This window comes from Miscanthus floridulus, chromosome 8 (assembly GCF_019320115.1).
Source record: "Miscanthus floridulus cultivar M001 chromosome 8, ASM1932011v1, whole genome shotgun sequence".
NCBI lineage: Eukaryota > Viridiplantae > Streptophyta > Magnoliopsida > Poales > Poaceae > Miscanthus > Miscanthus floridulus.
In genome coordinates this window covers 104403507-104475595 of record NC_089587.1, presented here as the reverse complement: position 1 = coordinate 104475595, position 72089 = coordinate 104403507, and the positions used below count along the sequence as shown (strand labels likewise).

The 72089-nt window shown below is 43.5% G+C and overlaps 3 protein-coding genes across 3 annotated transcripts; 1 reads left to right on the top strand and 2 right to left on the bottom strand.

The window, feature by feature from the left end:
* Positions 1 to 41730: 41730 nt before the first annotated feature.
* On the bottom strand, positions 41731 to 44178 carry LOC136473149 (putative kinase-like protein TMKL1). Its single transcript, XM_066470833.1, has one exon. The coding sequence runs from the start codon at positions 44063 to 44065 to the stop codon at positions 41984 to 41986; it is 2082 nt and encodes a 693-aa protein (XP_066326930.1). The 5' UTR covers positions 44066 to 44178; the 3' UTR covers positions 41731 to 41983.
* A 5728-nt stretch (positions 44179 to 49906) lies between these two features.
* On the top strand, positions 49907 to 53495 carry LOC136469673 (exocyst complex component EXO84A-like). Its single transcript, XM_066467771.1, has 5 exons — positions 49907 to 50119; positions 50270 to 50367; positions 50505 to 51603; positions 51689 to 53067; positions 53351 to 53495. The coding sequence occupies exons 1-5, from the start codon at positions 49907 to 49909 to the stop codon at positions 53493 to 53495; spliced, it is 2934 nt and encodes a 977-aa protein (XP_066323868.1).
* Positions 53496 to 54397: 902 nt separating this feature from the next.
* LOC136469672 (DIBOA-glucoside dioxygenase BX6-like) lies at positions 54398 to 54778 on the bottom strand. The gene has a single exon (XM_066467769.1). It carries the CDS (start codon positions 54776 to 54778, stop codon positions 54398 to 54400), a length of 381 nt encoding a protein of 126 aa, XP_066323866.1.
* Between the last annotated feature and the right edge of the window lie 17311 nt (positions 54779 to 72089).

The window sequence follows — 72089 nt, the reverse complement described above, 5'->3', positions numbered from 1 at the left end:
GTCGCGTGGTCCACCGACGGTGCATCTGGCCGTCCAGACGCCAGCTTCCTAGCATTAGGGTTCTTCAATATGTCCCTCATCAAGCGCTAAAGAGTTCTGCACTATGTAGCTCCACCTTGTGACACTGTTCATTTGCACTCTCTTGGTTCCAATTATAAAGCTTTTTAAATTTGTTGTAAATCAAACTTCTCCACCATAGACCAAGCTCATAGAAAAAAAATCACAAACATCTACAATATCAAATTAAAATTCATTAGATACACCATAAAATATATTTTGATAATGTATTTATTTCATAATATAGATGTTAATATATATGGTGTTTTTATTTATAAATGTCATAATAATAAGATAATATACTCTCTGTCCAAAAAGAACGGAAATCTCCAGAGGCGGAACCAACAACTTTGATTTAGGGGGCCGGACAAACATAATGACACATCGTATGTGTGATAAATATGTACATAAGTGTACATTTCAACATATTTTTCTATGCTTCTACATATGTAATTAGTGTTCATAACAAAAAAATCACAACATTATGATAAAATACATGTTAAAATGAGCTAAATATGCTTTGTATTGTATTATTAATAAGGGTATTAAAAAAATTCACTGTTTTTTTTTTTTTTGGAGGGGGGCACGGCCCCCACTGGCCCCTGGTTCCGTCTCTGGAAATCTCGTCTCTGAGAAGTCAAATAATCCTATATCTGATTAGGTATATAGAAAATAGTATCCACATTTATATCTTTAGATAGTTTTATTATGAAAATATATTTCATGGTTTAATCTAATGATACTTATTAGTTAGTAGTTTTTATATATTTGATTAAATTTAAACTTGTTTGACTCAAAGCTTGATTTTTATTCTTTTTCTAGACAGGGAAGAGATGGTTTGATTTGATCGAGCTCGAGCTCGAGCTCAAGTTGTAGCAATACAGATCGCTACAGTTTGGTTGGCTCAAGCTCAAGGAGACCGGTGAGTAATATGATTGCAGAAACTTTTTTAAATTTAATTAGATTTGTAGTAAAACTTATCAATTTTGTATCTCCTAATATAATATTCTGTTATTATTGTAAAATTTTTACCACACATCATGAATATCAGTATTTTTTATATATTTAACTCCTTAGAAAACGAGACATGCGCTTACTTTATTTTGGTAGCAACTCGATCGACAGGAGTGCTCAGCAATCTGGCAGGGAAATGAACCCCAGCTCTGCTCTTTTGTTGTTGCGTGTTTGCATCCGCTGTTATGATTCAGCCTCTGCTACAGCAATTTGTGGCAGCTTGGCTTGGCCAGACAACCTGGCAACGACAGGTCGACAGCAAGCAAGCAAAGCGGAAGCTAGGCGTGGAGGTGTACTGGTGGAGTAGCAGTGTAGGAGTAGCGCTCACGTCGCCACTTGCACAGCGCTGCAGCTGCAGCTGAAGTTGAAACAAGAGAATGCAGCGCATGCCATGCCACCTTTCTGCAGACCAGAGTCAGCCCAGTCCTCGTCTGCATCTCTCCAAAAGAATCAAACTGCTGCTCCTGCAGCAGCAAGCCAGCAACAACGAGAAAGATCTCCCTCCGTCTGGATTATCTGCTCCTAGGTCCCTAAATAACTGTTGTTATGGTTGTCGTAATTTTAACTTGATTTATAAAAAAATACGTGCAACATTTGTATTTCAAATGAATTTAATAAAAACTAGATTTAAAGATTTTTCCAACAATACTAATTATATACCATAAATATTAATATTTTTTAATATATATTGTTAAAGATATTTCACGGGGAGCGAAAACAACAGATATTTAGAGACAGAGGGAGTATTGCGTAGGAGTACGGAGTAATGGATTATGGGATTATAAGACTTCAAGTGATATAAATGTCGGTGCGAAATGTGGTCAATAAGTAAATATTTATAGTTTTGTTGTGCGCTGTGATCGGATGTGGCCTAGCATGCGATAACACAGGATTTATACTGGTTTGAGCAACATGCCCTACATTCAGTTTCAGTCTGTCGGTGACTTTATTTCTGAGCCCAGGTGCTCGAAGTTTGTTGTGGGGTTACAAACGAGTAATAAATAGGAAGAGGGTGTTAGAGGCCCGATCAGACTCTGAACCGAGTGGAAGAGAGTGACGGGTGCTCAAACGTGCGCTAAGTATTGGAGCGTATGCTCTGTGTGTCCGAACTTATCAGCTGTTGAGAGCGTGTAGATTGTGTAGCTATCGAGATCTAAAGTTGTTGAGTTGTTTTGCTCCTTCTAGATCTGTTGAGCCATTTAGCTGTCGTCCTTTTAGGAGAGAACGCATTCCCTTTTATAGGTGAAGGGGATGACCTTACAAGTTAAACACGGAAAGAGAGACAATGTGTACGTGTGCTACCTAGTCTTGTTGCCCACACCGTCGGATACGGCACGCCATCGCCACCCTACTGTTCATGACCTGCTGTATCTGACAGGCTACACAGTGTTCGACCACCTTACTGTTCATGACCTGGCAGGCTGCACAGTATTCGCCAGGGACGGCAAACGACGGCGCCCACAATACTATTTGTGTTCTGACGTGTCTGGAAGGCTATACAGTGTCCGTCTGACATGGCCTAGCGGCACCGCCCTGCAGGTGCGCAGGGCATGACATGGTATGGTCCTCGGTATTGCGGTTGACTTGAGCGTCTTACTTAATTTGCTCCGCCTGCTCCCTGGGCCCACATTGAGCAGACGTCCTGGTCGGTCGTTCCCAGTTGGCCCCTGAAAGGTCCTTGTGTGGTTTTGGTAATTGAGTGACAACCTAGGTGGACTAATTGTGTTTATGTGAGATACACAGGTGATTAGTCCACATGTACATATGTGTGAGCAACATATGCCATGAAGGTGAAAATGGCTTGGAGATGTTGTAAAGCTCACACATATGATGATGATGGAGCTCATTGCATATGAGACATGACATTGAGTCATGTGATCAAGGTGGAGAAGATCAAGACAAGACTTGGCTTGATGGATCGGTTGCAAGCGTGAAGGGAAAGTCGGAGGCTTTGGAGCGATGGACCGCGTGGCGGTGAAGCTTGAGCAAGACTTGGCATCGATGGACGAAGGCAACGGTGAAAAGCAAGTGATGTCAAGATCGATGAACCAATATGATCACATGATGATATGAAGTGGATCATATCATTGTTGATCATGTTGGTGCATGTGTTGCATCGACATTGGAGGAGATAGAATGGAATGCGCAAGGCAAAGGTATAACCTAGGGCATTTCATTTCACCGGTCATGGGTGTGTAGAGAAGTTTATGACGGGTTTAGGATAGATGGCCATACTATCAAGAGGGGCAAACTTATTTGCATATCGGTCATCTAGTGCCACTCGAGTGATCTAACTTTGCATCGTTACTAGGATTGAGTGGCGTGGCAAGTTGAGTGGCTAATCCTTTGGAAAAATGTTTGTGAAAATGCTAACACACATACACATGGTGGTGTACACTTAGTGGTGTTGGCACATTTCCAAAGGAGATGAAGTTGGAGTTGATGTGGATCAACTCGACGATGGAACGGAGGTGAGAAGGGTTAGGAACTCCACCGGCGCCCTATACATAAAAGATAGGGTCCCACAGTGTGGATCGAACTCTGGTCACGCAGTGACCGGACGCTGGGTTGCAGCGTCCGGTCAGTGGTGGCAGGCAGCGTGTAGCGTCGGTCAATCGACCGGACGCTGGCTCTAGAAGTGACCGGACGCTGGATGTATGCATTTGGTCAGGCTGACGTATGATGATGTAGGCTGAGCAGAGAAACTGGAGAGTGACCGGACATTGGGGCTGCGTCCGATCACGACCGACTAGACGCGTCCGGTCGGGGTCGGTACCTTACTGTAAACGACCAGACGCTGAGGGTCCAACGTCCTGTCAGTTGAAGCTGCTGCGTCTGGTCAGAAGATGACCGTTGAGATCAGAAGAATGCCATTGAACGCAGGTAACATGTGGCTGTCATCGGGCGATCGGACGCTGAGGTCCAGCGTCCGGTCAACACGACCAGAGCGTCCGGTTGTCCCGATAGTTGCCTAGTGAAAGGGTAATGGCTAATTTAGCCCTTGGGGCTATAAATAGAAGTGGCCTTCAGCCATGGCTAGTGTTGAGCACACTAGAGCCTTGGTGGCTTGTGTAGTAGTGCTTGGGAGCCCTCCATCTCACATATACTTGATAGTGATCATTCGATTGTGTGAGAGAGCGATTCTAGTGCAATTGCATCGTGAGGTTGCATCGAGTGGCACTAGGTGATCGAGCTGCAAGCCGGTGGTGCTTGTTACTCTTGGAGGTTGCCACCTCCTAGACGGCTTGGTGGTGGTCTCCGTTGAAGCCCACAAGAAGCTTGTGCGGTGCTCCAGAGAAGAGCTTTGTGAGGGGCATTGTGCTCGCCCCATGGGAGCCGCGAAGAGCAACTCTAGTTGAGCGTGTCATTGAGCTACCCTCACTTTTGGGGTAGGTTCTTGTGGTGCCCGACGTGCGGGCTTGGCGGTTGATGCCAATTAGCTGTCGAACCACCAAGTGAGCGATCGACACAACGGGGACGTAGCGTGTTGGCAAACACGTGAACCTCGGGAGAAAAATCACCGTGTCAACCTTGTTCTTCCCGTTGGTTTGCATCCTCATTACACAAGCTTGTAATTACTTTCATATGCATTGTGCTTGTGTAGTTGCTCTTGTAATTAGTTAGCTTGTGTAGCTTACTAGTTATCTTCTTGCTTGTGTAGCATAGAAGTAGCTCCCTTGCGTGGCTAATTTGGTTTGTGTAACCTTGTTAGTCGCATTGCTTAGTTTGTGTAGCTAAGTAATTGCGCTCTCTAATTTGGTATTGGTTGCCTTGTTATTGAGCATTATTAGTGAGCATTAGGTGGCTTTGTGCTTTTGCTTAATAGCATGTGTAGGAGCTCCCTTGTTGCTTAATTAGTATCTTTGGAAGGTGCTAGAGAACATAGATAGAGGGGTGTAGTCTTGGCTAGACCGATAGTTCTAATTCCGCACTTGTTTCGGTTAGCCGACGCGATTAATTTTAGAAAGGACTATTCACCCCCCTCTAGTCCGCCATCTTGACCCTACAAGTGGTATCGGAGCCCGGTCTCATTTGTGGTCTTCACCGACCCGAGAGGATGGCGAACTTTGGGCTAGAAGTTGTTTGTGACACACACATTTTTGATGGCACACACTATGCACGGTGGAAACGTCATATGCTTGATCATTTCCATGAATTGGGTCCCAAGGCATGGTGGATCATTGTTGTTGGTTTTTCTCGTGATGCCTTGGATAAGGATAACCTCACCCAAGCGCAAGAGGATTGCTTACAACTTGATCATCGTGCTCTTTATTATCTAACGTGTGCTATACATGATGATATTTTTAGACGTGTGTGGGACTTGGAGAGTGCTCATGATATGTGGCTAGCACTCCAAGCCTTTTATGGTGACTCCTCCACATGGGATGATGGTAAATTCAAGAAGGAGGATGAACCAAAGAAGGAGGCACATGAGTGTGTTGAGCATAACCACAATTTGGTGATTGTGCAAGATTGCTCCATCTCATGGTCAAGTGATGATGATGATGATGATCGATCTACCACAAGTTCACTTGACAAGGTTGATGATGATGCCACAAGTGTTGCAAGTGATGATGCTACCCCATGCACACTTGATGGTGATGATGGTTCATGCTCAAGCCTTGATGAAGATGCTACTACAAGCTCTCCAACTACATCACCACATTGCTTCATGTCAAAGGTGACACCAAGGTAACAAATGATAATGTGGTTGATCATGTTGATTCATATGATGAGCTTGTTAGTAGACTTGCTAGCATGACCATGTCTTTAGAAAATGAGAAAACTAAAACATTGAAATTAGAAAATGAAAACTCATTTCTAAAGAACTCTTGTGAAGAACATAAGAAATTACTTGATGCTTATAAATCTTCACATGATGAGCTAAAATTGAATCATGAGACACTACTTATATCTCATGATGAATTATTAGAACAACATGCTTCTCTCATTAAAATGTTTACAAAGAAACTTAAAAATAATGAGAGCTCATCACTTGGATCAAATGATAAATCACAAATTGTTGCTAACCCTTGTGATGTAGGCAAGAAGCATGTATCCACCTCTTGTGATGATTTATTAGATATGCCATGCTCTTCACATATAGATGCTTGTTCTACTTCTATGTCTTGTGAGACTAACCTTTTGAAGGAGAACAATGATCTCAATGAACAAGTAAAGAAATTGAGCAACAAGTTAGAGAGGTGCTACAACTCAAAAGTCACCTTTGAGCACATGTTGAAGACTCAAAGAAACTATGGTGACAAGTGTGGTCTCAGCTTCAAGAAGAAGATGACAAAGGGCGAAAGAAAGAGAGAGAGAAAGATGAAGAAGCTACAACAAAGAAAGCTCTCTCATACCATGTGATACTAGTGTCATGAAGCGGGACACCTTACAAATGGTTGCCCTAACATTGAGAAGCTCAAGAATATAAAAGAAGAAGAGAGGCTAAAGCATGTCAAGTGCTTCAAGTGCCGCACTTGGGGTCATCTTACCTCAATGTGTCCAACCAAGCAATTGGTGAAGCAACAAGTGAAGCCTCAACCAAAGCCACAAGTTGAGCAAGAGAAAACACCCCAAGTTCAAATCAAGATCAACCATGAAGATGGTGGTGATTTGATGATAAAGAAGAAGAAAACAAAAAGGGGTGGAAAGGCAAACATCCAATGCAAACTCAAGATGCCAAGATGATGAGCAAGAATGAAGATGAGAAGAAAGATCATACTCACATCAAGTGCTTCAAGTGTGGAAGTATGGGACACTTTGCCTCTAAGTGTCCTACCAAGCTTGAGAAGAAGGGTCAAGCAATCCATGAGAGGCAAGGCAATGAGAAGCACCACATGAGCAAAGAAGAGAAGGCTCAAGCAAAGAGAAAGTGCTACTCATATCGGGAAAGGGGACACATAGCACATTCATGTCCCCTAGGTGACATTTCTAAGCCTATTTCAATTGTTGATAATAATGTGCTTAGAAAGGATGGTAATGGTACCTCTATGGTTGCTATTGCAAAACATCCCGCTACTCATACTAAGGCGTTGCCTAAGTATGTTGCTCCTAACTTGAGAGGACCCAAACTTGTTTGGGTACCATCAAAAAGTGGATGATTGATTGTAGGTACCATCAGCATTGGAGACTAGATTCAACTGATTTCATATTGATCATCATATGTTGAGTCAAGATATCAAGCCTAGTGCACATCCAAACCCAATGCCAAGTGAAAATTGAGTGAAGTCCAAAGTGCTATCAACATACAAGTGCTATAATTCAAGTTGTTGGTAATTCATTGGATATATTTGATGACTTGCAAATAATTGAGTTGAAGCTTGCTAGTTGGATGATCATAAGCTAACCAAGGTATATCTCTTATTGATCATTTTATTTGGGTGCATATGAGTTGATTGAATTGGATAAATATGAAATATTGCTTGCTATGAGATGATTGAACGAATAATTGATTTGTAGTCAAGTTTGGATTGATTTGTGTTGGATAAGTTAATAAGATGACATTTATTAAGTGGATTGAATGGATTTATATCTTGTGAAAGTATTCAAACGAGTTAGTTTCAAGTTTGATTCATATTTGATGAAGTATAGCTCAAGTGATTGAAATCTGTCCTATAATTGAGAATCTGAGCGAGCTGTGATCTTAGCCATATTTGAGTAATCAACACTTATTGGATTGGCATAAAAATTGGTGTACATGCTCTAGACTTATGGTATAATATTCTGTACAATTTTCATGAGGATTGGATAAGAAATGCTTCGGTTTTGGAGTGGATCTTGTCAGCTATAGTGCAGCTGATTTCAGCATGTAGCAGTGGTGGAAGAATTGAAATCTAGTAGCAATTTAGAAGTCAAATGGATCTCAAATTTTTACAGCTACTAGATAACTTAGTAATGCACACCTCCACCAAATTTCGTGGTATTTGGATTAGTACTTTGGGATATATGCATTTTTCTTTGAAGAGTACAGAATCTGCCAGAAAAGTGACAAATGTTGGGTTGCTCTAGAGTCACTTTAATTGAAAGGTCCTCAAGTTGAAAATATGTTTATAAGTAATTGAGATACCTAAGTTTGGTTTTGAGATGATCTAGAAGCATGACAAGCAAAGAGTACAAGGTCATTTGATTGTGGAGTGTACTTTGCACACCTTCGGTACTCAAATTGGAAGATCAAGATTAAACTCAAGATGATGTTGAAGTTTAAGTTCTAGTGACTATTAGAAATTATTTGGTAGAAAGAAAAAGGATTTAAACAAGAAGAAAGAAAAGGACTTAAAGATGGAATCAAGGTTACTCACCAAGTTAAGTCCATCACTTGGATCAATCAATCAAGTCATTTCAAGTGAGTATCAAGAATGATTCTTGGAGAGAGGTCACTTCTCCCTAGTGTAGGGGCTTGCCGCCTATGTGTAGGTGAACCAAGTGTGATACTTGGAAGGCTAACATGGAAGTGGTGATCTGAGAAATGTTTGAGATACTTAGTTGAAGCAATCAAAAGGATTGATCAAGAAAAGCAAGCAACACCCAAAAGAGAGCTAGTCATGATATTTCAAGTGGTATTCCTAATAGTTCTCTCATGCAAGCAAAGATCAAAATATAAAGCAAGCCAACCACAACAAGAAAGTGCACTTGATCATAAGTGGTATTCATTTCATATGGGTGAAGAGTGGAATTCAAAATGGTATCTATTGGTCTTCACCAAGCTTATAATTGGACTTCACATTGCTATTGGAGTAATTAATTGGAATCTATGTGACTATCCTCTACTCCAACATAGCAAAGGTATCATTGTAATGTGCATGATCATTTCATCTCTTACTAGTATGCGGTTAGTGCATATAGTTCATACTTTATAGGATCATGCATAACAAATGAAATATTTAAATTCATAACCTACCACTATTGCTTGAATTATTACTTGATCTAGTGGTTAGTATGTGAATTTGTTCATGAGCTAGTGATCCCAAGTACTTGATCTAATTTGGATTGCTAACAAGTGACAAGTACAACATTGGCAAGATAACCCTTGCAAGAGGTGTGAAGAAGCTTCTCATTGGTTCAAACCGTACTTGGAAGCTTAGGCAAATCAATTTAGTTGAAGTCAATCATAAAAGCTCATGATAGTGATAAGAGTACAAGCACAAGACAACAATGCAAATGGATATCTAGTTTGTTTGTTTCAAATGGTATCTAGACTCAAAGTATTTTATCAAGAATCTACAAATGATGTCTAGATCAACTCACAAGTGATATCCTATAAGTGGTACTCATGAAGATAGCAAATGTTCAAGAAATGGTTTTTATTGAAAAATCCAGCAAGTGGTTCCATACTAGAAGATTCTTTCAAGTGGTATTCACTCCATACAAGTGGTACACATCTACACGTGGTATCAATCATGCAAGATGATGGTTCCACAAGTGATCCTCAACTTTAAGTGATCATCAAATGAAGAATGCATCCCTCACCTACAAGAGCTCAAGTGTATCGAATGGGTGACCCATGCTATCACATAGGAGGAGGTGTCACACAAATTGATATCAAGATAAAAAATCTTATGTGTGGTATCTCAAGAAGCCCTATACAAGTTACAAGTGGTGTCATTCCAACAATCAAGTGATGTCCATAAAAAATGCAAGATTCAAGCCTCAACCATCAACCCCAAATACATACCTTTGCATCAATGAGAAACACACCTTTTATGGAAATTGATGACAAAGGGGGAGAGATTGTATAAAGATATGAAAGCCTTTATAGGGGGGAGAGATAAATTGTGTAAGGGGAGAGATAAGATATGAAAGCTTAGCAAGTTGGACATGAATATGGACAAAGAGGGAGCAACATTGGAGAAAAGAGATGGATCAAAATTCTTAGACAAGAGAAGCACACAAGTAGGGGGAGCAAGCTCATGAACTTTGATTGATTGCATTTGATATGTGCATATTCATGTGCTTGCTTGCATTGCATAAGTTCTTAAATTCAATATGCATGCTTGTGTGTTGTATGCTAGTTATAGAACTTGAATGATGATTTGATAACTAGCATGCTTAGGATGATAGCTAGACACTTGGTATGTTTTATAAAGTAATGCTAGTACCATGCTTTTAAAGTTGATCTCATGAGGTATCTAGTGATTCTATTTCCAAGTGATATCTAGCTAACCATGGTGCTAAGAATGAACTTAAAGGTGCAACTCCGATTGGTACACGCTTCAAAGGTTTATTCCAGACACCTTAGCATCATTTAGTAGTAATTACTCTCCCACAATTTTAATCTATGTATATGTGCGAGCTTCAAATCAAACATTCTAGCACATATGTAGGGGGAGCTAATACTACCATCTCGGGTTTGTGGTACTTGTCCAAAATCATTTTCACATGGTAAAATTGCTTGGGCAAGCAACATGAATCCAAAAGAGCTTAATTTCCATATCTTTGTAGAGTTGTCATCAATTACCAAAAAAGGGGGAGATTGAAAGGTCCTTGTGTGGTTTTGGTAATTGAGTGACAACCTAGGTGAACTAATTATGTTTATGTGAGATACACAGGTGATTAGTCCACAGGTACATATGTGTGAGCAACATATGCCATGAAGGTGAAAATGGCTTGGAGATGTTGCAAAGCTCACACATGTGATGATGAAGGAGCTCATTGCACATGAGACATGACATTGAGTCATGTGATCAAGGTGGAGAAGACCAAGACAAGACTTGGCTTGATGGATCGGTTGCAAGCGTGAAGGGCAAGTTGGAGGCTTTGGAGCGATGGACCGCGTGGCGGTGAAGCTTGAGCAAGACTTGGCGCCAATGGACGAAGGCAACGGTGAAAAGCAAGTGATGTCAAGATCGATGAACCAATATAATCACATGATGATATGAAGTGGATCATATCATTGTTGATCATGTTGGTGCATGTGTTGCATCGACATTGGAGGAGATGGAATGGAATGCGCAAGGCAAAGGTATAACCTAGGGCATTTCATTTCACCAATCATGGGTGTTTAGAGAAGTTGATGACGGGTTTAGGAAATATGGCCGTACTATCAAGAGGGGCAAACTTGTTTGCATATTGGCCATCTAGTGCCACTCGAGTGATCTAACTTTGCATCATTACTAGGATTGAGTGGCATGGCAAGTTGAGTGGCTAATCCTTTGGAAAAATGTTTGTGAAAATGCTAACACACATACACATGGTGGTGTACACTTGGTGGTGTTGGCACATTTCCAAAGGAGATGAAGTTGGAGTTGATGTGGATCAACTCGACGATGGAACGGAGGTGAGAAGGGTTAGGAACTCCACCGGCGGAGTGTCCGCCCGTAGAGTGCGGATAGTCCGACGGTGCCACCGACGCCCTATACATAAAAGACAGGGTCCCACAGTGTGGACCGGACTCTAGTCATGCAGTGACCGGACGCTGGGTTGCAGCGTCTGGTCAGTGGTGGCAGGCAGTGTGCAGCGTCGGTCAATCGACCGGACGCTGGCTCTAGAAGTGACCGGACACTAGCTGTATGTGTCTGGTCAGGCTGATGTATGATGATGCAGGCTGAGCAGAGAAACTAGAGTGACCGGACGCTGGGCTACTGTGGCAGAAAATCCTAAATTATCGGACCCACATGCACCTGTCACTGTCCAACGACCTCTGACGACTATGCATATGTTCAAGGTAACTTAAGAAGACTATCAGGTGTCCTTGGGGAACCCCGAATCATCCACGATTTTCGAGCAGGATCACATTATAGAGTCATTGCAGTATTACAACAGTTTATTCAAATAGATACATCAGAGTAAAATAGCGGAAGTCTTACAATAACTTAGTTTACAAACCAGTTGTTTTTAAACCTTACAAACTAAGTTCGATAAATATTACAAACCAAAGTAGTGGAGTGGCATTATAACATAATACAAACACACAAATAGATTGCCCTGCCCAAGGGCCACGCATTTACTTATCGTCATCGACCTGAACCACAGTCATGCAGCACGGTCCAAAGCAGACCTGCTCATGAGCCTCACCTGCAACAAGGGTCAACGAACCATGAGTACAAAAGTACTCAACAAGACTTAACCGAAATAGAAACTGATAGAACTCAGGAATGCAGGCTCAGAGATTCAAGGTATGGCTTTAGCAATAATCAAAGTTCTTTTGCGTAAAAGCTTTTTAACAAAATTCTTTATATCAACATTTTTATCTTCGATGAGATCATATACAAAGCTGACATGATCCATAATGAGATCATGAAACTTCATATCCAACACTTTCTCAAACCTTACTCAAGTTCCAGTTATTAAACTACGATGATGAACAGAGAGTTGAGTCTCCATAACCGAGGAGCAATGATGATTCGAACTAATTATAACCCAGCTAGGAATTCCAGACCACACGACATATGCAGGTCCCTGACCTACATATATCAACCTGCCCCCAGATCCTCTAAAACAAGAACAGGTCCGCGCCACCCGAGAATACAGTACTCCACCAATCTAGCCCATTGCCACATGGGTACACGCTATTCCCTCCATCTCTCCATTCCCAGTGCGCGAGTAGCCATTCTCGTAATAGAATCGCCAAGTTAAGGCTTACCGAAGTATGTGGTTAGTACTACAAAGTCTCATCTCACACAGTTCAACAATGGACGGGCCTTAATCAACACAGACGGAAAGGACCCGCTCACAAGACCTCCATGTCTTGTGGCTCCCCTACACTGAGTCCGCCCGGTCTAGATTTATTACTTCACATGCTCATATCTCATGATAACATAAATAACCAAAGATCCATTTAAAACTCGCATGTGACAGGTAATCACCCGACTAAGCATGACTAAGCATAACTAGGTATTTACGAATTAAAACTGGTATCAAGGTAGATATGGAAAAACAAGGTCAGTAATGCACCAATTAGGTTTCCACTTGACTCCTAATCACTTAATGCAGTATATAAAAGCAAAAGCAATAAAATTTATAAAACACAAGGTAGGGTTAAATGCATCCGGGGCTTGCCTTCATTGACGGGAAAAGTTAGGATCCGGAGTCGTTCCACAATTATCCAACCCGACCTCAACAGGCGGATCAACTTCTTCCACAACTTGATTAACTACCATGTGCTCACCTTCGTTCACTACACGTAGTAACAATGCCATGTTTAACATGATGCGAGATATAAAACATGATGCTCGATGATGGATGCAAAATTAACAACTTGAATACAACTTTCCTTCGCGGTACAGTTACAAGTCAAACTAACTAAACCTTTTTCGTAACACTTACTTCAATTGCCAAGGATCATTACCAACTAATGCCCCAAGGTCATCACTCAATCCAAAATTCAAACCAGACCTAAATCATCAAAGGTTACTATTTGCTTTTATGAATTAATTATTTAATTAATAATTATGAAATAAATAAACTTGTTCCAATTGACCTCAAAATTTTTGTAAAAGTTCATCTCATGATAACTAAGTGGCAAAACAAGTTTCATAATTTTTGGATAAATAAATAAGCCTAGAAAAATCATGGAAACTCATTTATTAATTAATTGAGCAATTTTTATCACCTTAAAAAAGTACTGCAAAACAACATTTCATATTTTTCTTCAATAATATACATCACAGAGAAGTCACACAAAAATTTTAATAATTTTTGGAGCTCCAAATAAATCTACACAAAAATAACAAAAACATACACTATTCATTCATCTCTAAAAATTGGAAAATTCATTTTGAACTCACGGTCACTGACATCGGGTCCCACCTGTCATCCCTAACCTCCCGCGTTTGACCACGATGACAACACGCTGACCGGCGATAACTCACCGACGGTGAGACCAACGGCGACGGCAAAGACACCAACACGATCACCAAGACTAGGCGCACCTACTGATGTCTCTACTTGCACTGATTATGACTCCATACCATCTCAACGCCGGCCATGGCGAACACGGCCAAGTGGTTGTACTACGCCAGCGAAACAAGGCCGGTAGAGATCAAATAGAGCGCTTGGGAAGGATCAGCAGCTCACCCCGAACGTGATGGAGCAAAGAGCGAGACTGGAGGAGCCACGGAGATGCTGGTCGACGGTCACAGCGGCCACAGCAGAGCAACGGTCGTCGGTGGCGGCGCTCCAGCGACTGCGGTGGTCAAAATGAGCAATCAACAAGATATTAAGCACCATGACATCGAGACGAAGCTAGAGCAACCAAACATAAGGACAGAGGTGCACCGTGGAGCTCTGGCCACGGCGACGCGCTTGCGACGGTGGTGCTGCCGGTCGTGAGGAAGAAAGACGGCGAGCGGCGATTCCCAATGAAATCAAGTGACCACAGTTAGTTGGCTAGGTTTGCAAGGATGAGACAGAGCTAAGACTGGCTTAGCTGTGATGGTGGAGGCACTTCAGCGACAACAAGGGCTCGCCGGAGTTGAGTAGCGGCGACGGGAAAAGCAGAGCAATGAAAACGGTGAAGATGACGGCGACGCAGGTCTTATAACGCAGCTCATAAGCGCAAGGAAGCCACGCAGGAGCCTTTCCCATGGCAGCGCAAAGCCAAGGGCGGCCACAGGAGCGACTGGAAGCCAGGAGAAGGTCGCCGGCAATGTAGCAAGAGCGGCGAGCACTGTTCACCTAAATTACAGAATTGCCATTCATCCAAATTTCCAAATTACTCTGAAATTTGCATAACAACCCAAAAATCTCCAAAAATAAAAGTTGTTCAAAATCAAAAGTTCTACAACTTTGCTTTTATAACCATCCCCTAATTCAGTCTACATTTTGAAATGCAAATTTGAATTCAAAATTGGGACATTTAAGGAATCTCGCCTTTTTAAATTACTTCAAATTTTTCAAAACAACTTTGAAAACTCCAAAAACCAACTTTGTACAACTCAACAAACTCTACACTTTTGCTTTAAGGCTCAACCCCAAAATGTACTTTGATTTTGAATTAGGTTTTTTGGGGTAAAACAATTCACTGGAAATCAGGGTTTTCGGAAATTCAAATCCAAACAAAACTTTGAACTTGAATCAAATTATACAATTCAACACATACAACATAAAGGTAAGCTTGTTTTAGTGTATGCATATCAAAATTTTTCACTAACACATGAATGATGTGCTATGCATATGATGACATGGCATGTTTTAGTTATTAAACACCCGAGGTGTTACAACTGCGTCCGATCACGACCGACCGAACATGTTCGGTTGGGGTCGGTACCTTACTGTAAATGACCGGATGCTGAGGGTCCAGCGCCCGGTCAGTTGAAGCTGTTGTGTCTGGTCAGAAGATGACCGTTGAGATCAGAAGAATGCCATTGAACGCAGGTGACACGTGGCTATCATCGGGCAACCGGATGCTGAGGTCCAACATCCGGTCAACACGACCGGAGTGTCCGGTCGACCCGACAGTTGCCCAGTGAAGGGGTAACGGTTAGTTTAGCCCTTGGGGCTATAAGTAGAAGTGGCCTTCGGCCATGGCTGGTGTTGAGCACACTAGAGCCTTGGTGGCTTGTGTAGTAGTGCTTGGGAGCCCTCCATCTCACATATACTTGATAGTGATCATTCGATTGTGTGAGAGAGCGATTCTAGTGCGATTGCATCATGAGGTTGCATCGAGTGGCACTAGGTGATCGAGTTGCAAGCTGGTGGTGCTTGTTACTCTTGGAGGTTGCCACCTCCTAGACGGCTTGGTGGTGGTCTCTGTTGAAGCCCACAAGGAGCTTGTGCATTGCTCCGGAGAAGTGCTTTGTGAGGGGCATTGTGCTCGCCCCGCGGGAGCCACGAAGAGCAACTCTAGTTGAGCGTGTCATTGAGCTACCCTCACTTTCGGGGTAGGTTCTTGTGGTGCCCGACGTGCGGGCTTGGCGGGTGATGCCAATTAGCCGCCGAACCACCAAGTGAGCGGTCGACACAACGGGGACGTAGCGTGTTGGCAAACACGTGAACCTCGGGAGAAAAATCACCGTGTCAACCTTGTTTTTCCCGTTGGTTTGCATCCTTGTTACACAAGCTTGTAATTACTTTCATATACATTGTGCTTGTGTAGTTGCTCTTGTAATTAGTTAGCTTGTGTAGCTTACTAGTTATCTTCTTGCTTGTGTAGCATATAAGTAGCTCCCTTACGTGGCTAATTTGGTTTGTGTAACCTTGTTAGTTGCATTGCTTAGTTTGTGTAGCTAAATAATTGCGCTCTCTAATTTGGCATTAGTTGCCTTGTTATTGAGCATTGTTAGTGAGCATTAGGTGGCTTTGTGCTTTTGCTTACTAGCATGTGTAGGAGCTCCCTTGTTGCTTAATTAGTATCTTTCGAAGGTGCTAGAGAACATAGATAGAGGGGTGTAGTCTTGGCTAGATCGATAGTTCTAATTCCGCACTTGTTTCGGTTAGCCGACGCGATTAATTTTAGAAAGGACTATTCACCCCCCCCTCTAGTCCGCCATCTCGACCCTATAGCCCGACCGTGTTGGTCAGGAAGGAGAGGCGATTAAAGGTCCGACATATCCCCGGTCGAAGGAACAGGGTCGGAGTCGAACTGTGATCCCACCACGGCCAGACCTTCCGGTTGGGGCTCCGACTAGGTCTCCTGGCCGGAGGTGCCAGTCGGGGACCGGATCATGGTCTTAGCCTGTCATTGTGTATCTGGGCCGGCCTAGGCGCGCGTTGTCACTGTGCTGTCTACTGGGCCAAGTATTATAAGGAAGGGGGGTCCATTGGTGACCCCGGGTTTATAAACCTGACAATAAGACTTTGGCCTTGTTGCCTGTTTGGATTCTTCTGGACTGTGGAAGCTATCTTGAACAGTTTAGATTGTAAAATCTGAGTTTGGAAACATTGGAACCATAGATTCTAAAATCCAGGGTTGGTCAACTTTTTAAATTAAAATATCCATAATACCCTCGTTCTTTAGCAAGGGTAAATGCAAAGAAACTTCGGGACACAAAATGTGAAGGGAATAATTGTGTTTTCAGATTTGGAAGTTGGAAAAAGCTAAGTTGCATCAGCTTATGAGATTATAAAATTTGAAGCTCTCTGAATTTTAGAATCAGTTTAAAAGCTAGGCCTCCTTGGATCCCTAGCTTGACTTTGGAAGCCATCTTCCATAATCTGCTAGAAACCAAACCAGGCATTTAAAAATCCACCTTACTATCTTTCTCATTTGATCTGGTACATTTTTCTAAAGAATTCTAAAAATCTTTAACCTATTCAAATGATGCATAAGACCCTATTTGGATCCATTGACTATTAGTAGTTAGCTAGCTAATAGCTTATAGCTAATGTTAGCTAGCTATTATCCAGAGGTGGTTAGATCCATTTGCAAATAGATAGATGAGTTGATAATTTTTTTCTACAGTCTCTTATCTTCACATCTCCCAACTTGCCATCGCCACCTTGGCCCCAACCTCTCTCGTGACTGAGGAGTGAGAGTTGCCCTTGTTGTCGACGCAAGAGTATGTTCAGCTGGTATTAAAGCCGGGTGATAAGCCGGCTGAAGCTGTTTTATTGTGAGAGAAAAATACTGTAGATTCTAGCTGATAAGCCAGCTGATAAGTTCAAGCGAACAGAATGGGTGAGGCTTGTCGCAGTCGGAAGGCTAGAGGAAGGCGTAGGTGGCAAGGTGTCCTCGCGTGAGTTTTATCTTTGATCTCTCGATGCGTGCGGACGCTGAGAGTGGATAAGGTGAGAAAGACATGAGCAAAAACATCTTTTTGCATACTATTAGCTAGATTAGAGCAGGTATTGAGAAACCACTAGCTACATACCCAGATAATAGTTAGCTGGTCTATTAATCAAACCAAGCTTATTGGATCCACTCTCTGCTATTTTTAGCAGACACTTCTTGACTGTTAGCTAGCTAGATCCAAAATGGCCCTAGGTTAAGAACACTTTTCCTAAAAGGCATGCGTCTGAAATCTGTCTTTGGTTCAGCCGATGACGTGATCCTTTGATCTTGCTTCAAGATTGGTACATCATTGTGTCAATTCAGATCATAATTTTGTAGTTATCCTATTATAGAAAGAATTATTTATTGTTAATTATCTTTCTATCAATTCAGATTATAATTTTGTAATTGTCTTACTATACAATGAATTGTTTATTGTTAGTTGTCTATGTGTCAATTTAGACCCATTAGATCTTCATTTGATGGCTCACAGCAGTTGCCTAAATAGATGTTATTGTCTTACTGCAAATTTATTAGCCAGCATGCTAAAGAACTGTCTGTTCATTTCTGGAATGCCTGGATTGCCGTACAGCTGGGGTGAAGTTATTGGGTATTCTGGTCTACCGGCAAACGAGAGGTGTGCAATGATAATTGTCTGTGTTTCGAGTAAGCACCTGCTAGTAAATTTGTATATTGCGCGTCTGAAAGCTCTAGTTTGGTTTTGGTGAATTGATGAAACCCTAAGTGCTAACCTAGTTTATCAAGTGATCATGAGATAGGTAGCACATTCCAAGTGGTGAAACAAATGAAGATCATGACATGATGATGGCGATGCCATGGTGATGATCAAGTGCTTGGACTTGAAAAGAAGAAAGAGAAAAACAAAAGGCTCAAGGCAAAGGTATAAGTGGTAGGAGCGATTTTGTTTTGGTGATCAAGACACTTAGTGAGTGTGATCATACTTAGGATCGATAGCCATACTATTAAGAGGGGTGAAACTCGTATCGAAATGCGGTTATCAAAGTGCCACTAGATGCTCTAACTCATTGCATATGCATTTAGGATCTAGTGGAGTGCTAACACCCTTGAAAATGTTTGTGAAAATATGCTAACACATGTGCACAAGGTGATACACTTGGTGGTTGGCACATTTGAGCAAGGGTGAAGAATAAAGAGTTGAAAAGGAGTTAATCGCGTTGGTCACAGAGTGATCGGACGCGTCCGGTATGGTGACTAGACACGTCCGGTATTAACGATGAACTCAGCGATCGGACGCGTCCGGTCGCCACACCGGACTCATCCAGTGTGAATCAGCTAAGTCATTGTTTGGTGAAACAGTTGATTGGACGCTGGCAGCGTCCGGTCCGGAGTGATCGGACGCGTCTGGTCGACTGTGGGTGCTTACTAGACTCGACCAGACGCTAAGGCTCAGTGTCTGGTCAGTTTCTAATAGACGCATCCGGTCGGCCCTAGGTACTCTCTGGACTTGGCCGGACACTGTGGCTCAGCGTTCGGTCATTTCTATTTTAGTGTCTGGTCTGAGCGTCCGGTCACATGTAAGTGTGGGCAGCAACGGCTACTATGATTTGAACTAGACACGTGGTGGTCTGGGAGCGACCGGACGCGTCCGGTATTCATGAATAGTGCGTCTAGTGCAGCGTCCGGTGCACTCGAGCAGCGCGTCCGGTCGATGCGCAGTCGGCCCAATAATTGAGCCAATGGCTCTATTTCATGGGGGCTTCTATTTAAACCCCATGGCTGGCTCTAGCTTACTCTCTTGACCATTTTGCATTGACATAGCAACCTTGTGAGCTTAGCCAAAGCCCTCCCACTCATCTCCATCATAGATTCATCATCTTTGTGAGATTGGGAGTGAATCCAAGTGCATTGCTTGAGTGTTTGCATCTAGAGGCATTTGGTGTTCGTGTTTCATTGTAGGATTTTCTTGTTACTCTTGGTGGTTGCCACCACCTAGATGGCTTGGAGCAGCGAGGATCATCGAGCGGAGGGTGGTGATTGTCTCCGGCTCCGATCGTGGTGATTGTGAGGGGTTCTTGACCTTTTCCTGGCGGAGAGCCAAAAGGTACTCTAGTGAATTGCTCGTGGCTTGTGTGATCCTCATCTTGTGTTGGTTGTGCGGCACCCTATTGAGGGTTTGGCGTGTGATGCCGATTAGCACGTGAACCTCCAAGTGAGTGAATCGCTACAACGAGGACTAGCTTGCCGGCAAGCAAGTGAACCTCGGTAAAAAATCATTATGTTATCATTTGATTCCGAGGTGATTGGTCTTCATTGGTATTCATCCTTGTGATTAATTGGTTCCTTCCTTGACATGGCGGTATAACCATCTTGCTCTCTCTCTTTACATTACCGCAAACTAGTTATTAAGCTTTTGAGTGCAGCTAGTTGGGAGAGCTTGTTAGTTTGGTTAGTGTGGCTCTTTAGTTAGCTTTTGAGAGTACACTAACTTAGTGTAGTGCCATAGCCATTGTGTGGTTAGAGACAATAGAAACTAGTATTGTGGTAGGTGGCTTACATTTTTGGTAGGCTAGCGCAACCTTTCTTCGCCTCATAATTGTCTAACCGGTTTGTTAAGTGTTGTTGTAGAAATTTTTAATAGGCTATTCACCCCCCCTCTAGCCATTAGGACCTTTCAAGTGATATCAGAGCTGAGGTCACCGTGATTTGAGGCTTAACAACCTTTGGTGTAAAAATGGCTCAAATCAACAACACTAAGAAGCCACCCCAATTTGATAGCTCAAATTATCCTTATTGGAAAGCCAAGATGACAACTTATATCAAGTCAATCAATAGAAAGGTTTGGAAGGTGGTAGAGACAAAGATTGAGATTGAAGATGAAGAGGCTCCCACCGCCGCCATAGAAATGCTACTCCAAAATAATGACATTGCTCTTAATGCCATCCATGATGCTTTGGATGAGAGAACTTTTGAGCAAATCAAGAACATTGAGAGAGCTCATGAGGCATGGAAGAAATTGGAGGAATCATTTGAGGGCACTCAAGCCATGAAGGGTGCAAAGGCATACATTCTCAAAGAGAAGTTTGCAAGCTTCAAGATGAAGGAGGATGAGAGTGTGCCAGAGATGTTCCATAGGCTTCAAGTGCTTGTCAATGATCTCAAAGCACTTGGAGAAGAGGTGAAGGACAAGGACTTCTCCCATAAGTTCTTGAGATGCTTACCTTCAAGATTTGGCACATTGGTCACTATTCTAGTGAGAAGTGGTTTGGACACTATGACACCAAACCAAGTGTTGGGAGATATAATGACCGATGATACATATAGAGATGATGATGACAAGGAAGAAAAGAAGGAGAAGAAAGATGAGAAGAAGAAGAGCGTGGCATTCAAGGCCACATCATCCAAGGGCAAGGCAAAGCAAGATACATCAAGTGAGGATGATGGCTCATGGGATAATGATGATGATGAGAAGATGGCTCTCCTTGTTAAAAGATTTGGCAAGTTTATGATGAAGAAGGGCTACCATACTAGAAGAAAGAAGTCTTCATCTAAGAACAAGGAAGAGTCAAGAAGGTGCTTCAATTGTGGAAGCAAAGATCTTCTTGTTGCTCAATGCCCATACAATAGCGACAAAGATGATGACAAGAAGAACAAGAAGAAGGACAAGAAGGAAAAGAAAGAGAAGAAGGACAAGATGACCTTCAAGAAGAAGAAGGATGGTTCATATGTAGTCACTTGGGATAGTGATTCTTCCTCAAGTGATGATGATGATAGTGATGATGACAAGACCACCAAGAAGAAGGCACTTGCAAGCATTGCTATCAATGAGAAGCCTTCTCTCTTCAACACTCCATCATGCTTCATAGCTAAGGCCACTAAGGTTCAAATTTGTGATGATGGAAGTGATGAGGAACATGACAATGAAAATGAAAATGAAAATGATAGTGATAGTGATAGTGATGATGATAAACCTACTAAGGATAAACTATTTGGCATGCTAGAAGATGCTAAAGAACACTTTAACATTAAGAGAAGGGAATGCAAAAGCTTGTGTAAGGAACTAAAAGCCCTTAAGAAAGCCTTTGATGAGCTCAATGCATCTCATGAGAGGCTAGAGGAAGCCCATGAGAAGCTTGGCAAGGCTCACAAAAAGCTTGAAAAGGCTCATTCCTCTTTGCTTGATGAGCAAAATAAAAAGAAGCATGTTGAGACTTGCAATGTAGGCTTAACTTGTGATATAATTGATGAATCATTATGAGTAAAATGCACCCTGGGTACTTAAACTATTGGGGCATTACCATCTAGGTACTCGAACTAAAAAAGCTACCACCTGGGTACTTAAACTATGGGGGCATTACCATCTGAGTACTCGAACTAAAAAACCTCCCACTTGGGTACTTAAACTATTGGGCCATACCATCTGGGTACCATCGCCGCCGCTGCAGAGTGACCAGGAGCGCGGGAAAATGAATTTTGATTCTTTTTCTTTTTCTGAAAATGGATGAATAGTACTAGAATTTGTTATTTTTGTAAAAAAATAATTAGCGCTCCAAACATTCTAAAATTTTTTGTGTAGCCTCTATATGATGTACTCTACCTAGGAAAAATATGAAACTTGGAAAATGAATAGTTTTTGTATGTTTAAAAATTACCTCTTTTAATTAATAAATGAACTTCCATAAATTTTATAATTAAAATAAATAAATGTCAAAAAGAGGTGGCCTAACTGTGTGCGAGCGAGCAGGCGAGCATAGGTAGGCCGCCTCTTTTTGGACATTTATTTATTTTAATTATAAAATTTATGGAAGTTCATTTATTAATTAAAAGAGGTAATTTTTAAATATACAAAAACTATTCATTTTCCAAGTTTCATATTTTTTCTAGGTAGAGTACATTATATAGAGGCTACACAAAAATTTTTAGAATGTTTGGAGCTCTAATTATTTTTTTTACAAAAATAACAAATTCTAGCACTATTCATCCATTTTCAGAAAAAGAAAAAGAATCAAAATTCATTTTCCCGTGCTCCTGGTCACTCTGCAGCGGCGGCAACGGTACCCAGATGGTATGGCCTAATAGTTTAAGTACCCAAGTGGGAGGTTTTTTAGTTTGAGTACCCAGATGGTAATGCCCCCATAGTTTAAGTACCCAGGTGGTAGCTTTTTCAGTTCGAGTACCTAAATGGTAATGCCCCAATAGTTTAAGTACCCAGGGTGCATTTTACTCAATCATTATCTATGCCTATCATTGTTCCTCCCGCTAACCCTTCTTGTAGTACTTCTACTTCTACCTCATCTAGTAGTGATGGTCTCACTTGTGATACCTCACTAATGGTTGAGAATGAGAACCTCAACAAGGAGGTCATTAAGCTCACTCATACCTTGGCTAAGGTGAAAGTGCATCTAGCCCTTTAGTGGGTTTTGGATGATTGAATGACAACGTGATTAAAGAACTAACCCGTTTGCTAAGTGTGGACAGGTAATAGGTTATCTCACAGGTACTTAATGAAAGCCAAAATGATGTATTGTTGTATAAACAATCTAGTTCAAGCACAAGACAACAATGCAAATAGAATTCATGCAAAGGCTTATTTATCGTGGGATTTCAATGATCTATGTGAAAGCAAGCACGATAAGAGTTAATTAATGAGACATGAGGGATTGCATATGGAATGGTCTCATATTTGAAGCTTGCTAAATTGAAATGAAAAAGATGACAATACATGAATGGATGATTCAACACAAGATGTGACTTGATGGCTTGAGATGGTGAAGATAGCAAGGAAAGGCTTCGAGGTACTAAGCAAGGGTGAAGGGCAAGCGACGGCTTGGCGGCCGAAGAACCTAGCTAGGGTGAAGAAGGAAGTACTTGCATTTAGTTGAGGTACTAATCAAGCTATGATGGCCATATTTTTGTGGAGGATCAAATCACTATTGGAATGTTTGATGAAAGTGACTTGATACATTTTGGAGTTATTCATATTTGATGAATGGAATCAAGTCACGTGCTCAAGATGGCTATGCTCAAGTGACAAGTTCAATATTGACATGTTGGCACCCTCACTTGATGAAGATTGAAAGACACGGCATCAATTTAAAGAAGATCAACTCAAGAGGTTTAATTTCATTTTTCTTTTGATCTTGAGTTAATAGGTATGCCGTACTATTAAGAGGGATGCAAGTTTAGGTGGTATGAGGAAGATAGAGTGCTCAAGCATAATAATAAAATCAAAAGAGAGACACTCTAGCACTTCATGAGCACATAGAATAATTTTCTGTGACTGTCGGTGTCGGAAGTCCCGACGTAAGCCGGAACTCCCGACAGTCGGAAGTCATGACTCTTGCCGGAGGTGCTGACTCCCAGTCACAGCCTGCGCGGTGACTGTGGACATCGGAAGTCCCGACGTGAGTCGGAACTCCCGACAGTCGGAAGTCCCGACCCAAGCCGGGAGTCCCGGCAACGATGGTTCTACTGACCTGCTGACTGTGCACGTCGGAAGTCCCGACGTTCGTCGGAAGTTCCAACCGTCGGAAGTCCCGACGTTCGTCGGAAGTCCCGACGTTGGCTGTCTCGAGTGGACTTTGACCTCGCATGAACAGTGTTTTCTTCATACGTCGAAAGTCTCGAGATCTGCGTCGGAAGTCCCGACGTAGATCTGAACGGTTAGATTTTGCCTTGGAGTATATATACACCTCTCCTTCAATCTAACCGTTGCCCACTCATTTCATTACGACCAACACTCGGCCAAAACAGCCCCCAAGCATTCTAGGCTTCCCTCTCTTCACTCCTTTGCTTCCAACTTCAATTCCTAAAGGGTTTGAGTGATTGGAGAGTGGATTGAGTGAGAAAAACACTTTGAGCAAGCTTGAGCACTTGATTTCTTCGTCAAGCCGGTTTGATTTGCATTTGTTACTCTTGGGGATTTTCCCCTAGCCGGCTAGGCGTCGCCCAAGCGCTTCCATCTTGTGGAAGAGCCTTGGGAAGTTTGTATTACCTTTGTTTTCTAGTGAAGAAACTCAAGTGACCTTTGTGGTATCCTTGAGTGAGGAAAGGAGGTGGAAAAGACTCCGACCTAAGTGGTCACCTCAACAACGAGGACGTAGGAGCTCCTTTGTGGGGCTGCCGAACCTCGGGATAAATTCTTGTCTCCCGCATGCTTGTTGTTGTTGTGATTTGCTCGAAATTACATGTATTTAGTTGTCTTCCTCTCTCTAGCTATTCATTAGAGTTTGGGCCTTGATCTACGGAGTGGTGGCTTATCAACGTCAAGAGAGTGACCCAACACCTTACCTTACCACTAGGAAGTGGGTTTGTAAGTTATCGGCATCACAAAGTTCATTTTAGCACTTGTAGTTCATTTCCCGTAGGGGTCGGAAGTGCTGACAGTTTGCGTTGGAAGTTCTGACCCAAACTGTTGGGACTTCTGACACGTCGGAAGTTCTGACCCTAACGTCGGGACTTCTGACACGTCCGAAGTTCTGACCCAAACTGTCGGGACTTCCGACATTAACTGACTAGTGCATTTTGATTCAACTCTTTGGTTGCCGTTGTTTGGCTCCCTAGGTTTATCTAGTATCTTTTATATACTTTGTGGCTAACTTGTGAGGGGTTGTATTACTCTGATTTGGAGTTTCCATTTTGGAAACTCCTATTACTAATCGTTTCCGCTTTTAAAGGTGTTGATTTTTCAGAAACGCCTATTCACCCCCCTCTAGGCGACATCCTAGATCCTTTCAATTGGTATCAGAGCCAGAACTCACTACAAGCTTCACCGCCGTGAGAAAAGGATGTCGACGCCTATCGAGTTGGAGCCGATGCTTGTCCAAAATGATGGTTCAAACTTTCTACCTTGGTCAATTCATGTACTCAATGCTTTTAGAGATATTAGTCCTCTTGTTGAGCATATTATGTTTGCAAGCATACCTCTTTCTATAGTTGATTGGAGCAACTATAAGAATTTATCAAAAGAGGAAGAGATATGCGTGCAACTCAATGCTCAAGCTATTAATATCATTTTGAGTACATTGAGTGCAGAGGTTCAAGATGAGGCAATATTCAATGGACAACCACCTCCTGAGAGTGCTCATCTCATTTGGACCAAACTCGTTGAGTTATATGGAAAATCCAAATGCGATGATGCACTTGAGGTCAAGTCAATGGAAAATATGTCCATTATGTCTTCATGCAGCGAAGAAGCCTCACAAGACCTCAAGAGCGTTGAGCCAGAGCAAGAAGTGCAAGCCGAGGCGACTGCGCTGTCTGCAAGCGCATACCGGATGTGTTCAGTATCTCTACCAAACGTGTCCGGTATGGCTGAGGCAGCCGAACAGCAGGCAGTCTGTGATGATGAGGCTCAAGCCCGGTGGCGGCCAAGTGATGAGTCAACCTCAATATCTCATGATACTCATCACTTGTGTCTCATGGCCAAGAAAAGCAAGAAGAAGGCTAGCAAGAAAGATCAAGCCAAGGAGATAGCACGAGTAGATGATCAAGAAGAGAGTGATATTGAAATTGAAGATAGCTACACTCTTGATCATCTAAGCAACAAAGACAAGCTCATTCTCATGAAGCTAGTTGAGAAGAATGATGAGCTAGAGGAAGAGAATGAGAAACAAGAGCAATCACTTCAAAATCAAGAAAAGTTTCTCATCTCCAAATTGCAAGAGCTAAAGGCCATAAATGAGAGGTATGAAAAATTATCAATTGAGCATGCTTTAGTTACTAACTCCTCTTCTAGTGTTTCACAACTAGAGAAGGAAAACTTTGAGCTCAAGGCAAAATTAGATGAACTCTCAAGCAAATATAATGTGCTACAAGCAAACTATGTTCATCTCAAGTGCTCTCATGAAGAATTAGTAGAATCAAGCATCATGCTTGAGGTGGCTCATGAGGTTGTGATTACAACGGTAAAATCATCTCAACCTCCCACTCACACACTCACTTGTACACAATCTCAATTGAATATTTCTTGTGCTAATGAGTGTGCTTCTCAAGCAAGCCAATCTTCGATTGAGCAAAAATTTATAGAAAATATAGAGCTTAAGGAAGAAGTGGAAAGGCTAAGAAATGATGTGATTCGATTGAAGGGTAAGGAGAGAGCACAACCTTCTCAAGATAACCGTGTTAACATGGTGAAGAAGCTTGAGAAGGGTTCAAACCATGCTTCCTCCAAAACCCAACAAAAGAATCACATCTCAAGCAAGGCCAACACAACCAAGAGCAAGAAACATGGAAAAAGGTTATGCTATGGTTGTGGATCAAATGGACATGAGTGGGTCATGTGTCCACACAAGAGTTGGGCCAACAAGTGTGAAGTGGCCGAACAAAAGGCCTCAAACAAGTTGGCCAACCAAAAGAAAAGTGATGGACAAAGCACTTGTCTCATGAGCAAGAAATTGGGGCATCCAACCAAGAAATGCCCAATGTACAAGGAGGCAAGAAAGGAAGCCCAAGTTGCAACAAGAAGATGCTATGGATGCAATGAGATGGGCCACAAGGTTGATGGATGTCAATACAAGCAAAACAAGCATAGAGCAAACAATGGTCGCATATGCTATGCTTGTGGAAGAAAGGGGCATCTAAGCTATGAATGCCCAAATGGTAATGCTCCTAAGCCGAACACATTTGTTTATAATGATATGCTTAGGAAGACCACAAATGGAGTTAGCACTAGCAAGGTGATGTGTTCACCACAAACTAGTACTAAGGCCATTTGGGTACCTAAGCACTTGTTGACTAACCCAAAAGGACCCAACAAGAGTTGGGTACCAAAATGTGCTTAGGTTGATAATGTAGGTACTTGGTGGTGAGATGAAAGCTTCGGGGTGATTGAGCAAGTAAATTGAAAATATTCACTCAATCTATCAATTATCATAATCTCATATATGGTTGACCCGATGATAAATCAATGACCATATCGTTTACTTCATCTCTACCATTGGTAACAAGTACCTAAAGACCTTATAGGATAGCCACTTTGTGTTTAGTGCTCAATGGCTCACAAATAAGCATATTTGTGAAAGAATTGGAAGTGACTAATTAGTTTTATTTAATCATTATCATATTTGCCATGTGATGCTTTTAATGGCTCTCTAGTAGAGCAATGCATTTGTTCAGATGCAGGCATACAAGAAGTACTAGAGCTAAAACGAAGAATCACAAGCAGCGCTTCAATTGTTTCTGTCCTGCGCCTACTAGTCATGTCCGGTATGACCAGGGCAGAAAGGAAAAGTGTTTATGTTCTTCACATGCCAGACGTGTTCAGGTATGTCTACAGGACGTGTCTGGTATGGCAGGAACCAGAGCACTAATTGGAATGCAATTGAGGTTTGATCCATATGATTTCATATATCCTTAATTTGCTCACAAGCTTGTGATCTATCAAACCTAAGTGGGTTGTGAGTATGACTCAATGAAATTTAAATATGGCAAATTACTTTGTGTTGGTCAAAATAGAAAATTGACTCCCAAATTCTTAAAAGAATAAAGTGCTTGTTGAAAGTCATTCAAATTACTTGTGGTACTTATTTAGGGGGAGCTCAGTTTCTATTTTGCACCATTGTGGACTAACAAATTTATCTAGTATTATTTGTAGTCCTTTAGATAAAAATTGATTTCATATATGGTATGATTATTTGACAAGTGAGGTCAACATGATGTTGTAATACCATGTATTATCTCAGTGGTGATATTGTGGACTAACAAATCTATCTAGTATTATTTGTAGTCCTTTGGATGAAAATTGATTTCATATATGGTATGATTATTTGACAAGTGAGGTCAACATGATGTTGTCATGCCATGTATTATCTCAATGGTGATATTGTGGGCTCAAGGCAAAGGTATGTATTTACATACATGCATTGTAAGTGCATCTAAGGCCCTTTATATGCTAGTGTGTGCATTAGTGTGATATAGGATAGATGTTTTTCAAAATCCCTAACTAGCATGTGTAGGTGGTGTGATTTTTGAAAATCATGTGGTTTTTGGGTCTTTGTGACCTAGTCATGTCATATTGTGATTATTGCTACCCTTGGTTGATTATTTGCCTAATCACATGTGACATGGTTCTCTCAAGTCCATAAAAATCCCTATGTCCGTCTAAAATCTCTCTCAAGTTTTTGAAAATCATAATTTTGCCAAATATTCGAAAAAGAGAAAATCAATTCTTGGCTAATTCATGTCCCCTAAGTGAGAATCCTAAGCCTATTTCAATTGATGCAAATATTATACCTAGGAAGGTTTGTTATTGTACCTTATTGGTTAGTATTGCAAAAATTCCGCTATTCATACTAAGGCTATGTCTAAGTATGTTGTATCTAACATGAGAGGACACAAACTAGTTTGGGGTACCATCAAAAAGTGGATGATCGTTTGTAGGTACCATGGCATTGGAGACTTCATTTAATGGAATTATTATTGTTCGTCTTATGTTGAGTCAAGTATTGAAGCCTAGTGCAATTCTATCCCAATGCCAAGTCAAAATTGAGTGAAGTCCATATGCTATCAACATACAAGTGTCATATTCAAGTTGTGAGAATTTATTGATATATTTGAAGGCATGCAAATAAGTGGAGTTGAAGCTTGCAAAGATGATCATAAGCTATCAAGGTATATCTCTTGTTGATCAAAGTTTATTTGGGTGCATATGAGTTAATTGAATTGGATATATATGCATATGTTGCTTGCTATGAGATGTTTGAATGGATTAAATGCTTAAGTAATCAAGTTTGAAGTTGGTTTAATTGGATATATTCATAAGATTTCTTCTAGTAAGTGGTTTGAATGGACATATGTCTTGTGAGAGTATTCAAACAAGTTGATTTCAAGTTTGATTCAATTTGGAGAAAAATGGCTCAATTATTGAAATCTGTCCAATATTGAAAATCTGAGCTAGCAGTGATCATAGACATGTTTGAGTAAACAAATCTATTTGTATTGGCTTGAAATTTGGTCTGCATGCTCTACACTTATGGTATTAGTTGCTGTGCAAATTTCATGAGATTTGGATAAGTGATACTTCGGATTTGGAGTAGATCTTGTCAGCTATAGTGCAGCAGTTTTCAGCATGTACCTGTGTGGAAAGATATGAAATCTGGTTGCAATATAGAAGTCTAAAGAAGCTCAAATTTTTACAGCTACTAGAAGACTTAGTGTGTCACATCTTCACCAAATTTCATGGTTTTTGGATATGTACTTTAGGAGATATGATTTATTCTTTGAAGAGTACAGAATCTGTCAGGAAAGTGACAATTATTGGATTGATCAGAAGTCACTTAGATTCAAAGGTCCTCAAATTAGAATCATATCTATAAGTGATTGAGGTACCTATGTTTTGGTTTTGGTTTGAGATAGAAGCATGACAAATGATGAGTACAACACAATATGTTTGAAGAGTGTATCTAGTACACATTTGGTACTCAAGCTAGAGATCAAGACCAAGATCAAGATGAAGATGGAGTTTAAATTCTAGTGATAATTGGAGATCTTTTGATAGAAAGAAAAGGACTTAAACAAGTAGAAAGAAAAGGACTTAAAGAAGGATTCAAAGTTATTCATCAAATTAAGTCCAACAATATGGATCAATCAAACAAAATCTTTCAAGTGGATAAGTGATTTTCTTTCAAGTTATTTCAAGTGAGTATCAAGGATGGTTCTTTCAAGAGAGGTCACTTCACCCTAGGCTTGGATGGCTAAAATCCAAGTGGTAATCTAAAGGGACATTTGAGGTACTTGGTTGAAGAAAATCAAGAGATTGGTCTAAAAAGCAAGCAACACCCAAAAGAGAACAAGTCATGAAATTTCAAGTGGTGCATCTTTTAGTTCTCTCAAGCAAGCAATGATCAAAGAAGAAGCAAGCCAACCACAACAAGAAGAGTGCACTTGATCATTAGTGATTCTCAATTCATATGGGTGAAGAATAGGAATTCAAAGAATTGGTATCTATTGGTCTTCACCAAGCTTATAATTGGACTTCATGGTGCTATTGGAGAAATGAATTGAAATCTATATGACTATCTTCCTCTCCAATATAGCAAAGGTATCATTGTATTGTGCATGATCATTTTTCATCCCTTACTAGTATGCGGTTAGTGCATATAGTACATGCTTATAGGATCATGCATTACAAATGAAAATTTTTAGATTCATAGACTACCACTATTGCTTGAATGATTATATAATCTAGTGGTTAGTGTATGAGTTTGTTCATGAGCTAGTAAACCCATGTACTTGATCTATTTTGAATTGAAAACAAGTGACAAGTACAACTTCTTTAAGATGACAGGGGGAGAGTTTAATACAAAGGGAGAGATTAGTACAATGTTTGAACCTTAAGCACCCTTTGTGCTTTGTGTGACAGCTTGTAGCCCTTTGTCCTTAGTATGTCATTGTTGGACCTTTGTGGTGATAGATGACAAAGGGGGAGAGAGACTGATTAAAGCTTCAGGATAGTTTCATTTGCTTTTCTTTGTACCTGAAGATATGTACTGCAGGGTGTCGTTTCTTGTTTTTGAGCTTCATTGATGTATCTTGGATTTAAGATAGATTGTATCATGTGAGAGATGAGACTTACTTATGCTTTATCTATGTATCTCTTGAGACATGATCTTTATTTATATTTTAGTGGCTTGTGGACTTGAGAAAATGCGTAATGAGTGCTATGTGTGAATTACATGTGATATATTTATTTTCATAAGGACTATGCATGCTAGAATGAAAATATTTGATGTGATGCCTTTATATTTATTCTTGTGTGATATATCTTGTCATATGCATCACGGTTTCACTTTGTCACACACACATGCACCCCACGGATGCAATGATTTAGGGGGAGTCTCCTATATGTTTTAGTATGTGCAATTGACATTTGAGGTCATTTTATGAATTCTAATCAAAAGCACATATTAAGGGGGAGCCTCTCATAAATCATTGAACCCAAAAGTTTAAATGTTTATATCATTTTGTAAGCTTTAATCAAGTTGTCATCAATCACCAAAAAGGGAGAGATTGAAAGTGCATCTAGCCCTTTAGTGGGTTTTAGATGATTGAATGACAACGTGATTAAAGAACTAACCCGTTTGCTAAGTGTGGACAGGTAATAGGTTATCTCACAGGTACTTAATGAAAGCCAAAATGATGTATTGTTGTATAAACAATCTAGTTCAAGCACAAGACAACAATGCAAATAGAATTCATGCAAAGGCTTATTTATCGTGAGATTTCAATGATCTATGTGAAAGCAAGCACGATAAGAGTTAATTAATGAGACATGAGGGATTGCATATGGAATGGTCTCATATTTGAAGCTTGCTAAATTGAAATGAAAAAGATGACAATACATGAATGGATGATTCAACACAAGATGTGACTTGATGGCTTGAGATGGTGAAGATAGCAAGGAAAGGCTTCGAGGTACTAAGCAAGGGTGAAGGGCAAGCGACGGCTTGGCGGCCGAAGAACCTAGCTAGGGTGAAGAAGGAAGTACTTGCATTTAGTTGAGGTACTAATCAAGCTATGATGGCCATGTTTTTGTGGAGGATCAAATCACTATTGGAATGTTTGATGAAAGTGACTTGATACATTTTGGAGTTATTCATATTTGATGAATGGAATCAAGTCACGTGCTCAAGATGGCTATGCTCAAGTGACAAGTTCAATATTGACATGTTGGCACCCTCACTTGATGAAGATTGAAAGACACGGCATCAATTTAAAGAAGATCAACTCAAGAGGTTTAATTTCATTTTTCTTTTGATCTTGAGTTAATAGGTATGCCGTACTATTAAGAGGGATGCAAGTTTAGGTGGTATGAGGAAGATAGAGTGCTCAAGCATAATAATAAAATCAAAAGAGAGACACTCTAGCACTTCACGAGCACATAGAATAATTTTCTGTGACTGTCGGTGTCGGAAGTCCCGACGTAAGCCGGAACTCCTGACAGTCGGAAGTCATGACTCTTGCCGGAAGTGCTGACTCCCAGTCATAGCCTGCGCGGTGACTGTGGACGTCGGAAGTCCCGACGTGAGTCGGAACTCCCGACAATTGGAAGTCCCGACCCAAGCCGGGAGTCCCGGCAACGATGGTTCTACTGACCTGCTGACTGTGCATGTCGGAAGTCCCGACGTTCGTCGGAAGTCCCGACGTTCGTCGGAAGTTCCGACGTTGGCTGTCTCGAGTGGACTTTGACCTCGCATGAATAGTGTTTTCTTCATACGTCGAAAGTCCCGAGATCTGCGTCGGAAGTCCCGACGTAGATCTGAACGGTTAGATTTTGCCTTGGAGTATATATACCCCTCTCCTTCAATCTAACCATTGCCCACTCATTTCATTACAACCAACACTCGGCCAAAACAGCCCCCAAGCATTCTAGGCTTCCCTCTCTTCACTCCTTTGCTTCCAACTTCAATTCCTAAAGGGTTTGAGTGATTGGAGAGTGGATTGAGTGAGAAAAACACTTTGAGCAAGCTTGAGCACTTGATTTCTTCGTCAAGCCGGTTTGATTTGCATTTGTTACTCTTGGGGATTTTCCCCTAGCCGGCTAGGCGTCGCCCAAGCGCTTCCATCTTGTGGAAGAGCCTTGGGAAGTTTGTATTACCCTTGTTTTCTAGTGAAGAAACTCAAGTGACCTTTGTGGTATCCTTGAGTGAGGAAAGGAGGTGGAAAAGACTCCGACCTAAGTGGTCACCTCAACAACGAGGACGTAGGAGCTCCTTTGTGGGGCTACCGAACCTCGGGATAAATTCTTGTCTCCCGCGTGCTTGTTGTTGTTGTGATTTGCTCGAAATTACATGTATTTGGTTGTCTTCCTCTCTCTAGCTATTCATTAGGGTTTGGGACTCGATCTACGGAGTGGTGGCTTATCAACGTCAAGAGAGTGACCCAACACCTTACCTTACCACTAGGAAGTGGGTTTGTAAGTTATCGGCATCACAAAGTTTATTTTAGCACTTGTAGTTCATTTCCCATAGGGGTCAGAAGTGCTGACAGTTTGCGTTGGAAGTTCTGACCCAAACTGTTGGGACTTCTGACACGTCGGAAGTTCTGACCCTAACATCGGGACTTCTGACATGTCGGAAGTTCTGACCCAAACTGTCGGGACTTCCGACATTAACTGACTAGTGCATTTTGATTCAACTCTTTGGTTGCCGTTGTTTGGCTCCCTAGGTTTATCTAGTATCTTTTATATACTTTGTGGCTAACTTGTGAGGGGTTGTATTACTCTGATTTGGAGTTTCCATTTTGGAAACTCCTATTACTAATCGTTTCCGCTTTTAAAGGTGTTGATTTTTCAGAAATGCCTATTCACCCCCCTCTAGGCGACATCCTAGATCCTTTCATAAGGCCTATGGTGGTGAGGACCACTTGCTTATATGCTTGGGTAGCCAAAGAGCTTCTCTCTACAAAGAGGGATTGGGCTATACCCCCAAGAAAGGCAAGGCAGCCTTTGCTCCTCACAAGACTAGTTTTGTGAAGAACAATGGTCGGTTTTGCACTAGCTGCAAGCAAGTTGGTCATGTAGAGCAAAAGTGCATGAAAAAGAAGCCACAAGCTAATGTATCCTCCATTAAGCTTGATTCTTTCTATGTACTTACAAAGGGTGCAAATGGTATAAAGGCTAAGTTCATTGGTAAGAATTGATTTTCTTTTATAGGTCAATTACAAAGCCGGAGGAAGGCATTGGGTTCTTCATAGTGGGTGTACTCAATACATGACCGGTGATGCAAGAATGTTCAACTCAATCAACACCAATGGCAATGATGGTTATGATAGTATCATATTTGGTGACAATGACAAAGGCAAGGTCAAAGGGCTTGGTAAGATTATAATATCCAATGATATGAGCATATCCAATGTGTTGCTAGTAGAGAACTTGAACTTCAATTTGCTATCCGTGGCTCAATTGTGTGATCTTGGATTCAAATACATATTTGGGGTAGATGATGTAGAGATCATAAGTGTAGATGGCTCTAACTTAATCTTCAAGGGCTTTAGATATGAGAATCTATACTTGGTTGATTTCAATGCTAGTGAAGCTAAATTATCTATATGTTTGTTCACTAAGTCTAGCATGGGTTGGTCATGGCATAGAAGGCTTGGTCATGTTGGAATGAAACAATTGAATAGATTGGTTAAGCATGACTTGGTTAGAGGCTTGAAAGATGTTGTGTTTGAGAAGGATAAGCTTTGTAGCTCTTGTCAAGCCGGCAAACAAGTTGGAAACACCCATCCTAAGAAAAGCATAATGAGCACTAGTAAAGCATTTGAGTTATTACACATGGACTTGTTTGGGCCAACACAATACACTAGCATTGGTGGTAACAAATATGGCTTTGTGATAGTGGACGATTATACTAGATACACTTGGGTATTCTTTCTAGTAGACAAAAGTGATGTGTTTACAACATTCAAATCATTTGTCAAGGGCATTCACAATGAGTTTGAAACAACCATCAAGAGAGTTAGAAGTGACAATGGTAGTGAGTTCAAGAACACTAGAATTAATGAGTTGTGTGATGAATTTGGAATTAGACATCAATTCTCAGCCAAGTACACTCCACAATCAAATGGCCTTGTTGAGAGGAAGAATAGAACACTCATTGATATGGCAATGTCTATGCTTAGTGAGTACAATGTGAGTCAATCTTTTTGGGCTGAAGCTATCAACACGGCTTGCTATTGTAGCAACCATCTCTATTGTCACCCATTGAAAGAGAAGACACCATATGAGCTCTTGAATGGTAGAAAGCCCAACATTGCATATTTTTAGGTCTTTGGTTGCAAATATTATATCTTGAAGAAAGGCACTAGATTGGGCAAGTTTGACAAGAAATATGATGAAGGATTTCTACTTAGATACTCAACCACTAGCAAAGCATATAGAGTTTGGAATTTGGATAGTGGTAGTCTTGAGGAAGTTCATGATGTTGAATTTGATGAAACCAAGGGTTCACAAGAAGAGAATGAGAACTTGGAAGATGTTAGAGGCATTTAACTTTTAAATGCCATGAAGAACATGGATGTTAGTGAATTGAGGCATAGGCAAGCAAATGATGATGAAGATGATCAAGTGCAAGTGCTCTCTAACTCAAATGTACAAGATGATACAAATTAAGCTAGTATAAGTGGTTCTCATGACAATGAACAAAATCAAGTGGCTAGTACATCATCTCAACCCAATGATCAAGCAAGTGCAAGCAATCAAGTTTCAATACTCCAACCAACAAATATTGCAAGGGATCTTCCATTGGACACTATAATTAGAGATATTTCTAGAGGTGTACAAACAAGATCAAGATTGGCTTCATTTTGTGAGTATTTTTTATTTGTGTCATCCATCGAACCAAAGAAGATAGATGAAGCATTGAAGGATGTTGATTGGGTAAATGCTATGCATGAAGAGTTGAATAACTTCACAAGAAATCAAGTATGGGAATTAGTAGAGAGACCAAAGGGACACAATGTGATTAGAACTAAATGGGTCTTTAGAAACAAGCAAGATCAAGATAGGATAGTGGTAAGGAACAAAGCAAGATTGGTAGCATAAGGCTATACACAAGTTGAAGGTCTTGACTTTGGAGAAACATATGCCCCGGTTGCTAGATTGAAAGCAATTAGAATCTTGCTAGCCTATGTTTATGCCCACAACATCAAACTCTATCAAATGGATGTCAAGAGTGCATTTCTCAATGGTTACATCAATGAAGAAGTATATATTGAGCAACCTCCCGGTTTTGAAGATGACAAGAAGCCTGACCATATGTACAAGTTGAAGAAGGCATTGTATGGCTTGAAGCAAGCACCTAGAGCATGGTATGAGAGATTGAGGGACTTCCTACTCTCTAAAGGGTTCATGATGGGCAAGGTTGAGACCACTCTTTTTATCAAGAAGATTGGAAAAGATTTATTTGTATTGTAAATCTATGTTGATAACATCATATTTGGATCAACCAATCAAGAGTTTTGTGAAGAATTTAGAAAGATGGTGGCTAATGAGTTTGAGATGTCCATGATTGGAGAGTTAAGTTACTTCCTTGGTCTTCAAATCAAGCAATTGAAGAATGGTATATTTGTGAGTCAAGGCAAGTATATCAAGGACATGATTAAGAAGTTTGGCATGAGTGATAGCAAAGTCATTAGCATACCAATGGGAACAAATGGTAACTTGGATAGTGATGCAAGTGGCAACATGGTGGATCAAAAATTGTATCGATCTATGATTGGAAGCCTACTCTATGTGACCGCATCAAGGCCGGATGTCATGTTTAGTGTATGTATGTGTGCAAGATTTCAAGCCTCACCAAGAGAGTCATTTGAAAGCCACAAAGAGAATATTGAGGTACTTGAAGCATACACAAAATATTGGTTTGTGGTATCCCAAAGGAGCAAAGTTTGAGCTAGTTGGTTACTCTGACTCGGATTATGAGGGATGCAAGGTTGAAAGGAAGAGCACCTCGGGCACATGTCAATTGTTTGGAAGATCACTTGTTTCATGGTCATCAAAGAAGCAAAATAGTGTTGCATTATCAACCGCCGAAGCCGAATACATATCCACCGGTAGTTGTTGTGCACAAATACTTTGGATGAAGGCCACTTTGAGTGACTTTGGAATCAAGTTTAAGAAAGTGCCATTGCTATGTGACAATGAGAGTGCAATCAAGTTGACCAACAATCCGATTCAACATGCAAGAACAAGGCACATTGATGTCCGCCACCATTTTATAAGAGATCACCAACAAAAAGGGGACATTTGCATTAAGAGTGTAGGCACCGAAGATCAACTTGCCGATATATTCACCAAGCCATTGGATGAGAAAAGGTTTTGCAAGCTAAAGAATGAGTTCAACATATTGGATTTCTCAAATATGTGTTGATGCACCCCCACTCATATGACATGCCTCTCCTTCGAGCAATCCAAGGTAAAAGTTGATTGGCATGGCATACATCCTTGCTAAGGACATGTTTTGTGCATCTAGACATCTTTCACATTTAATAGGCCCATTCATGAAAATCAAATGAATTTGATGATTATATAGTACCACTATTGCTTCTATGCTTATTTTGATCTAGTGGTAGCATATGACATGTTTGTGGGCTTGTAAACCTAGTGTTTAATCTAAAAAATGAGCTCTAAGTGTTTAACTCAACATGGTACAAGATAACCCTTATTTAGAGGTGTGAAGAAGCTTGTCATTGGATCAAACCGAGTTAAATATCTTTGGCAAATGATCTAGATTGGACCAAATTTTGGGAAAATGATCCTCACATCATTGATTGACATTAATAATCTCAACCTATCTACATTTTGAACATTTGTGGTCATTGATGATAAAGGGGGAGAAAACAAAGATATTAGTACATGGTGAGAAAAACAAAGATATTAGTACATGGTGAACAAAGATATTAGTGTACTAAGATAGTGAAAAGACAACAAAGAGGAAGAATTTAAGATAGGGGGAGAGATATGATAAAGAAAAGAGATCAATTAAAATTTTAAGCACACAAGTAGGGGGAGCAAGCTCATGAACTTGTATGGTGCATTTGAATGTGCATTTCATATGTTTGCTTGCATGGCTCAAGTTTTAAATTTCAATATCCATGCTTGTGTGGTGTATGCTAGTTGTAGGTTTGAATGATGAAATGAAAAACTAGCATGCATAGGATATCTAGAGATTTCATTTCCATGTGGTATTGAGCTAACCATGGTGCTAAGGATGGTACATTGGTGCACTCCAATTGGTATCACGCTTCAAAGGTCCATCTTTTATACCTTAGCATCATTTGGTAGACATTGTCTCCTATAATTTCTATCTAAGCATATGTGCAAGCTACAATCCAAACTCGTAGCACATATGTAGGAGGAGCAATTGCTACCATTTGGGGTTCATGAAACTTATCCATATCCTTTTACACATGGTAAATATGCTTGGGCAAGCAACATGCATTCAATTGAATTTCAATTCATATCTTTGTGAAAGGGTTGTCATCAATTATCAAAAAAGGGGAGATTGAAAGCTCTAGTTTGGTTTTGGTGAATTAATGAAACCCTAAGTGCTAACCTAGTTTATTAAGTGATCATGAGATAGGTAGCACATTCCAAGTGGTGAAACAAATGAATATCATGATATGATGATGGCGATGCATGGTGATGATCAAGTGCTTGGACTTGAAAAGAAGAAAGAGAAAAACAAAAGGCTCAAGGCAAAGGTATAAGTGGTAGGAGCGATTTTGTTTTGGTGATCAAGACACTTAGTGAGTGTGATCACACTTAGGATTGATAGCCGTACTATTAAGAGGGGTGAAACTCGTATCGAAATACGGTTATCAAAGTGCCACTAGATGCTCTAACTCATTGCATATGCATTTAGGATCTAGTGGAGTGCTAACACCCTTGAAAATGTTTGTGAAAATATGCTAACACATGTGCACAAGGTGATACACTTGGTGGTTGGCACATTTGAGCAAGGGTGAAGAATAAAGAGTTAAAAAGGAGTTAGTCGCGCTGGTCACAGAATGATTGGACGCGTCCGGTATGGTGACCGGACACGTCCGGTATTAACGATGAACTCAGCGACCGGACACGTCCGGTGTGAATCAACTAAGTCGTTGTTTGGTGAAACAGTTGATCGGACGCTGGTAGCGTCCGGTCCGGAGTGACCGAACGTGTCTGGTCGACTGTGGGTGCTTACTAGACTCGACCAGACGCTGAGGCTCAGTGTCCGGTTAGTTTCTAATAGACGCGTCCGGTCGGCCCTGGGTACTCTCTGGACTTGGCCGGACATTGTGGCTCAGCGTCCGGTCATTTCTATTTCAGCGTCCGGTCTGAGCGTCCGGTCGCATGTAAGTGTGGGCAGCAACAACTACTATGATTTGAATTGAACACGTGGTGGTCTAGGAGCGATTGGACATGTTCGGTATTCACAAATAGTGCATCTGGTGCATTGTCCGATGCACTCGAGCAGCGCGTCCGATCGATGCGCAGTCGGCCCAATAATTGAGCCAACGGCTCTATTTCGTGGGGGCTTCTATTTAAACCCCATGGCCGGCTCTAGCTCACTCTCTTGGCTATTTTGCATTGACATAGCAACCTTGTGAGCTTAGCCAAAGCCCTCCCACTTATCTCCATCATAGATTCAGCATCTTTGTGAGATTGGGAGTGAATCCAAGTGCATTGCTTGAGTGTTTGCATCTAGAGGCACTTTGTGTTCGTGTTTCGCTGCGGGATTTGCTTGTTACTCTTGGTGGTTGCCGCCACCTAGATGGCTTGGAGCAGCGAGGATCGTCGAGCGGAGGGTGGTGATTGTCTCTGGCTCCGATCGTGGTGATTGTGAGGGGTTCTTGACCTTTCCCCGACGGAGAGCCAAAAGGTACTCTAGTGAATTGCTCATGGCTTGTGTGATCCTCATCTTGCTCTCTCTCTTTACATTACCGCAAACTAGTTATCAAGCTCTTGAGTGTAGCTAGTTGTGAGAGTTTGTTAGTTTGGTTAGTGTGGCTCTTTAGTTAGCTTTTGAGAGCACACTAACTTAGTGTAGTGCCATAGCCATTGTGTGGTTAGAGACAATAGAAACTAGAATTGTGGTAGGTGGCTTGCATTTTTTGTAGGCTAGCGCAACCTTGCTTCGCCTTATAATTGTCTAACCGGTTTGTTAATTGTTGTTGTAGAAATTTTTAATAGGCTATTCACCCCCCCCCCCCCCCCGTCTAGCCATTAGGGCCTTTTAGCGTCTGGCCCGAATGGTGTGCTAAGAGGACAAAAGGATTATACTGGTTCGAGCCGAATGTCCCTACGTCTAGTTTCGGACTGCTCGTGTTACCAGCACTGAGTTTGTAGTAGGGGTTATAAACGGACGAGAGAGGGAGGTAGCTCCCAAGTCTCTGGTGTGATGCGGTGTGTTTGTTCGATGAATCACCCCCTCAGTGGGACGCCCTGCTTTCCCTTTTATAGGTCAAGGGAAAGCAGGGGTTTACAACCGAAGGGAGGAGGAAAAGGAAAGAGAATTAAGGCTTTCGGAGGTGCGCCGTCCTCCTGTTCGCGTGGGTCCTGGTGACCGTGTAGATCGTGGTGGCAGCGGCGTTGTACTAGGGTCTTGGTGGCTGCTGCAGCTTACGTGCGGGCGTTGTGCGCCATTCTTATCTTTCGTCCCATCCGAGCGGACGGAATGGTCAGAGGGTCCCCTGACAAAAAGCCATGCGGGGGGGGGGGGGGGGCAGCGGTACAGTGCCGGTCAACTAACGCCGGTTAGACTGACATTGGACGGTGGTTAGGCAGGGAGTTGGCAGCACAGTGACCACACGTCCGTCATTGTGGGCGATGTGAGTTTCTCGGAATGACATGTCGTGGGGACGGGTCGTGCTGAGATGTGACCGCTCCCTACACGATGCCAGAAGTTTGACCTTGAGTGGTACTTTCTGGCCCGTAGTGGTTGGCGACAACGTGAGCTTCTGTTAAGAACCGTGTTCAAGAGATCGGGCGAGGCGGAGCCGGCCCTCAGACGTTGGCCGAGGCGGAGCTGATCTTCAGGGGTCGACCGAGGCGGAGCCTACCGCCAGGAGTTAACCGAAGCGGAGCCAGCCCTCGGACGTCGGACGAGGCGAAGCTGGCCCTCAGGGGTCGGCCGAGGCGCAGCCTACCCCGGGAGTTTAGCCGAGGCGGAGCCTACCCCCGGGACTTTAGCCGAAGCGGAGCCAGCCCTCGGACGTCGGGCGAGGCGGAGCTGGCCCTCAGACGTCGGGCGAGGCAGAGCCAACCTTCGGAGGTCAAGCGATACGGAATCAACCCTTGGGAGTCAACTGAGGTGGAGCCGACCCTAGGGGGTCGAACGAGGTGGAGCCCGCGACCTTAGTGTCCACTGAGGCAGAGCCCCTACCCTCGGTGGTCAGACAAGACGAAACCTCGTAAAAGATGTAGTCACGCCTTTAACTACTCAGATAAATCAATCGTCGATGGTTATTAGCTGCTCCTCTCCGGATACACGGTATTGGTCCCCGACCATAATGCATAGCACTACGCCAGTATACACTGATTCCTTCCGATCAAATATTTGTTTCCTTCTTCAAATTATACATAGAGACAGACCTTGCACTTCCTAGCTACGGAGTAGAACAGTAATTGGTTGTTTTCTAAGCGGATTGGTTGCAGAGACAAGAGAACTGATGCTAGCAAGCATCGGGATTCAGGGAGGCGTATCACGACGGTCTCATGCATTCATGCATTCGGGCCGGATGATCAGAACAAGGCTGATTGATAATCAGGTGATGCAGCCGCCAGTGGAGGCGATGATGTAGCTAGGTGGTGGTCGGCGTGCCGGCGTCGCTCCTGCTCTCCGTGGGGCTGTAGAGCGCCGACCGCGGGTGGAGGTTCTTGGGGCGGCTCTCCTCCAGCTGCCGCACCACTTCCGCCATGCTCGGCCTCGCGGCCGCCACCGGCGCGCAGCAGCCCATCGCCAGCTTCAGCGCCTGCACCAGCCCTTCCTCCGCCGGACTCACCCGCAGCCCCTTCACCACCTCCGCGTCCAGCACCTCCTCCAGCGCCGTCTCCTCCAGCACGGCCACCTTCACCACCGACGGCAGGTCCATCGCCCTTGCGGCTCCACCTGCGGAGGACGACGACGGCTTCCTCCCCATGAGCAGCTCCAGCAGCAGGATCCCGAACGCGTAGACGTCCGTGCGCGCGCCGCACTTCTCCATGGAGTGCAGCTCCGGCGCCTTGTACCCGTCCGCCTTGGCCGCCGCCAGCACCGCCTCCGCCGCCGCCGGCACGAGCAGCCGGTCCACCGCGTACTCCGCCAGGCGCGCCACGAAGAGGTCGTCCACCACCACGTTGGATGAGCGCACGTTCCGGTGCGCCTCGCCCTGCCCCGCGTGCAGGTACGCCAGCGCGCGCGCCGCGCCCAGCGCGATCTTGTGCCGCCGCGCCCAGGTGAGCGCCGGCCGCCCCGCCGAGGGCTCGCCGCCGCCGTGCAGGAGCTCCTGCAGCGTCCTGCTGCGGGGGAAGTAGTCGTACACCAGCAGCTTCTCGCCGCGCCTCCCCTGGTAGAAGGCCCTGAGCGGCACCAGGTTGTCGTGGCGCGCGCGGCCGATGCGGCGCACCACGGGTGCGCACGACGCGGCGTCCTTGCAGCTTCCCTCCCGCAGCAGCCGCAGCTCGATGCTGCCACCGCCGCTCGCCAGCTTCGCCTTGTACACCGTGCAGTAGCTGGCCTTGTCCACCACCTGCCCCGTCGCGTTGAGTACCTCCTCCAGCGTGAGGTGCTCGCCGCCCTCGAAGACCACGAGCTTGCCCTCCGACGACGACGCGTCGTGGCCGTCGTCGGCCGACGACTCGAGCATCTCGTCCCGCTCCGCGTCGTCGCGCCTCCTGATCCTGCCGTCCCGCCTCCACCTCCCCTGCGCCCAGCCGATGGACACGGAGGCAAGGACGACGGCGCCGGCCATGAGGCCGATGACCATCCCGGCGATGCCGCGGGAGCTGAGGCCGGACGCCGACACGCACTGGCGCAGCGGCGGGCCGCACAGCGACGGGTCGTTGCCTAGGAAGGAGTCCGCCGTGAAGCGGGAGCCCGCGAAGGCCGGGGGCAGCTGGCCGGAGAAGTTGTTGTAGGAGATGTTGAGCGCCTGGAGCTGCTGCTGGGTCGCCATCCCGGCGAGGGCCTCCTGTATGGGCCCCTCCATGCGGTTGCCGCCGAGGTCGAGGCGCTGGAGTCCTCGGAACGCGGTGAGGAATGTCGGGAAACCGCCGGAGAAGCGGTTGGCGCCGAGGTCAAGGACGCGGAGGCGGTCGCAGGTGGTGTTGGGCCCGGCCGGCGCCGGGACGGCCCCCGTGAGGGCGTTGCCGTGGAGGCGGAGCTCGGTGACGCGGTCGCAGAGGTTCCATATGGAGGTGGGCAGGTCCCCCGAGAGGCGGTTGCCGGCGAGGTCGAGCGCGGAGAGCGCGGGCGCGTTGCCGAGCTCGAGCGGGACGGGGCCCGAGAGGGCGTTGGCGGCGAGGTAGACGGAGTCGAGCGCGGAGAAGGCGCCGAGGTCCGGCGGGAGGCGGCCGGCGAGCGCGGCGGCGGGGAGGCGGATGGAGACGAGGAGCAGGGCCGGGTCGGAGGCGAGGGACAGGTTGTTGCGCTCGGCGGGGGCTGAGGCGGAGGAGGTGGCGTCGCAGCGGAGTGGCCGGCCGTCGGGCGTGGCCCAGCGGAGGCCCCGCCAGAGGCAGAGCGGCGTGGAGGCGTTCCAGGTGGCGAGCTGCGCGTTGGGCCGCTGGCCCTGCAGCGCCGGCTTCACCTTGGCGAGGAGCAGCGCGACGTCGGGGTTGGCGCAGGGCGAGGCCAGCGGCAGCGCGGCGGCCAAGCAGAGGAGGAGGAAGGGCAGGCAGGGATGCATCGAATCGGCCGGCTCGTGGATGGCCTGAAGGACTGTTGTAGAGGCTAGCAGGTCGTGGAGCGAGCTCAAGTGGAGTGAAGTACAAGGAGAGTTTGATTTGAGGAAGAGACGCAGACGCTCGCTCTCCTTCGTTTTGTGCGATGCAAATATGCAATGGGCTTGGGTTGGGTCTAAAGTTTTCCAAACGGGTCGCCCGGGCACGGTACAGCACTAGCACGGCGCGACACGGCACTATCAGGCACGGCACTATCAGGCACGGCATCTTGACCGTGCCGTGCCGTGTAGTGCCGCCGTGCCACCACTCCGGCCCAGGCACGACACTAAGGAGTCCAGGCAGTGCCGTGCCTGGGCACTAAAACCTCAATAACACTTAAAATGTTCACAAACAGCAGCACAATTCTTCAAATCTTCAATCAAACTATCACGCTTAGAAGGGCGATTAGGCCTACTGCTTGAGCCGTCATCACCAGCGGCTTGAGCTTGAGCGTCGCCCTGGACGGCGTTGGGGCCATCACCGTCGTCGACGGGAAGTGGGTTACCAGCAGTGCCGCCGTTGAGCTCCTCGGCATCCCCAACGACATCGTCCTCGTCGTCTCCGGTCATCCCGCATAGGCGGAGCTCGTCGTTGATGGTCATGGAGAGACCGATGTCCTCCTGCTCGTCCGACGTCTCGTCGTCGCCGGCCTCCGGTCCCTCAACGCCAGCGGCTTCAAAAAAAAAAGAAACAGATCTAAGGTTAAATCAAGAAGAAGAAGAAGAGATGAAGAACAAACAATCAAGAACAAGAAGTGAAGAACACCGAATCAAGAACAAGAAAAGAAATGAAGTGAAGAACAAGAAGCAGATCTGAGCTCACCTCGCTTGACGGAGCACCAGAGGCAACGGCGACGCCGACGTCGCTCAGATCCGGTGTCCTGGTACCTCAACGCATCCTTGCGGAGCCCCAATGACGCCGGAGTCCGGCGAGGTCGACGAGACCGACGAGAGAGAGACGACGAGGAGATGGAGACGACTAAGCTACATCGCCGGTCAGGGAGAAGAGGGGGGGTGTAGAAGGCCGTGCCGTGTGCCCGTGCCAGCCATCGCTGCCGTCACCAGCCACCGGAGGGCGGGAAGAAGAGAGGAGATCGGGTGAGTGAGCGGCTAGGGTTTCGAAGAAGAGAGGAGAGCGGAGCGGAGCGCGGAGCGGACTGGGAAGCGGCCGAGCGGGGGAGAGAATGAGCACAGTGCTCAGCGGCTTAGCGCAGCCAGGAGCGGCCGCTGGCTTATATAGCCACTCGTCCCAACCCTACATCCAACAGCTAGGAATCGCCGGGGTCTCCATCCAACGGCTCCAAGCCGTGCCGACCCCGTGCTGGCCTCTGGAGCGGGCCGTGCCCGTGCCGTGCCAACGGGCTGGCATCGCGGCCCAAGCACGGGCACGGGCCGTGCCGTGCTTGGCACGGGCACGGGAGAGGCCGGGCCGGGCCGTTTTCGTACCGGGCCAAATCAGCATCATGCCCGTGCTGGCCCGATGGGCCTAGCCCGTTTGGAAATCTTTAGTTGGGTCCCTCACTTCCCCCCTCTCTCTCTCCTGTGGCCATGTCGCAGCAGCAGCAGCAACACGACACGAAAATAAGGAGGAGGAGGGACGTACAGGAACAAAGCAAGGCAGATTTGAAATCGAGCGAAGAGTAGTACGTACTATACCGTATACGTACTACACGTACGTATTCCGTACGTCGTGTAGTTAATTCGGCGCTCTGGAGGCAGGACGCGCGCGTGAGTGGCAGGGACAGTGACAGCGAGTGTGCCTGGCTGCCTGCCCGTGTGTCTGAGTGAGCGAGCCGGTGACAACCAAGCAGAAATGAAGGTCCAGCTGAAGCTGCAGTTTAGTACTATAGAGGGAGGAGCTAGGCAGGGACAGCACCATTTCTTTCCTTACATCAGGGGCCTGTTTAGTTACCACCCAAATACCAAATTTTTCAAGATTTTCTGTCACATCGAATCTTTAAACGCATGCATGAAGTATTAAATATAAATAAAAAATAAAACTAATTACACAGTTTAGACGAAATCCATGAGACGAATCTTTTAAGCCTAATTAGACTATGATTGGACACTAATTGCTAAATAACAACAAAACGCTACCGTGCTTATTTTACCAAATTTTTCGGATCCGGGCCGTTTCTTGAGCGGCGGCAAGTTCTAATCACACCGTACTCGACACACCATTTGTAACAAGCGCCGCCACGATAGTGCGTTAGGAGCCTACAAAAGTACAGATAAAATGTTAATGTCACGCTCGCGGAAACAAGCTCAGCAAAGCACATTTGGTAACTATTTTATAAGTTGGATGGTTAGATAGCTAACAGCCTGTTCGGCTGGGCTATACGACCGTGGATTATAAGTTGGAACAATATTTTTCTCTCACATTAAACCAGTCAAACCAGCCAACAGTAAATAATTCACGATCGTTTCAACTGAAACGAACCGGCCCTTAAAAAAAGGTTATAAACCGACAGGTTTGATTAGCTAAAGTTTTTTAGCAGAACTCTAGGTGGTCCAAGCAGACAATGCAATTTATAGTTGTCGAGGAAAATAGTAATACGCCAAAAATAAGCTGGCTAGGCAAGCTTGGGAGGCATAGATCATGTTGGGTTGTGACTTTTAGGTGTTTGTTGACCGCATGAGCTCAAGCTGCTTTTAAATCTTTTTAGAAGAGAGGTTTCCCGTGCTTTATACAAAGTAAAATTCAGACATTAGGTTCAGTATGTATGTGCGTCCGCCACAAACACGGGTAAGAAGTCTACTCTGAACATTAAACAAATTTATGCCTAAAAACATTGGATTGCCAGCCAACTCTGAACTCTTCTATAACCATTTTTGTGATGGTTCATGGGTATTGCAACTCTCTGTAGTCCATTGCCAAAGTTGATCACAGATTATCCTAACCTTGATATGCTTGACAATTGTGATCCAGGCTTCTCCAACCAAGTTTCTCTAGTTCCATCATTCTTGATTCCAAAGCACCAATGCATCCCTCTACTTTCTCCATCGCTTTGTCCTTGAATAGCACCTTCTCCAGAGCTTCAACAACTTCACCACCTCTCACAAGAACCTTTTTATCCCCATCCATTTGTTGTCCCTGAAAACATAAAGAATTTTGAGTTTTCCATAAACCCCACAAAAGTTGTTGCACACACAGTATTAAACACCATGTGCTTTTTATTGCTAATCTAGAAATAGCCAACCGACTCAAAGTCTTGCCTGGGCCGCGTTTAGTTCCGGCCAAATTCGGCGCCGGCTGAATTCGCCGGCACTGTAGCTATACTGTAGCGTTTTATTTTTATTTGGTAATAATTGTCCAATCGTTGACTAATTAGGCTCAAAACGTTCGTCTCGCAAAGTACAACCAAACTGTGCAATTAGTTTTTGATTTCGTCAACATTTAGTACTCCATGCATGTACCGTAAGTTTGATGTGACGGGAAATCTTCTTTTTACATAGTGCTAAAGTTGGGAGTTTTGATGAACTAAACAAGGGCCTGGTCTTGGTCCCCATCAGTTCAAAAGTAATGTGCAAGATGGCTTTGGCAACAACACGGTCGAAAAATAAATGTTGCACGTATTCAGGTTTAGTTAAAAAAAAATAGACAAGTTACATCATCCACCTTTCTGCTTTTAGCTAAATTGTTTCTGGTTAGCATCCTGTTGTTAGCCAATAACCACAGAAAAATATGTGCTCTTGGGGGGATAATCAGCTTCCAAAGAGCAAGAGTGTAGGTAGGCACAACTCCTCTATTAGTAATAATAGCATAAAGAGATTGGACAGAATATTTGGCATTGGAGCTATAAGCCCAGAATATAAAGCTAAAACTCGTTGAGTATGCAAAACATGCCCTAAAAGTAATTGCTGTGCTGCTAGTTCTTTTGCCCTCGGATTACTAAAGGTGGGACAGTGATGAACAAGCACTTCAACAAATGGAGGAAAGGACATCACTGGTCCGCTCACCGTTCCGGCAAACTGTGAATATAATACGATACATGGCCTTTTGGGAACCAAATAGCGCACTCAGCTTCAGCCAAGAACGAAGAACACAAGATAGCCTGGTGTGGACTAGCCGACTAGACACGAGCCAAGTCTAGTTGCCACGTCCTCTACCTACAACTAGGTCAGGTTTGGTTTACCGTATATTCAACTTGTTCGACTTTTTTTTTAGCTGACACAGTGTTTTTCTCTCATAATAATTTAGCCAGAACCGTCAGTCAAAATTTTACCGGCCGAACGGGGCCAAAGATGCATCAACGGAGACTTGTAGTCGGAGAGCCTCAACGGAGACTTGTAGTCGGAGAGCTGAGGGTGAAGGTGAACGAACTCATCTGGAAAGCAAACCGCCAAAGGTAAAATTTTGGCTCTGACCCCCTGTTGCAACGCATTTGTTTCCATCAACAACATATATATTGTGCAAACATATTGCACCCACTGCATATAGTATTTCCACCGCGCGCGGCTATGTTTGCTTGTCCTATGAGCCCACTCCATATAGTATTTCCACAGCGCGGCCCTATTCGCTTGTCTCATCAGCAATACTTTTTCAGCGAAGAAACAATATTTTTCTCTCACAATAAGACATGGTTTAGTTCCAAAAATTTTCACCCCAAACTATCACATCTAATCTTGCGGCACATGCATGGAGTATTAAATATAGACGAAAAAAAACTAATTGCAAGTTTGGTTGGAAATCGCGAGACGAATGTTTTAAGACTAATTAGTCCATGATTAGCCATAAGTGCTACAGTAACTACCATGCGCTAATGATGGGTTAAGTAGGCTTAATAAATTCGTCTCGCAGTTTCCAGGCGAGCTATGTAATTAGTTTTTTTTATTAGTATCCGAAAACCTCTTCCGACATCCCAAAACATCCGATGTGACATCCAAATTTTCGTTTCGCAAACTAAACTTCCATATCAGCTACAGGCAGGCAATCTATGCCATAGGTACTTTCGAGATGCATGGACGGCGTGCATGCCTTAGGACCAGTACATAAGTTGTTGTTGAACAACATGTGAGAAGTCAGAACTGAACAGAGCAGATGTTCAAAAAAGAACTGAGCAGAGCAGGCGACCTCTGCCGGCTGGCCGACCAGCAATGGGAACTCAACTATGATCGTCAACAAAAAACACACAGATCTCTCAGCTCGTTCACCTAGCTCCAGCAGTATGATACGACTACATTGACCGAGAAGTGTATACGACTATACTAGTGGGTTGTAAACATTATGATGACGAATTGCCCATGCATCGATCCTCGAAGCTCTTAGTAAACTCCTACCAATGCAAGGGTCAAGGGATCACGCTTACCAACCCGGCGAGTGCAGCTTTCAAGTTGGAACTCGAGCTATATGTATGTAAGGACCATACCAATCCAAAGAGACCAAGATCATGCGTCCCGTAGTGCTTGTCCACGAACTAATCGTCGCTGTTTGTGGACTCTGTCTCTCGATCGCCGTCCCACGCCAACCGTAGCTATCAGCCGGGCACTGTGAGATATACAAATGATGGCTGAAGCATGGCGAGATATACAAAAAAAAAAAAAAAAATGGCCGTCCGCCGGCAGCGGCAGTCTCTGTCATAGACGTCGTCTTCATAGGGATGCTCGCGCAACGCGCATGAACGAGTTCAAGCAGGCCAAGGAACGCAAAGCTGTCATCAACATATATATGTATGATCCATCGATCTCATCGACTAGCAGCTCATATATACGAGTTGGAGTATATGTGCTGCGGCGCTGAACGCACTGCGGCCCCGCTCGCTCTGCAGCGGTGTCCACCAAGCTAATAAGCTAAGGCATCATTCTATCATGGCGTCTCTGAGGCACCGCCGCGGCATCGGAGCCGCCAAGGGCTACGACGATTACATCCATGACGACGACGGCAGCGGGACAGCACCTGACACCGACACCGCCACGGATCCGGAGGAGGAGGAGGAGGACGATGACGAGGAGGAAGAAGAGGAGGAGGAGGAGGAGGACGGCCGCCGCCTGCACCTGGGACTCCACTCCATGACTGCAAAGGTTAGTTCTGTTCCTCCGTGCTAGTGGTTGTTGCCTACTCTACTCCGAATCTCCGATGGTCGAATCGATTCAGAATTCCTTGACAATTGGCATGTACACGGCTGCACGAGTTCAAGGGTTTCTGACTGTATGTTTCCGTTACTGCTCCAGGGCATACAACACCTGTGCTCTGAGCTCCTCGAAATCAAGAAGGCCTCGGAGCAAGACTTCAGCGCTAATGTTTATCTCAGCTACCTCTCCTTCATTAGGTACATAAATAAATAAACACCTAGGCCATTAATTTAATTTTCCTCCTTCGTTCCAAGAACGCCACACCATACACACGGGCATGATGTGCTAATTAATTCATTGATTGTCATATATATCTTGATCGACGGCGGCCCAGGATGTTCCAAGAAGCTGGTGATCTGGACAAGAACGTTCACCACCTGAAGCGTCAGGTGATGGCACACAGGCGGCTCGTCCAGCATGTCAGCACCAACTGCCTGTACTCATCGTCGTCGTCATCGATGGTACTACCTAGTTCCGGCGGTTCCAAGGAGGAGGCCGCCGACATGGACGGGATTGGAATCCTGCCATATCAACGTGAACACGACGAGGAGCTGGAACTGGAGGTGCTTCTGTCCGAGCACCGGATGGACGAGGCGCTCCAGCTCCTGGAGCTGCAAGGCCAAGCGCTGCAGACGATGCAGCAGCAGGCCGCCGGCGCCGACGACGACGCCGAAGCGATCGCGTTCGCGTCGAGCGTGCGCGCGTTGTCCGCCAGGAAGGCGAGGGTCGCCGCCCGCCTGGTCTCCGTGGCGGAGAACCCGCGGACGCCGCGGCCCGAGCTCCTCAGGGCCCTCTCCGGCCTCTGCAGGCTCGGAGACGCGGAGCGGGCGAACCACCTGCTCTTCGAGCTGCACCGCGCCAGCGTCGTCCGGGGCGTGGAGGACCTGCGCGCGTCGCAAGGTCACGTCCACAACAGCGGCGGCGCCGGCGGCGGCAACTACATCAAGGACCTGGCGCGCGTGGTCTTCTCCTCCATCGTGCGGACGTCGAGGAGCTTCGTGGCGCTGCACGGGCACCCGTCTCCCTACACCCCTCGGCTCGTCCGGTGGGCGAGGGAGGAGATGGAGGACCTGAGCGCCGCCTTCTCCGAGTACGTGAGGTCCATGTCGTCGCCCGCTACTGCCGCCCACAGCTTGGCTCTGGCGCTGGAGGCCGCCGAGTGCGCGGTCTCCTACTCCCCCCTGCTGAGGGCCGTCGACGTCGTCGCCTCCGAGCGAGACGTGGTTGCCCTCGTCGTGCCCTGCGTCCGAGACGCCGTGGCCATGTATGGCAGGCATCTCAGGGAGGTGGTCCGGCTGTTGGTGGCTTCCGACGCCTGGGTGCTCGGCAGGTTCCTCATGCCACCTGGAGTCGTGCAGGCTGCTGCTGGAGCACCGCAGGCTGAGTACTGCTTGCTGACAACCAACGGAAGGAAATTTGTCACCCTTATACAGGTACTGTTACATATTTATATATATGTATGTATTGTTGTTCACAAACAATATGTATGTATAATTGATGATTTGGCTGGATGAACAGGAGGTTGTGGAAGACGTAGCCTGGCCGTTGCACAGCCTTGGGATTGGGACGAACGATTCAGTAGGCCTGCAGCTTGTGGCAGAGTTGTTCAGGGAGTACATGCACTCCATCGTGGAGCTCATCCCCAGAAAGGAAGCAGCTGCTCCGACCGGCGACGAGCGGTACACGTGGCAGCTCGCCGTGCTAATCAACTGCACGACGTTGGTGTCCCTGTTTCCGACCATGGCGTCCGGCGTCTTCAGGACACCGCCATCACCACCGTCGTCGTCGGGTTTTCCGGTATCAGCACAGAGGGAAGTAGTGGCCAGCCTCATCTCGCTGATCAAGGAAGCGTCCGGGCAGGTGTGGAGCTGCTTCTGCCAGCAGTTCATACGAGACACGATGTCGTCGTCAGCGCAGGGCCGCCGCTTCGGAAGCAGAACACCGCCGCCGCAGGCGCAGGACTCGATGATGCCTTCTATGGCTTTACAGGTGGTGTTCCTTCGGGTGAGACGTCTGACCGAGGTGTATGGCGCGATCTTGAGCGGCGAGGACGGGACCATGAAGAAGCTGCTGCGGGAGCTGATGGAGGCGATGATCTGCTGGCTCTCCAGCAACCTGGACTCGTGGGCCGTCCATGGCGCCGCCCAAGTCCAGCTTGATGTTCATTTCCTGCTGGAATTCGCGCAACTCGGTGGTTTCTGCTCTGAGAGCATCAGGAGCAGTGCGCTGGACCTGCTTATCAAAGCACAAGAGAAGGTGGCGGGTGGCGAACTGGATGACGTCGATGAGGTCGGCGGCGGCGGCTGGGCTGCCGATGCTGCAAAACACGCCGTGCAGGTGCTACTAGCAATGGGGGATGGAGGCGTAGCTGCCGTGGAAGCTGGAGAGGAATCCGATGAGATGGCAAGGAGGAACGGCAGTGACGAAGAAGCAGGCCAAGAGGAAGCACCCGAGGATGAGGATGAGACAGGGACGACCAACAAGTCCAGCGACGAGTTCATAAGCTTGGAGGACGAGGAGGACGAAGACGACGGCGTGAGAATGCCTGCTGCTTTGTCATCAAAGAATCAGAAGCCCGGGTATTCAGAAATGGGCGATGGCGAAGAGCGGACGAATATTCGATCAGGCCATCATCCCGAGCTTGAGCAGGCTGAGGGCGGAAGTGACGACAACGTGACACAAGATGAAGAAGGGACGTGCCATGATGCCGTACAACAGCAGGTTGAAGAGCAAAGCAGCAGTAGCTGGGAGGACATTATTGATGGCGAAGGAGGCGGCGGTGGGAGCAGCAGGATGCGGCGTCAGTCAACTCCTCTTGTGATGGTGGCAGGGAAGAATGCTCCTAGCCGGAGCAGAAAAAAGAGGGAGGCAGTGAGCAGAAGCAGCAAGCCCACATGGCATATATAACTGATCACCAATCGAACGAATCCTCCTAAGATTTGTAGGCTGGATAGCTGCATAGAAATGTGTCTGTAATATAATATTATCAGAATTGCTATTCCGGTGCCCGGTTGTTTTCTACCCATCGTATTTGGCACGTGTCGCTACGTCTGCCGTCCGATTTTGCTCGGTCCGCCACCCAAACTGTCTCCGGCGCTCTCGTTTATCTGTCTCTGTCCTATGGGGTCCGCGTGTTGGCGCTACTGTTTGAGTTTTGGGGAGTCGCGCCCGAATGTGTAGGGTCCGTTTTCCCCTTTTCCTCATTTCATTCCGTCTCGTCTTCCTTGTGGTGCTCTCGTTTTTCGTCGGCGGCGACCTCGCGGTGCTCTTGTTCCCCATCGGCGGCGACCTTGCAGTGCTCTCATTCCCCGATGGCGGCGACTGACGATTTCTAGGGTTTGGATAGGTTTGTTGCTTCTGATCCCTTGTTTGCTAGTAAATCATTGTTGTTAGGGTTCGTTCTCGCATTAGTGATGTGTTTGTACGAGGGGTTCGAATTTATTCCTTGTGAATCTGTTTTTTCTGGCGCTGGTTCGATGTCTTCTTCATTTGGGTTTCTTTGTCGGGGTTTTGGTGTAGCGCGGATGTGGGCTCTGTGTTCGTCACCATGTTTGGGTTTTATTTAATTTGATTGTGTGATTTTTGGCATGAGAACGAATGATCCATGGCTCCGCTTCGTGTTTTTTGCCGTGGGGATTAGCTAGATGGTGACGAGATTTATGGTGATTTCATCCTGACTCTTAGGTTTTAGCCTGTAGGTGTGCGTCTTTGCTCGCTGGTTGGATCCCCACGAGGACACGACCATGATTTGAGTTCTAGCTGGTTCAATTGGCGTGATTAGCTAGCTGGTTCGTCCTTCGCCTTGGGCATTTGGGCACAGCAAGTGGGTGCTGTTTTGTTTGTTCCCTTTTGAATTCTGATGGCTTGCATTTGCACAGCCCTTTTGATTTACCATTTCTTTGATTGATGCCTCCTGTACGTGCTTCCTCTCCTCTGCAGTCAGCATGTATGTCAGTTGTATGAATGTAACTTTAATTTGGGGGGATTGGGCTTTGTTTGTGTTGGTGGCACACAAACACAGTTAGCACAAAAATAGTCATGTTAATAATTACTTTGTTTCTTATGGGCTTTTACCTTTATGTCATTCTAACATAAACTATTGTTATATTTGGTGCTATAAGAGCATCTCCAAGAGTTCCCTATTTGCCTTCGTAATACTTGGTTTTTAGGAAAATCAGAAGAAAAAAAATTCTCTCTCCAACAGTTCCTAATCCATCCTCCTAATATTTAGGCACTTGGGAAAACTGAGCCAGTTCTGCGTAACTTTACGCGGCTTTTGAGTCGCGCGGATCCTTCTCCCGTGCCGTGGTTCACCAGCTGGAAGAACCCCACCGTCTCGGCCGCGGCCTTCACCTGCGCGACCACCTCTGCCCGCGCGGTTGTGTCCGCCGCCGAGAGGTCGATGACCGGGATAACGCTAATAGTGCTGCCGCTGCTGCTAGAGGGCGATACCTGCGGCCCGTCCTGGTGGTGGCAGAAGATGGCGGGGACGGTCGTGACGCCGGCGTCCAAGAGGCCCTTGTCGCCGGCCTTGGTATCGTCGAACGCCTTCAGCTCGCTCAGGCGGTCGTAGCTGTAGCCACCGGCGGCTTCTTCCGTGGTGGACATGGCTACCGGCCGGCCGGGCCGGGGATTGAGGCGAGCTGGATGGATTGAGATGAGATGTCAGATGTTCGTGGCGTGGTTGATTGGATGCTTCATCAAATTCGTCCCAAATTTGATTTTTTAAAAGCAATTTAGTAGAAACTCTTGGAGATGGTTTTCTTTTTTCCCTCCCAATACCTTTTTAGGAGTTGTAAAACTACAAGTTTTAGGAGGAAAAAATAGGAAACTCTTGGAGATGCTCTAACAATCCTTTTTTCCAGGGACTTTATTCTATTTTTGGGCTTCCTAAAGGTAATCGTTTTTTTCTTTTGGGACTATCAGTTGTGCTACTGCACCTTTTTTTTTGCTTTTTCACTCTTCTGTTAGTCAGTGAACAATTTATCCTCCCTTTTTCTTACTGTTTTTTGTAGGATTTTTCATCCAGTTGTCCTTTTCCATTTACACTTTTTTTGCATGAACTGTTTGTAGGGGGCTCTAACACCTTAGTAGGCTTTACTGGTAGGGAGATGATCGGAATGCAACTGAGGGACACAAGCCTAATATACGATTAATTAAAGGGTAAGTTCTTATCTGTGCAAAAGAATACCTTTTGCTTAGGCCAACACTTATATATTACTAGCACTAAGTTTACATCCTAGTATGCACTGTAAATTTGTGTACTCAGTGATGTAATTTTAGTATATCCTGTTAATATGGCATATGTCTCTAGGATCTGCAATCCTTTGCAAATATAATTTGGATAATATGTTTCTTCTATGAACATTGTGGCACATATGTCTTCAAACCTATGGGTTTATTGCTTTTGTGCCTTTGTCCTATAATATTATTTCTTTTTAGCCCACTATAGACATGTTTCTGGACTGGGATTCTATTGAGCAATGCCTTTTTATTCTTCTAGTCAATAGAGCAAATCGGGTTAGGTTGACACATGTGTGCATTTACATTGTCTTTTTAGTATATTTATAATGTCTTATTAGTATATTTACAATAATTTATTAAATATAATTTTTAACTAGAATATGTGTAAGTTTCATTCTCATCATTAATTTAATTGCAGTTTCAATTGGCTACCTATGCTGTAGCGAGCGTTTATTATTTTTCCTTTCATTGCTTTTGTCATTTGCTTATGTCCGTTTCATTTTGGCGTCTCTGCTTTTTCATGCGGTTTGTGTCATGACATGTTTATGGACTGTTTGATCACCTATACAGCTCTTTTGTGTTGAAGAGCTCAGTTGTGAGGTTGTTTTTGTGGTGTACCAGCAGGAAAGGACAATAAATAGCTAGAGCATGTTTTGTTATAGAAACTGCTAGAAATATTGGCTGCCTTTGCATTCTGGATTCCTTCATTTGTGAAGAATGTGGAATATTTCTGTCTGTTATCTGGATTCCATAGAAAAATTTGCTAAATATTCTTTGTTCTGAAGAAATTTGCTTTTCATTTGTGAAGTATGTGCCATATTTCTTTCTGACATCTTCCTTCCATAGAAAATATTTGGATTTTTTTAAAGAGTTTGGTGTATGTCTTTCTGAATTCCTTCATTTATCTCTGAAAATATTGTTTCATAGTTTCAGAGTTTGTGCAGTGTTGTGGTTGTGTGCTCTGTTCATCTAGTCAATAGACCAAATCAGTGACATCTGATTGGATTTACATTGTCTTTTTACTATTTTTACAATGTCCTATTACTATATTTACACTAAACTTTTCAGTGTAATTTCCTTAACAGGATGATGTAAGTTGGGAATGAGAGAACTACTATTCAATTGATCTTACATGCTCCCAATTATGGAGTGTGAATTTATGTATGTTTCATTGTCCTCATTATTATTTCTGTAGTTTCAAGCAGTTCTGTTTTATTTGTTTAATCTTGTAGCCATTTTCAATTATTGGAGAGTAACTTCTTACAGTAGTCATGTGGTGTGTTTGCTTTTTTCCATGTGGTTTGTGTCATGATGTTTCTTGTTGCATTAGGATCTATTAGATAATATACCTGGTTTCTCTTAACATGTTTATGGACCGACTGATCACATATATAGCAATGGTTTGTTACTAGGAAGTGTGATCTTTAAGAGTTGTGTTTTGAGGTTGCTTATGTGTAATGCCAGCAGGAAAGTAGAATACGTAGCTAGAGCATGTTTTATTATAGATACTCCTAGAAAACACTAGATGCCTCTCCTTTTGTGAATTTGTTCATTTGTGCACAATGTGGAATATTTCTTTTGTTATCTGCATTGCATAGAAAATATTTGGAAAATATTGTTGTTTCTGTACAAATTTGTTTTAGATTTGTGAAGTATGCGCCATATTTCTCTTTGATATCTGCCTTCCATAGAAAACATTTGTGTATTTTTCCTGAAGAATTTGACATATGTAAAATCATTCAAGTGACCTGACTTGCTGCTTACTCTTGATGTGAGGAATCGTTGCCACATTACGTATGAAGTGATGCTTTGCTCCATGAGCCACTATGGGATCACTGCCGACTAGCAGAGCAAGCTGGACATGACCATTGCTCTTACCCCAGAGAACTACCTGTTGAGGTATCTTCAGACTGTTATATTAAAGGCAAGTATGCCCAATTCTATTCACCATACTCTGAAGTTTTTGTGATGAACTACCCCTTAGTCATATTTGTGTTTGTCTTGCTATTTTTTGGTACAGACACTGCATGTTTCTTAATTGTTTGCAACGTTGCTCTGTATCTTGATCAGTAGCATCGTAATTTTTGTTTCTATTATTTGCATTGCATTGAAAATATTTGGAAAATATTTGTTTTTCCTGTAGATATTTGGTTTAAATTTGTGAAGTATGTGCCATATTTCTCTTTGTTATCCGCCTTCCATAGAAAATATTTGGTTTTTTCTGAAGAATTTGACATATGTGTTTTTGAATTCCTTCATTTATTTCAAAAATCAATTTATCTCAGAAAATATTCATTGACATTTTTTAGATTTTGTGCAGTGTTGTGGCTGTGTGCTCTGTTCATCTAGTCAATAGACCAAATCAGTGACATATGATTGGAATTACATTCAGTTTTTACTGAATTTACAATTTCCTATTAATATATTTACAGTAGACTCTTCATTGTAATTTTCTTGACTAGTGATGTAAGTTGGGGTTCTGAAGTGTTCTTTTTCTCGAGTACTAGATTAGTTTTTGGTCAGCTGTTGCAGTGCATTGTAGTGGTTGTGCAAGTTTGGTGATAGTTCCTTTCAAGATGTAATTTTTCAATCCCCCGTTTATATTTTAATTGGTTTTGTTTTGGTTGCTATTTTTCTTTGAGGTGCATGGTGTAATCTTAGTTCTGCTCTTCAAAATTGGGAGTCACCCTTGGTTTTTGTTGTTTCATTTTCGCATCGTTATCTCCCCGTGTCATTTTGCACTGTTTAAAGGTGATTCCATCATGTTCTAAGGTTTGCTCATTCTGTTTTTGCTCTTTGCACATCAATTTGCTTTTGTTTTTCAGTGTTTTGCTGGATGTTCTCTTGTTTTTCAATATTCTTTGTTGTTTGGTTCATGTTTTTTGGTTTGATTCATTGATTTATGTTCAGCACTCTGCTTGATGTGTTATTGCAGCATAGCTAGTGCTAACAATATATTGTGCACCATTGTTCCATTTACATTGTCTTTATGCTGTATTTATAGTGTCATATTACTATATTTATAGTGATTCGTTCAATGTAAATTTCTTGTCAGAGTGATGTAAATTTATATCTTTGTTGATGTAATTTGTTATTTGAATATTTAGTGTAAGTTTGGCACCTGAGATTTTAAGTAGCATATGTGATGAACTTTGTGTAGTGTGAGTGGTCATTATTATTGTGATAATTAGATTTTTAGTGTCAATTATTTGGACCATCAGATTTGATTTGAGGTTGTGTATTTCGGTTGTCACTATGTGTGCTGAATTGTGTGTATTCTAAGTGGTGATTATTATTGTGATTATTAGATTTTATTGTTAATTATTTGGACCATTGGATTTTGATCTGAAGTTCAGGAAATCCGGTTGTTAGATGTTGCTGGAACATCCATGTCTTTTAAACAACTGGACCAAGGTATTATGGGTTATTCCAACTTATCCATTTGTATTTGTCTTTCAAGAACATCCATATCTTTTAAACATCATGTCTAAAATGATTGTAGCCGAAACAATAACATGGATATCAGCCTTTTTAAATTATAGTATATGTTAAGCAGGTTAGACTAACTAATTAGTGAGAGGGATCGCTAGAACTTATTAGCCTAGTTTATCAGGCTTGGTACAATGTTTTTCTCTCACAACAAAATAGCATCAGCCAAATTATCAGCCGCAAAAATCATCAGCTGAACAGTCACAAAAACCATCAACATCAGCCGGCTTATCAGCCGCAAAAACCATCAGCCGAACAGTTAGTCTTTATCAACTCTTTATTTGGTCCTAAAATTATGTTAGATATCTTGTACTTCGGGACTAAGAAAGTACCAAAAATAGGTATGTGCACTTTTAGGAAATATATATATGTAAGTGAGTTAGAGCATATTAACGAAGGATATTTAATTAAAATAAATTAGACCAGCAGCCAAAATTATTGTTTTTGTGCTTGCAATGAATCAATTAAACACTTCTTTTTATTGCTACCACGTGAAAACTATTTGGGATATTGTTCATATAGGAACTAGTAGTCTGCCTCACTCTGATTCGCACGCGCACCCCATCGTCGACTTTACGCTGAAAGCTTTAGTTTGGTTTTGTTGAATTGATAAAACCCTAAGTGCTAACCTAGTTTATCAAGTGATCATGAGATAGGTAGCACATTTCAAGTGGTGAAGCAAATGAAGATCATGACATGATGATGGTGATGCCATGGTGATGATCAAGTGCTTGAACTTGAAAAGAAGAAAGAGAAAAACAAAAGGCTCAAGGCAAAGGTATAAATGGTAGGAGCTATTTTGTTTTAGTGATCAAGACATTTAGAGAGTGTGATCACATTTAGGTTTGATAGCCGTACTATTAAGAGGGGTGAAACTCGTATCGAAATGCGGTTATCAAAGTACCACTAGATGCTCTAACTCATTGCATATGCATTTAGGATCTAGTGGAGTGCTAACACCCTTGAAAATGTTTGTGAAAATATGCTAACACATGTGCACAAGGTGATACACTTGGTGGTTGGCATATTTGAGCAAGGTGAATGTGGTCACTATAAGTGACCAGACGCTGGTCTCTGAAGGACTGGTGCGTCCGGTCAGTAGCAGCAGAAGTAGCGCAACGTCGGTCATCAACTAGACGCTGGCGCTGAAACGACCGGACGCTGGCTGGCTGCGTCCGGTCACACTAACAAGGTCATGCATAGGGGAAACGCCAAGTGACCGGACGCTGGGTGAGTCCGGTCGAGCATGACCGGACGCGTCCGATCGTGAAAAATCGTTTCTAGATGCTTATTGGAAACGACCGGACGCTGAGGTCCAGCGTCCGGTCACTTTGAGCTGCTGCGTCCGGTCGTCACTTGGCCGTTGAGATTGGACGATCAACATTTGAAGAAGGGGGACATGTGGCATGCATCGCGTGACCGGACGCTGTGGTCCAACGTCCGATCAATATAACCGGAGCATCCAGTCACCCCGTGTTGTGCCCAGTGAAGGAGTACAATGGCTCTATTTTGTGTGGGCTTCTATTTAAGCCCCATGGCCAGCTCAAGCTCACTCTCTTGACCATTTTATATTGATATAGCAACCTTGTGAGCTTAGCCAAAGCCCTCCCACTCATCTCCATCATAGATTCAACATCTTTCTGAGATTGGGAGAGAATCCAAGTGTATTGCTTAAGTGTATGCATCTAGAGGCACTTGGTGTTCGTGTTTCACTGTGGAATTCACTTGTTACTCTTGGTGGTTGCCGCCACCTAGACGGCTTAGAGCAGCGAGGATCGTCAAGCGGAGGGTGGTGATTGTCTCCGGCTCTGATCATGGTGATTGTGAGGGGTTCTTGACCTTTCCCCAGCGAAGAGCCAAAAGGTACTCTAGTGAATTGCTCATGGCTTGTGTGATCCTCATCTTGTGTTGGTTGTGCAACACCCTATTGAGGGTTTGGCATATGATACCAATTAGCATGTGAACCTCCAAGTGAGTGAATCGCCACAACGAGGAGTAGCTTGTCGGCAAGCAAGTGAACAATGGTAAAAAATTATTATGTTCATCATTTGATTCCGAGGTGATTGGTCTTCATTGGTATTCATTCTTGTGATTGTTTGGCTCCCTCCTCGACACTGCGGTATAACCTTCTTGCTCACTCTCTTTACATTACCGCAAATTAGTTGTCAAGCTCTTCAGTGTAGCTAGTTGTCAAGCACTTTAGTGTAGCTAGTTATTGTAACATCCCTGATGTTATAAAGTACTTAAAAGGTTATCATGTCATCATTATGCATAATCATCATGTATCAACTCATGAATGCATTTCATGTTTAATTTATAGCATGTAAATGTTGTTATGAAGTGTGTTATATGTTACATGAAATAATAGTGATTAAGAAACTTTGTGAATTCTATTAAACAATTCAAATTCTTCCTTAGTAAAAGTTTAATAATTTTTGTTGCAATGCTTGGTCTGAATATTGTTTTTTGATATGTGTTGACTTGTATGGATGAATCAATTTCAAAACATTTGTGTTTAATTGGATTTCCGAAAACCTGAATTTCCAGCATTTAAAGTTTACCCTGGAAAACCCATTTCAAAATCTAAGCACATTTTGGGGTTAAGCCTAAAAGCAAAAGTGTAGAGCTTGTTGAGTTGTACAAAGTTGGTTTTTGGAGTTTTCAAAGTTGTTTTATGAAATTTGAAGTAATTTGAAAAGGCGAGATTCTTTAAATGTTCCCTTTTTTTAATTCAAATTTACATTTCAAAATGTAGACCGAATTAGGGGGTGGTTATAAAAGCAAAGTTGTAGAACTTTGAATTTAGAACAACTTTTATTTTTGGAGATTTTTGAGTTGCCACATAAATTTGGGAGTAAATTGGGATTCAAAGCGAGTGGCAATTCTGTAATTTCGGTGAACAGTAACCGCGAAAGACAACTCACCGACGGCGAGCTTCGATCGTCTTCCAGTCGTCGCCGTGGCTGCCTTTGGCTCCGTGCTGGCTTGGAGAAGCTGCTACGTGTCGTCTTCGTGTCCGTGGTCGAGCTTTAAAGCCAAACGCCGACGCCGTCTCTCTATTTTTCTCTCTCAGCTCAGAACCCGCCGCCGGCCGAGCTTTCTTTGCCGGTGAAATTCATCGCCGATGATCAACCATCACCCAATAGCTCGCTCACCCAGCTTCGCTTGCTCCTTGCGATGCTCCCTCACCCTTATATGCTACTGCTTCCGGCTAAATTGCCCGAGCGTTTGATTTTCGTCGCGGCCGAGCTGCCATGGCCGCCGAGCTCCACCTCTCCGTGGCCAGAGCGCTCTGGTGCCTATCTCCTCCTTACGAGTATGGTTCTGAGCTCTCCGTGATGCCGTGTTGCTCGTTAACTTATTCGTTTTACCTTTACCGCACTGAGCACGCGGGAACGACATCGCCGCCATTCACGCCGTGGCCATCCGCCATGGCCGCCGAGCTCGCCTCCGCCGTGGCCGGCCTACTCCGGCTGCTCTCACTCATTTCTCTCTCTTGTTTTGCGCTTACCTCTGTGCCGTGATGCTCACAAGCAAACCAGTTGCTCGTCTTGTCCACAGGACACGTCGGAACGCAGCATCGCCGCCGTGTTCCTTGCGCCGTTCGTCTCTAGGAGGAAGACGATGGTCCTGTAGCGATGCTAAGTGAAAAGTCCGTGATTATTTTAAATAGTATTGTGATTTGTTATTTTTGTGTAGAATTAAATAGAGAGCTTTAAATATTATGAAATTTTTTGTGTGACCTCTCTAAGATGTAAACTATTTAGAAAAAATATGAAACCATGAAAATCAACAGTTTTTGGATGCTTAAAAATTAGTCCTTTTAATTAAGAAATGCTTGCTGTGTAATTTTTATAGGCCAAAATAAATATCCAGTGACCATTAAACTTTTATTGTATTTGTTTATTGTTAAAGCCTGCCTCCACAAAAAGTTTGGGATTAATTTGATAATGTTTAATTATACTCTTATTTATATGCCTTAATTATTAGTTAATAATTGTCAAAATGATAAACATAGATCATAAGATGTCCTGATTGATTTTTGGAGTTGATTATAGATCATGAAACAACCCATCCCTGCTGTGTCATGGCCAAGTGATTACCTTCTTGATATGTTTAGGTTCGCCCTTTAGTTAATAATTCTAAATGACTTAGTTAAGAATTTCGTTAGTAAATGCATGTTAATAAACTTGATTGCTTCTTAGATGCAACCTCTTGGGTAAAAAGTAAAAGTTATACATTTCCTTGTATATTGTTTATACATGTCTTTTCATGATGAGGCTTTAGTTGGTAAGCATGCATAATAAGTGAACCTTTGACTTGTTAGAAGAACGACTAAAAATGCTTTATGATAATTATTTGTAACTGTACCGTGAAGGAAAGTTGTATTCAAGTTAGTTAATCTTTTATGCTTTCACCAATGCACCTCCATGCATCATGTCATACAATCCATCATGCTAAAGCATGCATTATTTATTTACGTGTAGTGCATACGTGAGTGAGAAGGTTCGCGTTGACTAATCTTCGGATGAGTGTCATCATTCAATGGTGCTCACGTTGATCAAGTGTTGGAGAAGGTTCATCCATCAATGGTGATGCTGTCAAGTCTAACTCCGTAATCTCTCTATGGAACTAACCTTTTCTGCCGACCAAGGCAAGCCCCGGATGCATTTAAACCCTACCTTGTGTTTTACAAATTGATTTCGCTTTTGCTTTCATATACTGCATTAAGTGATTAGGAGTTAAGTGAAAACCTAATTGATGCATGACCAACCTTGTTTTCCTTATCTACCTTGTTAACCGTTTTAATTCGTATATGGCTAGTTATGCTTAGTCATGCTTAGATAAATAAAGGTCGGGTGATTACCTGTCACCTGCGAGTTTTAAATGGAACTTTGGTTACTTATGTTATCATATGATATGGGAATGTGGAGTAATAAATCTAGATCGGGCGGACTCGGTGTGTGTGAGCCACAAGACCTGGTAATGTCTTGTGAGCGGGTTCTTTCCGCCTGTGTCGATTAAGGCCCGTACCGTTGTTGAATTGCATGAGGTGAGAATTTGTAGTACTAACCACATACTCCGGTAAGCCTTAACTTGGCGATTCTATTACGAGAATGGCTACTCGCGCACTGGGAGTGGAGAGATGGCGGGAATAGCGTGTACCCACGTGGCAATGGGCTGGATTGGTGGAGTACTGTATTCTCGGGTGGCGCGGACCCGTTTTTGTTTTAGAGGATCCGAGGGTAGGTTGATATATGTGAGTCGGGGACCTACATATGTCGTGTGGTCTGGAATCCCCAGCTAGATTTAATCGGTTCGAATCGTCGTTGCTCCTCTGTTATGGAGACTCAACTCACTGTTCATCATCGTAGTAATAAATAACTGGAACTTGAGGATGGTCTGTGAAGGTGTTGGTTATGAAGTTTCATGATCTCATTACGGATCATGTCAGCTTTGTATATGATCTTATGAAGTTTTAAATGTTGACATAAAGAATTTCGTTAAAGAGTTTTTACGTAAAAGAACTTTGATTATTGCTAAAGCCATATCTTGAATCCCTGAGCCTGCATTCCTGAGTTTTATTAATTTTTATTTCGGTTAAGTCTTGTTGAGTACTTTTGTACTCAGGGTTCGTTGACCCTTGTTGCAGGTGAGCCTCATGAGCAGATCTGTTTTGGATCGTGCTGCATGACAGTTGTTTCTTGTGATGACGATGACCAGTAAATGTGTGGCCCTTGGGCAGGGCAGTTTAATTGTGTGTTTTGTATTATGTTATAATGCCACTCCACTACTTCGGTTTGGAATATTAATCGAACTTAGTTTATAAGGTTTGAAACCACTGTTTTGTAAATTAAGTTATTGTAAGACTTCCGCTATATTACTCTGATGTATCTATTTGAATAAACTGTTGTAATACTGCAATGACTCTGTAATGGGATCCTGCTCGGAAATCGTGGATGATTCGGGGTTCCGCGGGGACACCCGACAGTCTTCTTAAGTTACTAGGAACATATGCATAGTCGTCAGAGGTCGTTGGACAGTGACAGGTGCATGTGGGTCCTATAATTTAGGAGGTTCTGCCACAGAATGGTATCAGAGCGATCATTACAAAGTTTTTGTGGTATTATTTTACAAAAACTTCAAAATGTTTTGGACAAATAAATTTAAATGGTTATTTTGGTCCAAATTGCTTCTGACTTATCTTATTTCTTTCTCGCCATTCCTTATTTGATTAAAAATGCTTTGTGTGGTGGAGTAGTAATCTTATTATGCCCTATATAATAACAACTATTGTTTATGTACCATAGGAGCTATGATGTTTAGTAACGTAAGAATCGTTCATGCGTCATGTCATTAATGAAACACTGCACATATTCCAGTTATAATCATTCATATGAAGTTGAAATATAATGATGTTTAAAACTTCCTCCTTCCATTCAGGGAATGGCTATTACTTGTTATAGCTATTTTGTCCTAATGAATCTGGTCATGCACCCGGCTTTGCCAGTAAACCACTCTTTGATTGTACTTGCTCATAAGTTCCACATCTTTGGGAATTTCTTGATGCATTTTAATTTTTCCATCTACTCAATGTTGAAACTTGGGACTAATCCTTGACTTCTCAAACCTATGCATGTGTCATGTCTTGGTCTCTCCTAATGCAACACATGCTAGTTCTTTGATCTTGCTAGCTTGACATGTATTACTTGTGAGTTACTTTAGTTGTGCCCTATGGTGGTGCCATGATCCATGATTTACGGTGCCGTGTCGAAACCTGGGGTCTCCTGTGGACTACAGCCATAAGGAAATACTGCTGGGCGCTCGCTGGTATCGAGGTCTGCGGTCATGATCCACTATAGCTTCGCAATTAATGTGATTCATTCATCTTGGCACTTTCATTTGGAATTCATGTTCCATCATTCCATTGAAGTTACTAAATCCTTTGTCCCTTACATTGTCTTTTGATCTCGTTTACAATTTCAAGTCAACTCTTGTTGTTTTGTGAACAACTTGAAAGTTAATGTGTTTGACACATTTCCTTTTCCACTACTCAACCCAACGCTTTTCGCACTTTGTAAATCTCGGGGCGAGATTTCTTTAAGGGGGAAGGATTGTAACATCCCTGATGTTATAAAGTACTTAAAAGGTGATCATGTCATCATTATGCATAATCATCATGTATCAACTCATGAATGCATTTCATGTTTAATTTATAGCATGTAAATGTTGTTATGAAGTGTGTTATATGTTACATGAAATAATAGTGATTAAGAAACTTTGTGAATTCTATTAAACAATTCAAATTCTTCCTTAGTAAAAGTTTAATAATTTTTGTTGCAATGCTTGGTCTGAATATTGTTTTTTGATATGTGTTAACTTGTATGGATGAATCAATTTCAAAACATTTGTGTTTAATTGGATTTCCGAAAACCCGAATTTCCAGCATTTAAAGTTTACCCTGGAAAACCCATTTCAAAATCTAAGCACATTTTGGGGTTGAGCCTAAAAGCAAAAGTGTATAGCTTGTCGAGTTGTACAAAGTTGGTTTTTGGAGTTTTCAAAGTTGTTTTATGAAATTTGAAGTAATTTGAAAAGGCGAGATTCTTTAAATGTTCCCTTTTTTTAATTCAAATTTACATTTCAAAATGTAGACCGAATTAGGGGGTGGTTATAAAAGCAAAGTTGTAGAACTTTGAATTTAGAACAACTTTTATTTTTGGAGATTTTTGAGTTGCCACATAAATTTGGGAGTAAATTGGGATTCAAAGTGAGTGGCAATTCTGTAATTTCGGTGAACAGTAACCGCGAAAGACAACTCACCGACGGCGAGCTTCGATCGTCTTCCAGTCGTTGCCGTGGCTGCCTTCGGCTCCATGCTAGCTTGGAGAAGCTGCTACGTGTCGTCTTCGTGTCCATGGTCGAGCTTTAAAGCCAAACGCCGACGCCGTCTCTCTATTTTTCTCTCTCAGCTCAGAACCCGCCGCCGGCCGAGCTTTCTTTGCCGGTGAAATTCATCGCCGATGATCAACCATCACCCAATAGCTCGCTCACCCAGCTTCGCTTGCTCCTTGTGATGCTCCCTCACCCTTATATGCTACTGCTTCTGGCTAAATTGCCCGAGTGTTTGATTTTCATCGTGGCCGAGCTGCCATGGCCGCCGAGCTCCACCTCTCCGCGGCCAGAGCGCTCTGGTGCCTATCTCCTCCTTACGAGTATGGTTCTGAGCTCTCCGTGATGCCGTGTTGCTCGTTAACTTATTCGTTTTACCTTTACCGCACTGAGCACGCGGGAACGACATCGCCGCCGTTCACGCCGTGGCCATCCGCCATGGCCGCCGAGCTCGCCTCCGCCGTGGCCGGCCTACTCCGGCTGCTCTCACTCATTTCTCTCTCTTGTTTTGTGCTTACCTCTGTGCCGTGATGCTCACAAGCAAACCGGTTGCTCGTCTTGTCCACAGGACACGTCGGAACGCAGCATCGCCGCCGTGTTCCTTGCGCCGTTCGTCTCTAGGAGGAAGACGATGGTCCTGTAGCGATGCTAAGTGAAAAGTCCGTGATTATTTTAAATAGTATTGTGATTTGTTATTTTTGTGTAGAATTAAATAGAGCTTTAAATATTTTGAAAATTTTTGTGTGACCTCTCTAAGATGTAAACTATTTAGGAAAAATATGAAACCATGAAAATCAACAGTTTTTGGATGCTTAAAAATTAGTCCTTTTAATTAAGAAATGCTTGCTGTGTAATTTTTATTGGCCAAAATAAATATCCAGTGACCATGAAACTTTTATTGTATTTGTTTATTGTTAAAGCCTGCCTCCACAAAAAGTTTGAGATTAATTTGATGATGTTTAATTATACTCTTATTTATATGCCTTAATTATTAGTTAATAATTGTCAAAATGATAAACATAGATCATAAGATGTCCTGATTGATTTTTGGAGTTGATTATAGATCATGAAACACCCCATCCCTGCTGTGTCATGGCCAAGTGATTACCTTCTTGATATGTTTAGGTTCGCCCTTTAGTTAATAATTCTAAATGACTTAGTTAAGAATTTCGTTAGTAAATGCATGTTAATAAACTTGATTGCTTCTTAAATGCAACCTCTTGGGTAAAAAGTAAAAGTTATACATTTCCTTGTATATTGTTTATACATGTCTTTTCATGATGAGGCTTTAGTTGGTAAGCATGTATAATAAGTGAACCTTTGACTTGTTAGAAGAACGACTAAAAATGCTTTATGATAATTATTTGTAACTGTACCGTGAAGAAAAGTTGTATTCAAGTTAGTTAATCTTTTATGCTTTCACCAATGCACCTCCATGCATCATGTCATACAATCCATCATGCTAAAGCATGCATTATTTATTTACGTGTAGTGCATACGTGAGTGAGAAGGTTCGCGTTGACTAATCTTCGGATGAGTGTCATCATTCAATGGTGCTCGCGTTGATCAAGTGTTGGAGAAGGTTCATCCATCAATGGTGATGCTGTCAAGTCTAACTCCGTAATCTCTCTATGGAACTAACCTTTTCTGCCGACTAAGGCAAGCCCCGGATGCATTTAAACCCTACCTTGTGTTTTACAAATTGATTTCGCTTTTGCTTTCATATACTGCATTAAGTGATTAGGAGTTAAGTGAAAACCTAATTGATGCATGACCAACCTTGTTTTCCTTATCTACCTTGTTAACCGTTTTAATTCGTATATGGCTAGTTATGCTTAGTCATGCTTAGATAAATAAAGGTCGGGTGATTACCTGTCACCTGCGAGTTTTAAATGGAACTTTGGTTACTTATGTTATCATGTGATATGGGAATGTGGAGTAATAAATCTAGACCGAGAGGACTCGGTGTGTGTGAGCCACAAGACCTGGTAATGTCTTGTGAGTGGGTTCTTTCCGCCTGTGTCGATTAAGGCCCGTACCGTTGTTGAATTGCATGAGGTGAGAATTTGTAGTACTAACCACATACTCCGGTAAGCCTTAACTTGGCGATTCTATTACGAGAATGGCTACTCGCGCACTGGGAGTGGAGAGATGGCGGGAATAGCGTGTACCCACGTGGCAATGGGCTGGATTGGTGGAGTACTGTATTCTCGGGTGGCGCGGACCCGTTTTTGTTTTAGAGGATCCGAGGGTAGGTTGATATATGTGAGTCGGGGACCTACATATGTCGTGTGGTCTGGAATCCCCAGCTGGGTTTAATCGGTTCGAATCGTCGTTGCTCCTCGGTTATGGAGACTCAACTCACTGTTCATCATCGTAGTAATAAATAACTGGAACTTGAGGATGGTCTGTGAAGGTGTTGGTTATGAAGTTTCATGATCTCATTACGGATCGTGTCAGCTTTGTATATGATCTTATGAAGTTTTAAATGTTGACATAAAGAATTTCGTTAAAGAGCTTTTACGCAAAAGAACTTTGATTATTGCTAAAGCCATACCTTGAATCCCTGAGCCTGCATTCCTGAGTTTTATTAATTTTTATTTCGGTTAAGTCTTGTTGAGTACTTCTGTACTCAGGGTTCATTGACCCTTGTTGCAGGTGAGCCTCATGAGCAGATCTGTTTTGGATCGTGCTGCATGATAGTTGTTTCTTGTGATGACGATGACCAGTAAATGTGTGGCCCTTGGGCAGGGCAGTTTAATTGCGTGTTTTGTATTATGTTATAATGCCACTCCACTACTTCGGTTTGGAATATTAATCGAACTTAGTTTATAAGGTTTGAAACCACTGTTTTGTAAATTAAGTTATTGTAAGACTTCCGCTATATTACTCTGATGTATCTATTTGAATAAACTGTTGTAATACTGCAATGACTCTGTAATGGGATCCTGCTCGGAAATCGTGGATGATTCGGGGTTCCGCGGGGACACCCGACAGTCTTCTTAAGTTACTAGGAACATATGCATAGTCGTCAGAGGTCGTTGGACAGTGACAGGTGCATGTGGGTCCTATAATTTAGGAGGTTCTGCCACAGTTATGAGAGCTTGTTAGTTTGGTTAGTGTGACTCTTTAGTTACCTTTTGAGAGCACACTAACTTAGTGTAGTGCCATAGCTATTGTGTGGATAGAAACTATATAAACTAGAATTGTGGTAGGTGGCTTGCTATTTTAGTAGGCTAGCGCAACACTTGCTTCGCCTCATAATTGTCTAACCAGTTTGTTAAGTGGTGTTGTAGATTTTTTATAGGCTATTCACCCCCCCTCTAGCCATTAGGACCTTTCATACGCCCACCGCTCATCGCGTCCAAACGGTCATGCCACCCACCCCTGTTCACCTCGCCCCTGCCTCACACGTGCACCTATGCCCCTATCACTACGCCTCATTCCTTCGTTGGTCCCCAGCTCGTTGCACCCACATCCGTCGGTCCCTAGCTCATTGTGCCCCATCCCCCAGCGCCCGGGGCGTGTGCTCATCACTCCCCATGCCCCGGTGAAGCACTTGGATGCAACATACGTCTAACACAGATGAAACATACTATTGCAACATATGTGTGAAATATATGCAACATCCTGATAAAGCACTCGCAACATATGTGTGAAACGTATGCAATATCTAGATAAAACACTTTGCAAGATGTGTGTGAAACATTACAAAATCCTGATAAAACACTTAGAATTGTGTGTGAAACATATACAACATCCAGATAAAACACTTGATTCAACATACATTTAAAACAGATAAAACATTTTTTTTCAAAACGTTTGCAACATACCTCTGAAAAAATTTGCAAAATATGCAATATGTGCAATATACCGATATACTTTTGCAACATGCATATGTAACAATAGCAACATATCTCTAAAATATCTGAAACACTTGCAACATAACTTGCAACTTGGGGGAGAGGAAGGTCAGGGCCATTCGATTCTGGTCATTGGGGTGGGATCCGACGGCAAGCGGTAGCGCGCGAACACCACCAACACCACCAGCACCACCCTTGGTGATGTAGACAAGGCCCGATCTTCCGAAAGGTATGATAGCATCGATTGGTGGAGACTCGACATTCACGATCTAGGCTTCAAACCAAGATTGATTCGGACCCCCGCAACCGTTACACCACTGCTCCCTTGGTTATCAACCACGCGAATGCGATTGACCTCACCGAGAAGGCTTTCCTACAAGCGAATCGAGAACACAAGCAAGAACAGGATGAGTGCAATCTGAAATTGCAAATAAATTGAGGCTTATGAAATCAAGAAGGAGTTCAAGTCTTTATTCAAAAGGACTAATCGCCACAGGCGAACAAGATCAAGAACTGGGGCCCTGGTTCACAGCAAGCGGCCTTGGCGGTGACAGTTGCAGCAAAATGATGCTTGTTTCACGAGGAAATCAAGAACTAAACAAAACCCAAACCCTAAGGAGAGTGATGGCTGATTTTTATAGAGTCTTGGGAGTCACCCCCCTGGACGCGCCCCCTAATGGGCCCAAACACGATACACAGTCCAACGGACCAAAAGACGGTGTCGCAACACCCTAGTAGATTCTAGATGCTGACTTGTTTTGACGATTCCTATTGATTCCGAAGGTCTTTTGACGTGAAACCACTTGGATTGCCTTCCTTATCAAATTAGCTTTCCAACCATATATGGATCGTCGAAAACGGAGTCCGAATGCGTCCTAGGTGACTAGTTTAAGGCAGACTGGTCCTAGAGCCCGAACCGGACTCGAACTTGAGTTGGACTAGGCTTCCACCATGAAAAAGATGAATTGGACACCCATGCTGGACCTCCTCCTCTACTTGACTTGTATGCGATGAAGTAGTGATGTCCTCATCATCCTCCCTTTCTTGAATTGAAGTCGTCCTCGACTGAAGTAGATCGTCTCCTCCATTGGATGACAGCAACGATGGTTCCGAAAGAAGACGTTCATCTTGGCGCCCCATCCTTCACAAAGGCGGCTGCCATGGTGGCTTCCCTGTTGGGAATTCATCCTCCTCCTGTAAAAGGTTAGTACCAACAAGAGGCATAGCACTAGGAGTAGGACCAAGTGGACATATAGGCGATGTACAAGTTAGAGCATAACATGGTTCATCATGATCAACAAGAACAGATTTAAGAGCAAATAAAACTTCTTTCATGTTACTTGATGGTTCATTTGTTGGTTTGCTAAAGTCTTTATCATGGCCTTTCTTTTTCTTTTCAGCAAGTTTCTTTTCATATTGCACAATTTCAG

Coding starts and splice junctions, on each gene's coding strand:
- LOC136469673 (XM_066467771.1), top strand. CDS start 49,907: ATGGCGTCTCTGAGGCACCGCCGCGGCATCGGAGCCGCCAAGGGCTAC. Junction 50,120..50,269: donor TCCACTCCATGACTGCAAAG/GTTAGTTCTGTT, acceptor TTACTGCTCCAG/GGCATACAACACCTGTGCTC. Junction 50,368..50,504: donor AGCTACCTCTCCTTCATTAG/GTACATAAATAA, acceptor ACGGCGGCCCAG/GATGTTCCAAGAAGCTGGTG.
- LOC136473149 (XM_066470833.1), bottom strand. CDS start 44,065: ATGCATCCCTGCCTGCCCTTCCTCCTCCTCTGCTTGGCCGCCGCGCTG.
- LOC136469672 (XM_066467769.1), bottom strand. CDS start 54,778: ATGTCCACCACGGAAGAAGCCGCCGGTGGCTACAGCTACGACCGCCTG.